General features: G+C 48.8%; 8 protein-coding genes across 8 annotated transcripts; 5 read left to right on the top strand and 3 right to left on the bottom strand.

Annotated features, from left to right (window-relative positions):
* Positions 1 to 11,596: 11,596 nt before the first annotated feature.
* On the bottom strand, positions 11,597 to 12,441 carry EI90DRAFT_3132734 (uncharacterized protein; the record flags this gene model as incomplete). The annotated part of the gene is made up of 2 exons (XM_039064498.1): positions 11,597 to 12,117; positions 12,189 to 12,441. The coding sequence occupies 2 exons, from the start codon at positions 12,439 to 12,441 to the stop codon at positions 11,597 to 11,599; spliced, it is 774 nt and encodes a 257-aa protein (XP_038909966.1).
* A 24,965-nt stretch (positions 12,442 to 37,406) lies between these two features.
* On the top strand, positions 37,407 to 38,743 carry EI90DRAFT_3082457 (uncharacterized protein). The gene is made up of 5 exons (XM_039062009.1): positions 37,407 to 38,097; positions 38,121 to 38,144; positions 38,184 to 38,188; positions 38,244 to 38,599; positions 38,680 to 38,743. Exons 1-4 carry the CDS (start codon positions 37,496 to 37,498, stop codon positions 38,588 to 38,590), a joined length of 978 nt encoding a protein of 325 aa, XP_038909965.1. The 5' UTR covers positions 37,407 to 37,495; the 3' UTR covers positions 38,591 to 38,599; positions 38,680 to 38,743.
* A 6,215-nt stretch (positions 38,744 to 44,958) lies between these two features.
* EI90DRAFT_3132726 (uncharacterized protein) lies at positions 44,959 to 45,542 on the bottom strand (the record flags this gene model as incomplete). Its single annotated transcript, XM_039064497.1, has 3 exons — positions 44,959 to 45,264; positions 45,323 to 45,394; positions 45,516 to 45,542. 3 exons carry the CDS (start codon positions 45,540 to 45,542, stop codon positions 44,959 to 44,961), a joined length of 405 nt encoding a protein of 134 aa, XP_038909964.1.
* An 11,570-nt stretch (positions 45,543 to 57,112) lies between these two features.
* EI90DRAFT_2685433 (uncharacterized protein) lies at positions 57,113 to 57,804 on the bottom strand. Its single transcript, XM_039053464.1, has 3 exons — positions 57,713 to 57,804; positions 57,502 to 57,644; positions 57,113 to 57,445 (listed from the first exon to the last, which is right to left on the bottom strand). The coding sequence occupies exons 2-3, from the start codon at positions 57,620 to 57,622 to the stop codon at positions 57,204 to 57,206; spliced, it is 363 nt and encodes a 120-aa protein (XP_038909963.1). The 5' UTR covers positions 57,623 to 57,644; positions 57,713 to 57,804; the 3' UTR covers positions 57,113 to 57,203.
* Positions 57,805 to 58,381: 577 nt separating this feature from the next.
* EI90DRAFT_3082448 (uncharacterized protein) lies at positions 58,382 to 59,478 on the top strand. Its single transcript, XM_039062008.1, is given in 5 exon segments — positions 58,382 to 58,413; positions 58,476 to 58,593; positions 58,666 to 58,811; positions 58,868 to 59,329; positions 59,340 to 59,478. The coding sequence occupies 2 exon segments, from the start codon at positions 58,688 to 58,690 to the stop codon at positions 59,104 to 59,106; spliced, it is 363 nt and encodes a 120-aa protein (XP_038909962.1). The 5' UTR covers positions 58,382 to 58,413; positions 58,476 to 58,593; positions 58,666 to 58,687; the 3' UTR covers positions 59,107 to 59,329; positions 59,340 to 59,478.
* A 1,965-nt stretch (positions 59,479 to 61,443) lies between these two features.
* On the top strand, positions 61,444 to 61,927 carry EI90DRAFT_3082437 (uncharacterized protein). The gene has a single exon (XM_039062007.1). It carries the CDS (start codon positions 61,506 to 61,508, stop codon positions 61,716 to 61,718), a length of 213 nt encoding a protein of 70 aa, XP_038909961.1. The 5' UTR covers positions 61,444 to 61,505; the 3' UTR covers positions 61,719 to 61,927.
* Positions 61,928 to 62,668: 741 nt separating this feature from the next.
* On the top strand, positions 62,669 to 65,345 carry EI90DRAFT_2941043 (uncharacterized protein; the record flags this gene model as incomplete). The annotated part of the gene is made up of 12 exons (XM_039055261.1): positions 62,669 to 62,779; positions 62,905 to 63,072; positions 63,165 to 63,378; positions 63,449 to 63,464; positions 63,574 to 63,734; positions 63,848 to 63,873; positions 64,018 to 64,117; positions 64,481 to 64,560; positions 64,846 to 64,959; positions 65,045 to 65,103; positions 65,200 to 65,222; positions 65,293 to 65,345. Coding segments are annotated over 12 exons (1,125 nt in total), but the record flags the coding sequence as incomplete, so codon positions are not given.
* A 621-nt stretch (positions 65,346 to 65,966) lies between these two features.
* On the top strand, positions 65,967 to 67,993 carry EI90DRAFT_3132723 (cytochrome P450; the record flags this gene model as incomplete). Its single annotated transcript, XM_039064496.1, has 11 exons — positions 65,967 to 66,023; positions 66,084 to 66,255; positions 66,312 to 66,382; positions 66,433 to 66,443; positions 66,497 to 66,539; positions 66,601 to 67,025; positions 67,083 to 67,146; positions 67,207 to 67,373; positions 67,428 to 67,509; positions 67,581 to 67,786; positions 67,849 to 67,993. 11 exons carry the CDS (start codon positions 65,967 to 65,969, stop codon positions 67,991 to 67,993), a joined length of 1,443 nt encoding a protein of 480 aa, XP_038909959.1.
* Between the last annotated feature and the right edge of the window lie 2,042 nt (positions 67,994 to 70,035).

Genomic DNA, 70,035 nt, shown 5'->3' with positions numbered 1-70,035 from the left:
AATGTTCCATAGCTGAGAATTCGTCATCCATTTCTAGCATGCCTGAATGCGCCATTCGCAGTACCGGATGTAGTGCTGGTTTGGCCTGCCTTAGTATTTCTTAGTATTCAGCCTTGCCTATTAGCGAGGCATCTTACCGCTCAGGTTTGTGAGTTCCCATTGAATGAGTAGCAGATACCTTGGTTGCGGCATTCAGGGGTTCCGATACAAGCCTGATCTCTCTTATTCAACGACATGTTAGCCTACAATCTATTTATTCACAATTGTCTCCTACACTTTGAGTCTTCCACAACGATTGCATTGTTTCAGTGTATTAGCTGCCCGGTGCTCATCAGCTGTTGTGTACAATTGGGGGCATCCACAACCCCATTTCTCCACAACACCAGCTAATACAGTGCTTCTGTCCTATAATACATTATATCAGCAGTTAAAGAGTCATCAGAAGAGGCAGGTAGCACCTCATGAGTATTCATGACAGCTTCAGAATTATTATGACAACTTCACACACCAATTGAAGTCACGAGCCTGCAAGATCAAACACCATTTTCAACACTTTTATCTTTTTGAATATGCATATTGCCTCTGAGCCCCACATCAGCAAACCTGGATGTGGAGGCCTGAGAGCTCTCAGAGCTCTCAGAGCTTCAGTACTTTGAAATTGCAGGTCCCCTTCTCTGAGAGCTCCAAAAAGTAGTCAAAGCTCTGAAAAGTAGTCAAAGCTCTGAGAGCTCATAGAGCTATATTTGCACACAGGGGACTATTATCTATATGAGCTCCCTGAGTGTTTAATTTACCCGATATCAAAATTAAAATTTAAAAGCATTGACTATGGCATCATGTGACTAGCCATAGCCAACTCCCTACCATACAAGGGACTGAACAAACTCAGCTTCACTTTCAGCACCAATGCAGCACCAGACACCAAGGGTATGTAGCCCAATCAATATATAGACCAAATTTAGGGATATAAATGCAGTTAATCTGAAATTACTTAGGGAAAATGCGGGAAAATGAGTGGGGGGGAAATGGGGGGGAAATGGGGGGGAAATGGGGGGGAAAATGAGGGGAAAATTGAGGGGGGGAATGGGGGGGAATTGGGGGGAATTGGGAGGGGGAATGAGGGAAAAATTAAAGGGGGAAATGGGGGGAAAATGAGGGGGGAAATGGGGAAATTTGGAGGGGGGGATGAGGGGGGAAATGAGGGGGAAAATGAGGGGAAAATGGAGGGGGGGAATGGGGTGACATTTGGAGGGGGGAATGAGGGGGGAATGAGGGGGGAATGAGGGGGGAATGAGGGGGAAAATGGGGGAGGAAATGGAGGGGGGAAATGGGGGGAATGAGGGGAAATTTGGAGGGGAGGATGGGGGGGAATGGGGGGAAAATTGAGGAGGGAATTGAGGGGAAAATTGAGGGGGGAATGGGGGGGAATGGGGGGGAATGAGGGGAAATTTGGAGGGGGGAATGGGGGAGAAATGGGGGGGAAATTGAGGTGGGAATTGGGGGGGGAATGAGGGGAAAATCGAAGGGGGGGATGGGGGGGAAATTGAGGGGGGGGATGAAGGGGAAAATGGGAGGAAAATGAGGGGGAACTGGGGGGTTTCTAAAAACTTGAAAAAAAGTCAGGGAAAATTAAGGAAAATTCAGAAAATGGGGGACTTTCTAAAAAAGGAGAATGTCCAAAAAATCAGGGGGAAAATCAGAAATTTTGGGATAAGTTAGGGAGAGATATTTCAGGAGATTAGGAATAATTGGAAAAAAAATTAATTCACTTTTTTGATAATTCAATGTGCATTGGAAAGTGCCAAAGTGGGGCAATGTAGCAATGTATGTTTCAGTGTTAGAAAAGTCTCCCACCATGTTTTGGTGAGTGTCAGGGCACAGCCCCTCACTATTCCACAATCCCGCATGCATGCAGACCCATGGGAAAGTTCTGGGTAAGTTACTCACCCAGAAACCATCACAGCCACAACTGTGGGAACTTTCTGGGTGAGCAGCTCATTCCCACGGGGGGGTGCCATTTATGGGGAGTCAACAAAGAGCTGAAAACTGTATAGTTCCTGGCTCCCATTTGTAGAGGAGGTTGAGAAGGTTTAGCCCCCTCAGTGAGTTTGAGGATCTCGGACTGGGACTAGATACCCCAGCGACTAGGAGGATCCCCCTGGGCCCGTCACAGAACAAGGGCTGGGCCCTGACAGTGAGCCAAATAACCATGGCTTTTTGACCATGGGAAATTTGGTGTCAAAGGCTTGGATGATATCTGAAGAATACATCAGCTTTTTGTTTGCTTTATTTTCAATTTAGAAAACATAGGAGCGGTATCTAGGGAAGTGGGATATATTTAATCCATGGACAATCCGCCTATCTGCGGACTAGAAACCATGAATATTCCTCTCAAAAGCCACAGTAGAGTAGGAGTTACAGTAAATATGGGGAATTTCACCCTTATTTGCCTCAGATCTCCTGCATATCTGCAAGCAATAAATCATGTTATAAAACTGCAGATAATCTGCAAATCCGTGGATTAAAAACCGCAGATATTTTCCTCTGAAAATCCAAAACCGGATCCGTGAATTTCCGGATGCAGTTGCAGATATCTGCAGATCATCCGATCCGCTAGGAGCCCTACACACAGCTGATCTTCCAACTGCCATCTTACTCCCTTCCTCCACAAAGCCACTTTCCTCCAGCTTGCACTGCATTTGCATTCATGAACATGAGTTCTGAAGCTGTTGTGACATCGCCTATCCCTGTTCCCAATAGCATGCTCACCAAGGCTGGAAAGTAAACCATCAGGGTGTATTCTATATTCGTGCACTTGGGCCACCCACACAGGACAGCCCACTGTGTCCTGGTCGCTTTCTTTCAGGCATGGAACAAATTGCGAAGGTGGAGGAGGTGATTAGTCCTGTTGTGGATCATTCACTGGATGGAATGTTTTAGAGATGTAAACTGGATCCATCGTACTTGACGCATTACTACCATGCTGTGTTTGATGTATACATCCTTCCATCCTTAATCCTCATTCCCCAACCATGGCTTCAAAATGCGATTAATTCATGTATACAAAATGACTCCGAACTCTTTCCTCCAGAACATAACCAATTTCCCCATGGAGCGTGATGGTATTTGCAGTGTTTTGTTCATCCTATGCTGCCACCTATACCATCACCCGAGCCTATTCCCTTCGCATACCCTGATGGTAAAGCCAGCTGGACTGTAGGAAAGACTTTCAGAGAAGTCTTCCTCAAGAGGCTTGACCCATCCGAGTGGACAAAGTCTATGAGGAAGGCGACAATGGACAATGACCAGGGTATTGTGGAATGAACTGCGTGTGGCACTACATAGAGAATATCGATTATGCAGCATCAGGATCGCTCGGCATATTGCATGAGATGGCCTCTATATTCGACGATACCCATTATCGCAACTGTTACAGGCCTGCCAGACCAACGTACCCTCCTGGGGCAGTTCGGTTCTTTTCTCTGTACACTTTGACACAGGGTGGACATATCCTGCTGAGATTCAATGGTCATCCATTCTGCCACCCGGAGGATGATGATGGGGTTTCATCTGATCCAGAAGAGTTCCTTAGCAAGAACAACTGGGATGAAGAGGAGCCTTCTGCATCAGCCTCAGAAAGGAATAATTCTCCTGTACTATCAACATCACACACCTTTCGCCTCTGCTCCCAGTATGGTGGAAGGCCTAGGGGGCATTGAAAGAGGGCTCGCAGCTCTCTATGCCGACACAGCTCGTGGGGGACAACTCTCCCTAAACTCTACTTTCTCCACTAAACTCGCTACATTCTCGATCCTTAACTCCGTGTGGGTTCTCCGGGATTCCGCAAGGTCCGGGCTCAGTGTCCACTACTCACTCGTTGTGAGCTAGATCACTGCCCTTATTCCTACTGTTGGAATTCCACACACTCACACCCTCTCTAGCGCGTCCTAGCACCTTAGAGAAAATTGGGGGAGGGGAGAACTTCTATTCCAAAATCCGGTATGTACAGGATATAAGGAACAATTATTTTTAGAAATAATAGATGGGGAATATTGATGCCATATGGCACCTGCATACCTTATTAGGCGAAATAATAAAAAGGGTAACAGTATCAATAAAGGAATATCAATCAATAACTGAAATGATGGCAAAATATGAAAATATAAGAAAATCGGAGATAACTCTCACACAGCCAATGGGCATTTTTACCAATTTATTAGATGCCATGGGAACGAGTGAGGCTGGAATCCTGGGTTGCCGCTTGAGATTCCCACGCCCGCACATACTCGTGACCTGCCATGCCTAACTTGCCCAACATAGAACTCCGTCAAATCTCCACCGATTGGGACGTTCTTGGTATCGTCAGAATCATACGAATTAGCACTATTTTTGGATACCGAATTTGTACCGAGTCGTCGCGTGAATGAAAGTCGTTTCCTAATCGTAGAATCGGGTATCCGAGCCGAGTCTGTGCGTGGGCGATTATCCCACCTACAGCGTTCGCCACATCCACAGGTCCCCCCTCAGAGGCCAAGCTCCGTTCACCAGTGGTGTCGACGAAGCCGTTCCCCTCACCAGTGCTCACCTGCACAAAGAAGAGGATCGCCTGGTCTCCCACCAGATTCATACCATTGCTCTGAGGTGCAAGGGGGTGAGCAGCATCCACTTCATCAAAGCTCCCAGCATCCACATCTGGTGTCTTCCAGATTGCCTTCGCCCCATGAAGTCTCTCATCCTTCCTCCCATTTCACGCACCATTCAGGATCCGGATCCTTTGCATGCCATCGCCATGGGCCTGCAAAGCCTCCATACACTCCACCACGCCACCATGCCCCACCTCCAGCCATGGAAGGTCGATTCCACAAAGCCTGAATGCCATCAGCCAAAGCTTCCATTCCCATTCCCCAATACTGACCAGAATTCCAGTCTTCTTGTTCACTTCCCCTGCCATCCTCCGTGGAGCCGCCAGCACCTCCGTATGACCCAGAACGTCGTCACCCTCCTCTATACATGGAAGATGTTCAGTTCAGCGAAGCCCAAATCCCATTGGCCCATACCCCAGTCACCATCTCACAGTACCATCCAGAATCCCCACCCCATCGTCCACTCCCCCTGCCCTCTTCCTACGATCCACTGCCAAGACTAAGGGCGCTGCAAGAGAGCTAGTGGCTCTCAGCGCCAACCAAGCTCGTGGGGGGAAACTCTCCACAAAAACTTCTTTCTCCACTGGCCTCGATCCTAAAACTCCAGGAAATTCTCCGGAAATTCCGCAAGGTCCGGGCTCAGTATCCACTACCCACTCTTTGTGGGCTAGACGACTGCCCTTACTCCTACTGTTGGAATTCCTGTTCACTCACACTAACTCTGACGCATCCTAGTGCCTTAGAGAAAATGGGGGAGGGGAGAACTTAATTTTTCAATCCCGGTATGTACAGGATTATAAAGAATAAACATTTTTAGAAATGATTGATGGGAAATATTGGCGCCATATGGCTCCTGGACCCCATCGTAAGCGAAATATTTGAAAAGGGCATCAAAAGAATAAAAGAATATCATCCAATATATCAAAATGATGGTAAAAATGTGAAAATATGAGGAAAATCGGGAATTTATCAATGATTTCACAGAATTAGTACCCGAAACTGGAAATGTGGCTGGGAATAACCTTTACGCGGCTAAAGAACATTTTTCCCAATTTATTTGATGCCTTGGGAATGTGTGAAGCACGCCTTTCTGACTTCCCGCTTGCCTAAATTGAACTTCCCACGCCCGCACATGACCAGATCCCGTGACCCGTGCCGTGGCCAACCTCCCCAACACTTAACTCCACCAAATCTCCACCGATTGGGACGATCTTGACATCGACGGATTCGTAGGAATTAGGAGTATTTTTAGGTACCAAGTTTGTATCGATTTATGGAACGAATGAAGATGATTCTTGCATGGTGAAAATGGATATCCGAGCCGGGTCTGCGTGTGGGCGATTATCCCACCTACAGCGCCACCACCAGATATCGCACGCTTCATCTCAGTTGAACAGATCATGGTGCAGGACAGAGGAACAACGTCCTTGCTAAGAGATGCTATGGTTATTCAAGGTATGCATAGTATGTCTAGGAATGTTTTAATTGTTATTCTCACACAGTGTGATGTTTTCACCAGGTGCACCTCTTCGACCTGTTCAGCCACTTTCCCCCACCCCGAAGCTGCAGCCCACATTGAAAATTGGAGAACAGAATTATCCTGTAAGCTGATCACTATCACCTCATTCCCAGTCTAATACATAAAGGATGTCCTAGGTGGCACCATCAAGCGCACTTACTGTCAGACACCGATTTGTATCATGGCACTGAACACCCATGCTATGTGCTCCTAGGATAGATCATACGCCTCATGGGTGAATGCCACCCCTTCAACGAGGACACATGTCCTTAACACCTCTCAAAGATATCGCGAGTTTGTGGACTTTTGTCAGAGACCAGTCAGCTTCAACCCACTCTGCCTGCACCTCCCACTCATCGAATGCCATTCCCCTTTTCATTATATCCCATCGCCTATTCTTAATATTGACTTGCAATGTTCCCCTGACAGTTTGAATTGGCTCCCAATGTCTGAGTGTGTCAGGGCACGCCCCGCCCGACCCCGCTCCGCACCGCCGCACCCTCTTCCTTTCTCCTTTCTCCTTTCCTCCCTTCTCCCTTTCCTTCTCTCTCTCTCTCTCACATGGACCACCTTTCCCGCTCTTCAATGTATCACTGGCGTACATGCCTATTTCCCCTCCTGTACTTTACCACCCCTACATCGCCGCCACCGCCGTCGCCGCACTCGCCCCGCATTTACAGCGAGCCCTCTCGGGATCTCCCACGGAGACACCCGGAGAGCCGTGGCTGTGTGCAGGGGTGACGTGGCGCTCCCCACGTGACTGATCCCGCATGTATATAATACCGGCTGGAGTGGGAACCGAAGAAGCAGCCTTCTTCTCATATTCCCACTTCAGGCAAGTAGTGTAGTCCCCCCTTTTTAATAATAACTCATATTCCCACTTCAGACTAAGTGGTCGGGGACGCTCACCCCGCGACGGGATCGCCGCTACGCACAGCCGCTATTCCTCTCACCGAGTCCCGCGCGCAGGGACCTCGCCGCTTTCGGAGCTGTCCCTGACAGAGTGGAGGGAGCGGATTATAGGCACGAACTCATTGCTGAAACAACTTCTTTGCCACATTTGGACTACCATTTCTCATCTCTGCTGTGCAGAAATCCTCCCTTCACATCATGAAACTATGACAATACTCAAGCATGAATCGGATGTCTACCTTGAAAAGCTGCTTCAATCCCGGATGATTGTGGAGTCCGAGAACTATCACCATGAAACAGTTGGTGAGATCAAACATTGGATTGGAGAGCTACAAGGCTATCTTCGTTATTGCCTCCTCGTTTCCCTCAATGCATGCGCCATACTGGGTGGTATGGAACTTCTGATGTGGCCAATTCAAAAATTAGCCATTGGGACCATCTTCAATGGCTCGGATGGCACTCACACCGAGGTCCATGACTCCACCCTCAGTGCTTCTGCTCAGGCTTTTGCCCTCACTCTGGAATGGTGGGGAGTTCCTCATTGGAGGGTGGAATATGGTGAAAAACGCTTTGCAGTCTGTCGATCATGTTCACCATTGCATGATCATGCAGCAGAACATGCTCTTCAACAGGAGATATGGAGCTGTGCTCAGGCCAAGGCTTTGAACTGCATCAGGGGATATCACTGTAGGATTCGACTTTGTTGTTATGGAAACCATTACATGTTCCCACCCACAGCAATTCCTGCTCGCAGCTCCACAAGATGATCCCCCTACTCAGCACTTTGCCATGGAACAATGTCTGAAAGCGCTTGCCCCTGAGGGGGATCCTACTCCATTCAAAAACCTCTCTGCCTTAATGAAGGGTGTGCTTCAAGGAGTCTGGCTGGATTTAAAATACGAGGAGGGCCTGCATTTGAGCGTGGCCTTGGAAGGGGCCAAATGGAAGAAAATGAGAGTACCATTCCCCATCGGTGTGCATGCTCCATTGATGGCAGCATTTGTCAAAATCCCTTTCTCATACTACCAACCTCAACATCCCCTTCCATTGTCGAATCAGTCCATACCCTTTACTGGCATGTCCAGTGCTATTTCGTTGTCCGAGGCCGGCTCTGTCACTGCCACTGACACATGGCTAGGCATATCCATATGCCTGTCAGGCCCTACACTGGAGCTACATCATGACTTGGAAGCAGTCAAGCAGCGGGGCATTCTTGCCTACCAAGAAGTGCATGACCACATGGTGAACCAGAAAGTGGACAGGTGGGATGGTTCGATGCACTGTCTTAACCTACTCTGCAAGACACAGAAGGAAGCTCAAAGCCTTAAGCGGTACCTCCAAGAAAGATTCCCTGATGCCCTTCTCAGAGATATCAATATGCAGGATTATACCCCAAGCAGGTACATTGGCGTCTATGAGCTTGGATATGCTGGTGAAGTCTTTTCTCATGGATTTGACAAAACTACAATCAAAACCCTACTGGATCATGCACCAGCCCCACTCATCCCTCAGGGCCCAGACACATTACCATCCAAAGCAACAGAGCTATGGATGTGCATGTATTCACAGGATCTCTTTGAATACAATCACTTCTGGATTATGATGACGACAACCAGCCAAGGGCATCTGCTGTTCAATATGGTGGAGGTGACCTTCAAATGCGAAGTGTTAAAAAAATATGCCTGCATAGGCCATTCAAGTTAAGCGAAGAAGAGTACTTTGGCCTCCTTCATTTTTGTCTCATTCTCTGTTGCCTTCACCACTTCAAATGCACATTCCGCCAGCGGATCTACCCTGCCGAAGACTCTATTTACCCTCATGTTGTCCGTTTCATTGCCAATTCTGGGAGGCAGCTTTTCGAGGGCATCGAATTCCGACTGTCACGACCGACAAATCCCGGGGCTCTGTCAGCGGCGAACCAATGCCGATAGGCGAATCCGCCAACCCGAAACCCATCCTAACCAGCCCCCAACCCCATGTCTGGCCCCCTGCCTTATTGTGTGAGACTTGGCCAAGAATCAGAACCTAGACCCTGCCGGTATTCCGACCTTACCTCCAGTTCCTGAGCCCTTGGCGCTCCTGGCATTCAGTCACGCCTGCCTTGTCTCCATCTGAACCACACTCATCGCTTCCCGCTATGTGGTCACAGCCATGCCCCGCTTCTGTGCATTCCGCACCCTCTGCCCACTCCGCACCCTCTGCCCACCTCTGTACCTCTGTTGGCCTTCATGCTGTCCTTGTGTGACAGTGCTGGCAGATCAACCTCTGTTTGCGGACTTGTGTCGGCACCGCACCGACCCCGCTTATTTGCGGACTTGTATCAGCGCCGCGCGCTGACCTCCACTTTCCCTCTGGCCATTTGTCACTTGGCAGCTTATCATTCATTCCTTGCCGAGTGCCATTTATTGTTTGCTTCCCTGCCAATATCGGCATTTGATCCCCTCTTTATTGGCACTAGGTTATTGATCTCATTCAGTTATTCATCAATAACCCTTGCCACTTATTGTTTAGTGATCTGTTCCTCGTTTCCAGTTCCCGGGCTCTTGTCCTTATTTAGTTTGACAGTCCCCGCTTATCTCCGCGCCGGACCGCACCGGACTGACCAGCCTTTCTATATTCCCTCTTGCCTATTTATATACCTTGTAAATACTTTTGGGGACCTCAGTCTGAAATCAACTAGAGTACCCCCCTGTCTGTTCTGAGTCTCTTCTTCTGCAAAGGGGCTTCCCCCCCTCTGAGTCCGTGCTCGCAGAGTCCGCGCTCCTCCTACAGGTCCGCTCCGCCCGCAAGTCTTGTTTGAAGTCCGCTGTGAGTGTCAATCCGTAAATACGGGATCTCCCCAAAACGTCAAGCTCAGGGCACAGCGCTCCACCTGAGTCGCTGAGGCCGCGATCCCACTCTGCTAACCTTGAACAGTGCTTCCGGACGCGCCGCATATTTCTGCCCGCATATCTGCGCATGCGCTCCAACAGACCTCTGCCACAATCTCCGACCCCGACTCAGACAGAACCCAATCCATCGTCTATCTGTCTTCTGACAGTCTGCCAGACTCCAACAATATTCCCAGTCTCTGACAGTATTCCGATTCCGACAAGAATCCCGACTCTGACACCGACCAACCGAGATGTTGAAGAGATCAGGAAACCTGCCTCAAGAAGAGTTTGAGTCCATTCACTGGCAGCCAAAAACTGGTCTTTTTGCACTCAAAGTTGCAGAGAGTCCTCCTGCTCCCCCAAACAAGCCGACTCCAGAAGAGTTAAGTGGCAAGTAGTAGTTGGAGGGCATCACACAGTAGCTGTCTGTGACCATTTTCCGTTCACTTTGTATATACTCTAGAATAATTTGTAGCATATAACTTCCCAATGTATTTTATGTTTGCTGAGCTTACGCCTTGCACTTGTGCCCAGCCCATAGGTTTGATAATGACACATGCAATATTTTCATTGTAAGATACCTATGTATCCTTCCAATGATTGGTTGTGATGTTTGGGTCACTCAACTGGGCAACATCTGTATCCACGTAGCTATCACATCCTCGTCGTCGTTCACTTCCAACTCATCAAGCAGTTGGACCACCCTCCTGGCAACCTTTCCTACATCAGCCCCCCTGTCATGAAGCTGGTTTCCATGGCACTTGTCAAAAACCCGGATCATAGGGGTAAATGTGTGAGTCCGAATGCAGGTGGGGCTCAACTAGAGGGGGAATCCGAGAGCTCCGGTGGTGGACCGAAGCTTCTCCAGGAAGCCCGGTTCTGCTGGATGGTACAAGAGGCTCTAAGAGGGATGTGGCCTCAGCGACTCGGAGGGAGTGCTGTGCCTCCGTTACATCTCAGTTAGTCCTTGTATTTCTTATGTCTGAGGTATCTTGTAGAACGGAACGGGATTCACTCAGAGGGACTTTGGGTAGCATATTAGTCGAGATTAGAACTGAGGAGCTACAGGTTCTAATCTATGGGTATTTATAAAGGGGAGTGGAAAGGACTTAGTCAAAGTCCGAATGACAATGGGACGACACTGAAAGGTGCTGAATGATACCGAGAGGTACCGAAAGGTCCCGAACAATATCTTTAACGGGGAATCGAGGTGTCGGACCATAGAGGGCAGAGTAAGAGGCCGGAAAATCAATGGGAACGAGAAATGGGTAAGGGGGGGTTAGCCGACTGAATGGTAAGAAGAAGATAGTCATGCTAAGAGTGGAGGGTGACTAATAAGTGATGATGTGAGTGAGATCACCGAAGGATGCGGGTAAATCCGAAAGCGGAGTTGCATTTCCGAAGGATGTTGGGTGACTCAAATAAATGAAATGGGTGGAGAAATGGTTTAAGGGTGTGTCACGGGATGTCGGAGGTCCATCGGGATATCGGAGCAAATCCGGAGTCTCCAAATGTTCTGACTCAGGACCGAGCTTCCGGGATGGGAGTGGCCAAGGTTCGGTGTGCTGCAACCAGACCGGAGCTGAGACAGTCAGGAGGGAAGGTGACTTGGGGAGTGGGGAGGCATGGTGTAGGGGATGGTGAAGTTGTTAGGAAGGTGTGATGTGGTGGGAGTGCATGGGGTCGGGATTCCGGGATATGACAGCACTAATCATTCTCCAGTGTTGAGCGACATCTAAGACTTCAGGAGGTGGCTCCTTCTCGGCAACATGCAGGGCAATGATGTCGATGTTGACTAGGAGTTCAATGTTTTCTTCCATTAGCGCCTTCAAATGAACCACTGGCAACATTTTCAATGCAGCCCACCACACTGAGTTTTGTGCACACCTGAACAAGGTGTCAAAGGTGGGAGGCTCACCGCTTAGGCTTGATAGGGATGATGGTGCCTCCAACGGTGCCCAGGATGTTGGACCTTCGTTCACAGTGAGGTGCGTACTTCCATTGGTCTTTAACACTGGTTGAACTTTGAGGGGAGTACTATGTGGTGTTGGATGGATGAGCCTAATTGGAGGGATGACCATTGGCATATGTGATTCCGGAATGGCTTGCTCCATGAAGACATCGTTTTCTGGGTCATCAGGGAGTTGTGGCCCACATCCTTGCTGGAAGCCTGAGCATACACCCGATGGGAACGTTGTCAGGTTTATTGCCCTAACTTTACTAATGATGATGATGACCCACCCGGTTCAGGTGAGTTGCAAGGTGGTGTCTCGGGTACAATGCCATCGTCCTGTGGACCTTTCACCTCGTTCTCTGGTACTGCAGCTTCTTTCATTTGGTTGTGGCCCCCAGGTGTCACATGGGGAGGTTTTGCCTTCGTGAGGGTGCATGCACAAGTGGCTTTGGACTTCTTGCATCGCTTGGAAGATGGGGATGATCTTTGATTATCACCAACCGAATCTCCTTCCATCTCCACAGTTGGGGAGTTTGGCATGCTTTCCTTACGTTTTTGGGTTCATGCGGGGACGACCACTGTCCTCGCAATTTCCCTCCTTGTCTCATGTTCAGGCAATACGTATTTCGTAATATTCCCTTTCGCATCTGGTGCATAGTGTAGCACTTCACACGTCGGGTACTCATCTGGTAAGCCCAAACTGGTGAGCTGTGTTTTTTTGAAGTTTCATTGACATTTTCCTCACCATCTGTCATTTGTTCCACCCTCAACGTCTGCTCCGGATCCTGGTGAGTGAGCTGCATTATACACTGTGCAGACTCGTGTGGGGTCCAATCGCATGGTAGTGACTTGTTCAAGCATGGGGCACCACGATGCCAACCAACAAAATGGAGATGATGCTCAAGCATGAATGAAAGTATGTTGGCAACTCTCCAGTTGTGCCCAAGCTCAGTTATCCCTGTTGCCTCCACTACAAGTAGATGTCAGATGAGCAATCAGGCAGCACGGCAAAAGGACATACAAATGTGTGAGGTCTCAGGGTAGCTCAGCACACAGAGCCGTAAGTGATACAAGGGTGTGTATTTTATGGTAGTGTGTAAGCAGTTACCTGGAGGTTCCTGTTTACCCACGTGACTATATGTATCTTAATTACATGTGGCTTGGGGTTCAAGGCTATTTCCCTGACATTCTCCCCCCTTGCGTTGCATTTGCGATGCATACAAGGTTAATGGTGAAGAAAATAGAGTTTAAGAATTGATTTACATTGAGTTTGAAATTATCAATGAGCGTTTTATTGTCGCCACTTTAAAGTGGGCAATTTGTACATGTCAGTGAAGGAGAGAGAAAAAGGTTTTGGGAATAAGTGAGTGTGGGCCATCACTTTGAAGTGAACAGCGATACATGGGTATCGTAGAGAGGAAAGTAATGGAGTTTGTCGAAAATGAATTTCGACCCAAAGGTTGTACGTCTTTGGTGTTCCTCACTTGTTCCGTGAGGGTTCGTGTGTAAATGGTGTTTGCACACGGGTGGTGGTGGATGTGGGTTTTATGATGAAGTAGAGATTTCTGCAATTGTTACTTGCAGTTCCTCGCATACAATATTGTGTGTGGGGCCTCGAGTTGGGGGAAGGTGTTTTCATGGGCGCCTCGATGGTGTATTACTGTGTCACTTTCCCTTCCCTCAAGGGTGGAGTTATTGCCCTGGAGGAGGGTTTTCCTCCAGGTTGTTTATCTGGACATCCGATTGCTGCATCGGATGCAATGATGTAGCCTGGGCTACATTGTCAAGCTGTGGGCTCGACAAAGTGGGCACTCCCTGGGTGGGAGTGGGTTGTTGTGTTCCTGAGCTACTTGGCTCAGGTGTGGAGTACAGTAGGTCTACCATTCTTCCCGTGGGGAAGGGTGGTCGTTGGCCTGGGTGTCCAGTGCAGAGACTTGCATCTCTTTCCCGGTATTTGGAAGCTTTCGCTTCCTGTTCCGCATTTTTTGCAGCACGTTCCTCAGGAGTTCTGAGTGGTTTGAACTGGGACTTTATATAGGCAGCTTTGCCTAGACTTTCCCAGGAGATTTTTCCCTTGTTCTCTGGGGAATTGTACTCCTCTGTGAGTCTTGCAATACTCAGGAGTCCCAAGAAGTATTTCTCGGTTTCCTTTGCTTGTTCATGAAGGACTCTATGTACCTTGCCACTTTTGAAGACGGCTTCAGCCTGTTCGTACCTAGGGCTCCTAGCAGATTGGATGATCTGCGGATATCCGCAACTGCATCCGGAAATTCATGGATCCGGTTTTGGATTTTCAGAGGAAAATATCTGCGGTTTTTAATCCGCGGATTTGCGGATTATCTGCAGTTTTATAACATGATTTATTGCTTGCAGATATGCAGGAGATCTGAGGCAAATAAGGGTGAAATTCCCCATATTTACTGTAACTCCTACTCTACTGTGGCTTTTGAGAGGAATATTCATGGTTTTTAGTCCACAGATAGGCGGATTGTCTGTGGATTAAATATATCCCACTTCCCTAGATACCGCTCCTATGTTTCCATATTTTCTCCCAATTTTTTCAAGTCCTATCTAACCACCCAGGCCCGTTATTTCCAAATTTGGCATCTGACACCCATCTTTTGTGCCATTTTCCCCATATCTCTGTCAGTTCTCCACCAATATGGACATATTTGGTATTGTTAGAAAGCTCTCATTAGGGCCGTTCTAACGAAATATAATTTTGGAACGTATTATCTATAATCCGCGGTTGATCCGCATATCCGCGGATTGCTAACTGCCGGATACGGTTTTTGTTTCAAACCTCTAAAAATCCGCAGATTCTGATCCGGATCCGGACCGATCCGATCCGCTAGGAGCCCTATTCGTACCAGTGTACGAATTCTTTCCCACTCACGCTTGTCCACCAAGTGTATGCAGCATCATGCACCGCTTCTGACCCCGCTATTCTCCTCATGGGGAAGTTGGGGTCGATTGTTATGTCGACTGGAGCTTCGACTTTGCCAAACTCGTTGAGTTTGGCAGTCTCATATAACATGTGGACACTTCCCTGCAGGGTAGCTTGCCCATAGGGTGCTGAGGTACTCAGCGGCCCGCTGCCTCTGGCAGTGGTCCCCATTTTAGGGTCTGCCATCAGTTGCCTACTGCTCTCCCTCTTCCCCTCAACATGGGTTTGCCCTTCTGAGGGCAGGCCCTTATGCAACCCGGACAGGGTTGCCTGCCCATGGGGTGGCAGGATAGTCGGTGCCCCAGCACCGTATCCCCTCCCCCTGACCTGGGAGGCCCCCATCATGATGGGTTTGGCAGCGAGGTCTGCCAGTGCGCATGCCTCCCTGAGCTTGCATTTTAGTAATTCAATCTCCCTCTTTTGGAGATCGACCTCTCTCTCTGTGTCTTTCAGAGAGTCGAAGATGCCCTTGTGGGTGTCCCTCCTCATTGACTTCCACCAGAAGTATCGATGGAGGGTTTCCACTGTTTTCTTGGATCCTAGGTGTCCAAGTGTTTCGTGGATGTTTTCGAGGATTATTCCTTGAATGGACTTCCTTTCATAATTCCCTTTTGGGACTACTATTTGTGTCATTCCTCCTTCTCCAAGTTGGGTTATCAGCCCATCTTTTATGGAGAAGTTTTTGAAATTCCTCATGTTCTCTAGGATTTCCTGGTGGATCTGGCTTTGTGTCAGGGCACATACCCTGACTTAGCCTGGACCCGGACCCGTGTCCGGACCCGCTCCACTTCCCGCGCACTTCCCGCGCTGCACGCTCCGTGTGCCGCATGATCCGACCCCGGATCCCACCTCATGTGACTTCCGGGTATCCCCGGAGGTTTTTGCCATATTGAGGCCACTGTGGGAAAGTGAGAAGTTAACCTTCTTCTCACTTTCTTACCCACAGTAGGCAAGTGCATCTACTTGCCCCTTTGTTTATATCACTTTCTTACCCACAGTAGCTATGCCCTGAGATGGGCTGTGTTTACAGGCCAGACTGTGGACTGTAGAGAGGGGTCATGGGGACCCGGGGTCTGTCCCCTGACACTTTGCAAGTATCCAGATTTTATTGCCTCAATGAGGTCTTTTCCTTCAAATTGTTTTCAAAGGTTCTCCTCTGGAGTTATGATTTCTTCCAGGTTTTGGGTGCTCCCCCCTAGAGTTTCCTCTAGGTTATCGCTCCCCCCTAGAGCTTCCTCTAGGGCAGACTCCTTCCCAGTCGCTCACATGATTTCTCCGGGGTTTAGCCGCAACTTACGTTGCCTCCGAAATCTGTCAAGCGACTGGTACAACTTGCAACACATGATGTTCCCACGCTAAGTTGTAATGAGTTGTACATAGGTTACGGAATATAATTTTTAGTATTTACGCATGCGGTCATTGTACCCAACCCAACCCGTGGAGACTAAGGGAGCACATCCAAGGTTGTGGGGTTAATATCCGGGTGTGCGCGAAGTTTAAGAGTTTATATATTACTTAGTTGCCAGTCACTTGTTTGTGCCCGGTGGCGTAAGTGGTGCAGCGCTAGCTGAGGCTATGCAGTTTTTTTAAGTGGCACATGTTCAATTCTCACTTAGGAAAACTTTTTTCGGGCCCTCCCATGGAATAATTGTGTGAAGTGGTTGTTTTCTGTGCACTAAGGAGTGGAGGGTATGAAAAAAAAAAGTTTCCTAAGTGAGAATCGAACATGTGCCACTTAAAAAAACTGCATAGCCTCAGCTAGCGCTGCACCACTTACGCCACCAGGCACAAACAAGTGACTGGCAACTAAGTAATATATAAACTCTTAAACTTCGCACACACCCGGATATTAACCCCACAACCTTGGATGTGCTCCCTTAGTCTCCACGGGTTGGGTTGGGTACAATGACCGCATGCGTAAATACTAAAAATTATATTCCGTAACCTATGTACAACTCATTACAACTTAGCGTGGGAACATCACGTGTTGCAAGTTGTACCAGTCGCTCGACAGATTTTGGAGGCAACGTAAGTTGTGGCTAAACCTCGGAGAAATCATGTGAGCGACTGGGAAGGAGTCTGCCTCTAGGGTATTTCTCGCGCATATTGCTGCGAGTCTCTTTTTCTCTGAGTTTTTACTCAGGGTACTGCTTAGCAGCAGTTCTTCATATTCCTCGATTCTGTTGGGGATAGTATCTTCTGCATTTTTGTCCAGATGGATGTCCGCTGACACGTAGTTGTCAAAATGCAGATCCTCATCAGTTGATGAGTCATAGTACCGTGAAAGTGCATCTGCTACTTTGTTCTTGTGGCCTTCCACGTATTTTATTTCACAATTAAAGCTTGCGAAGAAGGCTTGCCATCTCAGGTGTCTACCTGAGTTGTGGTTTTTTGCTTTGAAATATTCCAAAGCTTTGTGGTCCGTGATTACCGCGAACTCGCAGCCTCCCACGAGATCGTCCCGCCATCTCATGAGTGCTTCAAGGACACCCAGTGCCTCGAGCTCATAGGCAAAGTACCTATGTTGTGTGTTGGTGAACTTTTTGGACATGAATGCAGCCGGGCTGCAAGTCTGCCACTTTTCACCTTGTCCAATTAGTGTGCCCATGCCTGCTGGGCATGCATCTGTTATGACCCAGATGTGGAGTTTGCTCCTCTCTTCTTCTGAGAGGCTTTCTGGTGGATTCCACTGGACAGGCTTCAGGATCAGAGCCCTGCATGCTAGACGTTTGATCTTGTCAAAGCATTTCTGGTGGAGTGGTGTCCACCTGAATGTCTGCTTGTTTGAGCAGATTGTTTGCAGTGGTCCTGTGTAGCCACTGACGTTTGGCATGAATATCGATAGATATTCTACCATTCCCAGGAATCTTAGGACTCCTGTGTGGTCTACTGGCTCTCACCAGTTGCGGATTTTTTCCATTTTATCCACTTGAGCATGGATGCCTTGTTTGTCCATGCAGCTTCCTAGAACGTCTAGGATTGGAGCAAATGGCTGGAATTTTTCCGGCTTATGTAGAACTTCGCCCCCTTGAGGCAAGTGAACAACCACAATAATGCTTTATTGTGGTTCTCCACCAAGCTTGTGCTGGTGAATATATCATTGAACCAGACGTGTAGGCATCTGCCTACTTCTCCTCATAGTTCCCAGGTCAGCGTGTGCTGGAAAGTACAGGGAGCATTGCAGTCTCCTTGCTGCATCGTGTTCGAGTAGTACATCCCTGTTAGAATGCGGGGATTTGGACGACTCCGGAGTGGAATCAGAGACTTAGCATGGAAGGACCTCGGCCTCAGCGACTCAGGTGGAGCGCTGTGCCATTGCTGGTTGTCCTGGGGGTCCCTAATTTCGGATCTAGCAGAGGGAAAGTCTCTTGGGGGAATTCAAGTTGATTTCGGACTGAGGTTACAAGTTACTAGGTACATTGTATATAAGGAGGGGTCCGGAATCAAAAGGAACAAGGGTAGGACAAAAGGAGACAAAGGGAGATGGAAAGAGGAACAACACCGAGGGTCAAGTGTTTGACTCAATGGTGTTTCTCAAAGGAGGAATGAAGGGCCAAGGCCCAAGGAGGAAGGAAGGAGGTTGGGAGTGGGGAATGGCTAGCTGACTGAATAGGAAGGAAGCAGCAGCCCAAATAGGAATGAGGGAGAATAGCGGAAGTGAATAGGACAATGCAATAGTTGCAAGGTCCGAGGTAAGTCCGGAAAGTCCGAACTCGGAAGTTAAACTCCGGAATATTGGCAAACATAATTAAATGGAATGAGCTAACCAATACAATGGGTATAAGCGGAGGTGGGGTCAAAGTCCGAGGTTGGAGCTAAGACCAGAGGTTCCGGAGACAGAGACACGAACGGGATTCCGGAGCGGAGGTCCGGAGTTGGGAGCATAGGTTTTGCGTACTCATCTGGAAGGTGTCGAGGTTGGGGTCGGACCCGGAATGTTCCGGAGTCGGACCGAAGGTGGTGTCCGAGCCGGAGGTGGGATAACCTCTTGGGAGTCGGCAAGGAGGAGGTGACGGAAGGGAAGTAGGACTCCGGAAGTCGGAGTTCGGAGTTCCGGGAGCCCGGAGCGGAGGTCAGGATTGTATGGATATGACAATCCCATAGGGCATAGAGAATGTCGTCCTATGGACGTCGTCTGGATCCACGTGTATTTGTTCGTATGTGTCTGACATATCGATCTTGGATCGGTATGTTGCTCTGGTGACTGATTCTTGGATCAGTCGCATGTCTGGCATTGGTGTGACATCGAGGATTGTGTTTGAGTTACAATTCCTCACATCTATTACTGTGTGCAAAGATCCATCTGCTTTGTGGATACACAGTAGTGGGCATGCTTGCTCGCTGTTCACAGGATACCACCATCCTGCTTTTACATAGCGATCTATTTTGGTCGCTAGTGCTTCCTGCAGTGCTGCAGGACATCTCGGGGTGTTTTCCCAAAATTTTTTGTTCAGATCCTTCAATGGGTGTCAGGGCACAGCCCTTGACCCCACTCACCCTCAGACACCCTCACCCCTTCCCTAACCACCCTCTCCCCACATTTCCCCATTCCTCCTATCCTTCCCCCCACTGTTTCACATAATGACGCGCATGCATGAACCTGTTATGGAAAGTCAGCAGCAAGCGGGAACTGTATAGTTCCTAGGGTCCTTTTGTGTCGGCCTCACAGGGGGCTGAGAAGCTTACCCTTCTTCTCAGCTCATTCCCTGTGAAGGCTGAGGCTAGTCCCCTCAGCGACTTCGAGGAGTTAGCAGCTGGGGAGAGTACCCCAGCTTCCACACCCAGCCTCACCCTCTGGCCACTCCCAGCTGGGGTCTGGATCCTGACAACAGGATTCAATGGTTCACCTCCCTCAAGGGAGGCATTTCTAATGGTGCTGGTGCCATTACGGTTTTGAATTTCTCTCTCCACCACTCCCTGAGTATTTCGAACTCGGGGTTGTTCATGGAGAGACCTTCTGTCACGACCCGGCAATTCCCACGGTCAGGTGATCATTCCCCACGCCTTCTTCCTTCCCCGCTTCGACCCCATCAACCCCGCTACCTGCCCGACGCCACCTGAACAAGCCCGCCACCCTTCCCTGTCACCACTACCTGTTTCCACAGCCCATCACGGGCCTACGAGTCTTTCTTTATCACGCTTGTCTTTCTTGACAGCTGTACATGGCTGTCCTTCTCCCACACTCTTTGTTTGTTTTCGTTTCTTCTTAACCCCGCCCGCAATCTCCGTGAGATCTGGCGACTTAATTCCATTCATTCCGTTATACTTAAATACCGGTTGTACACTACCTAGTACGGCAGTTCGAAAATCAACTAGGGTTACCCCCCACACTCTCTGTCTGACCCAGTCGCACCTCCTGCCTCCTGAAATATCGGGGCCACGTCAAGTACGAGGTGCAACGCTCACGAACGAGTCGTTGAAGCCGAAACCCCTTTCCGCTGCGATTGTCATCCCCACCCTTGACGGGCTGTTACGCCGAAGCAGCGGACCTTAACGGTCGCCGACGGCGAGTCACGGTAACGTATTCCCACGCCCTGACACCTTCCAGATGTGGTACATCTGGAAGTTCTAGTCCTTCCGGACTAGGGTTGGGCCAACCTTCAGGGTACTTTCTTTTGATTACCCTGAGGTGTGTTTCAATCCTGCCTCCTTGTCAGGGGGGCTTCTTTTTTGGTTGTTCTCGAGCTCTTGCTTGAGTTTTCCATCTGTGTGATCTCGTCACATGGTCTTCACTGACTCCAAGGGTATCTATGTTGCCCTTGTTCACCGTTCTCACTTTGTGGGACCGGAAGTCTAAGCTTACCTGGTTTTTCTTTAACCAGGGGGCGCCGAATATGGCATCGTATCTATCAATGTTAATTACATCAAAGTAGTGTTTTTCTACGTGGCCATTGATCTCAACGTCCACATTTGTTCCAAACAGGATCTGTGATCTTGTTCCTTTTGTCCCCATTTGAAGGACGACTGGGTTCTCCAATTGGAGAATTGGGATATGGACTGCGTGGACGAAGTCTGGCAATATAGCATCCATTTTGGCTCCACTGTCAAATAGCGTGTAGGCTTTTACGCCTGCTATTTTTATATGAGCTGTCAGTGTTCTCTTTGTTGAGAGCAGTCTGTTTGCAGGGTATTTTCCTGCATCTTTCAAGATGCGGAATTTCGCATCAAACAAGGGGGTCTGGGTTTCAATGGACTTTTGGTCCTTCTTCCCTTTTTCCTTGTTTTCCTTGGGTACTTTGGTGTATTTCCCCAAGGCGTCTTTTCTTGGTGCTTCCACCAAGGCTTCAGCGACTTTTTCGTCTGCCGTGTTTTCTGACTGGCATGCTACAGCCAGTTTGATTTTATAATTTATGTCGTCATAATCGATGACTGACATTGGGCCCATTCTTATGGTCCCAACGTTGACTTCTTCACCCTCTGAGTCGGGTGAGTATTGAGGTCCTTTGTATGGGTCCTCTACTTCGAAGCTTGATGCTCCGGAGTTACCAGAGTTGTTCTCTGGTTTTTTGTCTGATGAGTCTTCCAACTCCTCTTCTGATGTGTTTGCAATCTCCATGCCAGCTATGCACCTTGGTTTTTCATCGCTCGTTGCATTGTATCTTGGGCAATCTTTCGTTTGCCCTATTTTGCCGCATTTGCTGCAAATTGGAACTGACTTTTGGTCAGTTTTCCTCGAGTTTTTCGAGGATGTATCCTCTTTCCATCTGGATTTTGGCTCTTCAGCCTTCTTTCCTGATGGGAGGGCTCTACCACGGCTTGTGGTTGCCATGGTAGTTGTTCGGGTATAATATCCCAATTTGTAGGCTGAAGACATCTTCAGCCTGTTGATATCTCGTCTACACGAGATATTGCTTTTAACATCTCCTCATTTGAGGAGAAGTCTGCTCTGATTCTGTCATGAGCGATCATTTCCCTCTTCCATTTGAGGGGAGTGTAGTTTAGGAACCTGGTGTTGAAGGATGCCTGGTCTGGCGGCATCACCATCTGGGACACTGCTTTAGACAGTTCTAGGTAGAACTGTTTTAGGCCTTTTTCCGCTTCGTATTTAACATTGTGGTACTTCTTTGTCACGTTCAATGCAGCAGAGGCTTTAATGAAGGTTCTCATCAATATGTTGAGAACTTCGAGGAACATGCCCTCATCTCCTCTGAGGAGGGTTTTGTCTCGGAGTTTTATTCCGAGGTCGAACACGGGTCCCCCTAATCCATGAATCAAGCAGTCCAGATGGACTTTGTCAAATTGGGGGCCTTTGCATCCTTGCGAGGCAAGGAATCCCAGTAGTTCTGTGAACCACTGCCAGAACGATTCCATGTCGTTCTCCCCTGACCATTTCTTGTCAGGAAAAGCCAGCCCATTTTTTAGAGCTTCAGGCTTCACTCCCTCTGGGTAGGGAGTGAGTATTCTCACTTCGGCCATTCTTATGGCCTTTTTGTACCATTTCTCTAGGTACTCCTCTTGCTCCCCTGCCTTCGCAGGGTTGCTATCCAATGGAGATCTCTCCTTTGGGGGGGTTTTCGCTGGGGGGAATCTTCCTTGCAGCGTTTCTTTGGTTTCAGGCAAATTTGCCTGAAGATGTATTTGGATTCTCTCATTGTTTTGAGAGAGTGTGGTTGAGTTACCTCTCTGTTCAAGAGGTTCATTGAAGGTGGATGTTTGGCCAAACCTTTGCTACGTGCCGATTCTCCTCCTAATTTCTGAACGATGCCTTCTTTCGGCATCGTCTTCTCCTATCCTTGGGAGAAGGATCTCCTTAGCATCTCTGTCGAGTCGCTGATGGTATTCCAGTGTGCTTTCACTGGTGGTTCTTTTCGTGAATTTTTCACGAGTTCTGTTTTTGTCCTGGCCCATGGCCCAGGGGTATTTTTTTGTTTCCTCACTATTTTGTGAGAAGTTTATCTCCTTCAGCAAGTCTGTCTGCTTGCTGATTTTTTCAGTCAACACATCGATTGCATTGGCCATTCTTTCTAGAGTTATCTCTAGACAAGGCATACTATTGTGGTTCATTTCCTCGATCTTTTTTTGGATCAAGTTTATTGTGTTTATTATGCGTGATTCCTGGTTTTCCAGGAGGAAGTTTGGTTGGGTGAGCAGTGACTCTCCCCAGTTGACATTGCCGCTTCTGGGGGTTCCAGAAGGGGTTCTTGGAGTGAACACTCCATGCTCGCTTTGTTTAGGTGAGGCCATTGTGGAGGGTGCTTCCCTTTCATAGAGGGGTCTGTTCGCTGGTTTTTCCTTACTTTTCTGTAAGGCTTCCTCAGCGAACTCCCTCATTTTGGTTCGCCTCCTCTTCATTATCTCAGAGACCTCCTCCGAGGTTGGCAACCTTGCCTTGTCTGGCATGGTGTGGGGTAGTGTAAACAGCGGAAGTTCTTTTGGAGCTTCCATGCTCTGGGAGATCCTGCTCTCAGGGCGTTTTTTCGTGCCTTCTCAGGCTGGAAGCCTGAGAAGAAGTTGGTCTTCGCTTTCCATCCTCCATTTGGATGGAACCTGGAACAAGTCCAGTAGTTTTTTGGATAGCTGATGCAGAGGCTCTTCCTTTTGTTTCCCTTTGTCTGCCTTTGGGGCTTGACTTGGGGACATGGGGGAGGACTCCAGGGGATAGTTGGGCCCTGGAGTTTCCTGCAACTCTATCCAATCAGCTTTTTGGGCTGATCGTTCAGTGCTTACGCATTTATCGCACAAGTCGATCACCTCCTGAGGAGGTGAGGGATCTTCCCCAGCTTGGGTTAGATCAGTATGTCATGGAGTTCTAGGGGTATTGGGCCCTGTACTTACTCCACGTAAGTTTCTAAAACCTTCAGGGGCCAGCCCTGAGGTGGTTGCTTTTACCGGATTGTGTTGATCCTCGTCATCATCTGACGACAGCTGTTTATTCGAATCTCCCATGATGGGAGATTGCGGTTTCTTAATGAACCACTCATTTCTTTTCAGCGTCGTTGCAGACACAACCTTGCCCTTGCAGGCATGTTTAGGCGCCATTGGTGCTACCAAGTCAGATGTTAAGTTTGATGTTAAGTTTTTGTGGGTTGTGTTGTAAAACACACCTCATACACTTAAAAAAGTGTGAGGTCTCAGGGTAGCTCAGCATACAGAGCCGTAAGTGATACAAGGGTGTGTATTTTACGGTAGTGTGTAAGCAGTTACCCGGAGGTTCCCACTTACCCACGTGACTATATGTATCTTAATTACATGTGGCTCAGGGTTCGGGGCTATTGCCCTGACAGAATGATTGCTTTAAGCCGCCCAGCACACTCAGTGCAGCGTTGGGGATGCAAGCTGTAGGTTGTCAGGGACTGGTCCAGGGTCGAGAGCATCCGGGTATATCGCCTGGCACTGAGGGCCCAGTGGGGTGTGAAGTGGGCGCATATGGTAATGGGTCCAGCGCAGGCAGATGTCCCTGAAGTGGGATTGGTGTTAATTATCATTAGAAGGAAAACTAAGCTACTTACCTGAAGTGGGAATGGTGAGAAGAAGACTGCTTCTCTGGTTCCCACCCCAGGTATGTTTATATACATGGTGCTCAGGTCACATGAGAGTTGCCACGTCATCCCCATGCACAGCCCCAGCCACCCGGGTATTCCCATGGGGGATCCCAAAGGGATCTGCTGCAGGCATGCGTGCTGGGCGTACCTGGGGGTCGTCCGGAGCATCCGGGGCTGGGTGCATCATGCATGGGTCGTGGGCGGGTTAGTAGTACATCGATCAAGGAAAGTCATCCGTGTAAATAGAAATAGGAAGAATAGAGAATGAGACAGAGGAGAGATAAGAAGAGGGGGAAGTGGAGGGAGGAGGAGACAGGAAGGGGAAGAAGGGGGTAGCAGGTGGGGTGGAGCTGGGTGGAGCCGGGTGAGGCGGGTGTGCCCTGACATAGGTCTTGTCTGCAAAGGCAAGGCCTTCCTTCCTTTTTAATGTGGGTGTGTGGTAATCCACATCATTCGCATCGCCCTCAACCTCTAATTTGATGGCCATGTTTCCCATTCCATTTCCCAAATACCTGTCCAGATCATCGCTGAAATGGACACTTTGCTTCATGTGCATCATGACAGTCTTGTCAGGGCACACCCGCCTGACCTGGGTCCACCCGGACCCACCCGGCCACACCTCACCCACTACCCCACTGTCCATCCCTCTCCTTCCTCCCTCCTCCCTTTTTCCCTCTTTCTTCTTTCTCTTTCTTCTCCTTTCTTTATTTCATTCTTCTCATCTTTCTCTTCCTGTTTATTCCTTCTATCTACACAGACCACTTTCCTTTGTATCAATGTACTATTGACCTGTCCAGCCCAGACACCCTGGATGGCTTCCCGCTGTGCCCAGCACATGTGCATGCAGCAGACACTCTCGGGATCCCCCATGGGGATACCTGGATGGCCACAGCTGTCTCTGAGGATGGCATGGCACACGTCATGTAACTCAAGCCACATGTACATAAATGTACCTGAAGTGGGAACCGAAGAAGTAACCTTCTTCTCACATTCTCCACTTCAGTCTGAGTGGCCAGGGACTGCTGTCCCTTTCCAGACCTGCCAGTACGCTGAAGGAGAGAACGAAGGAAGGTCAGTTGGGAGGTTCAAACGAGACCACCACCAAGCTGTTCCCTGGTTCTTTAGTTAGGATGGGGAAGTGTACTAGTGTTATATTGGAAGGTGGTCTTCAGAAGCTTTCCTGATCTACCTGTGCCAAAACCCGATACTGATCCAAGGCACATTGGGGGGACGATCAGCATTCGATGGCCAGCGTGCAGATCATTGAGTCTAAGTACTCACCACCAACCACCCCTCCACCAGCCATTATACGTGTACAAGTTACGGCTCGCATCGCTGGCACACAATCATACGCATTGGAGGTCCATACGGACCGTGTCCACTAACTCATTGTCAGAGTCGGGATTCTTGTCGGAGTCGGAAGGACTGTCAGAGACTGGGGATATTGTTAGAGTCTGGCAGACTGTCAGAAGACGGATGGAAGATGGATTGGGTTCTGTCTGAGTTGAGGTCGGAGGTGATGCAGAGGTCTGTTGGAGCGCGCGCGCGGATATGCGGGCGGAAATATGCGGCGCGTCCGGAAGTGCTGTTCAAGGTTAGCAGAGTGGGATCGCGGCCTCAGCGACTCAGGTGGAGCGCTGTGCCCTGAGCTTGACGTTTGGGGGAGATCCCGTATTTACGGATTGACACTCACAGCGGACTTCAAACAAGACTTGCAGGCAGAGCGGACCTGTAGGAGGAGCGTGGGCTCCGCGAGCATGGACTCAGAGGGGGGGAAGCCCCTTTGCAGAAGAAGAGACTCAGAACAGACAGGGGGGTACTCTAGTTGATTTCAGACTGGGGTCCCCAAAAGTATTTACAAGGTAGATAAATAGGCAAGAGGGAATATAGAAAGGCCGGTCAGTCCGGCGCGGTCCGGCGCGGAGATAAGCGGGGATTGTCAAACTAAATAAGGACAAGAGCCCGGGAACTGGAAATGAGGAACAGATCACTAAACAATAAGTGGCAAGGGTTATTGATGAATAACTGAATGAGATCAATAACCTAGTGCCAATAAAGAGGGGATCAAATGCCGATATTGGCAGGGAAGCAAACAATAAATGGCACTCGGCAAGGAATGAATGATAAGCTGCCAAGTGACAAATGGCCAGAGGGAAAGCGGAGGTCAGCGCGCGGCGCCGATACAAGTCCGCAAATAAGCGGGGTCGGTGCGGTGCCGACACAAGTCCATGAACAGAGGTTGATCTGCCAGCACTGTCACACAAGGACAGCATGAAGGCCAACAGAGGTACAGAGGTGGGCAGAGGGTGCAGAGTGGGCAGAGGGTGCGGAATGCATGGAAGCGGGGCATGGCTGTGACCACATAGCAGGAAGCGATGAGTGTGGTTCAGATGGAGACAAGGCAGGCATGACTGAATGCCGGGAGCACCAAGGGCTCAGGAACTGGAGGTAAGGTCGGAATACCGACAGGGTCTAGGTTCTGATTCTTGGCCAAGTCTCACACAGTAAGGCAGGGGGCCAGACATGGGGTTGGGGGCTGGTTAGGATGGGTTTCGGGTTGGCGGATTCGCCTATTGGCATTGGTTCGCCGCTGATGGAGCCCCGGGATTTGTCGGTCGTGACACTCATGGACCGCTCACGGAACCGAACTGATTAGTCTCAGTTTAATCCCATTTCACGTGACTAATCAGGTGGATCCACGCGCGCCTCAGAGGAGGCCGTCTTGTTCTGCACTGTCGCAGTGCGGATGGAACAAGACGGACGAAACCCTCCTCCGGGCCCGAACTTGGTCTCAGACCAGCTGCGGGAAGAGACAAGTTGCATCCGGGAGCGAAATAAATAGCGCACCTTATCCACTCCCCACCTGCCTGCGCAATCGTACTACAACGTCTAACTGGTAAGTTAACGGTAGTGCGATGAGGCTTCTAACTGTGTGTGCTGGCCCTGCTCCTCAGGCCTGCACACGGTTATCCCTGCTCTCGCTATCCACTAAACGCGCGCTTACTCTTACTTTCATAGTTCTTAACTGAATCTCCGCGCTTCCCACCTCCTTCCCCATCGCCTCCGTTGCGTTACATCATTTTTTCACTTGCTAGCTCTCCTGCATTTACTATTAATGTATTTAATTAATGTACGGCTCGCATCGCTGGCGCACAATCATACGCATTGCAGGTCTATACGGACCGTGTCCAATTTATTGTAAATATAGTACCAATCCGAGTGTTTTGGCTAATTCTATTTTTATGGGTTAGTTTTAAAGTTCCTGGGAATTGACTTACAGATAAACCGAGCCCTGCGGAGCTGTTTCTTTATTGAAATTTCTTAATTTGTCTAGGTGTAATTCTGTGTAGCGTTGTTTAATTTGGATTTAATCTTCTACTTGGTGAAGTTGCAAAGATTCTACTCAGTTAATGGATTTGGATTGTGTCTGGAGTGTCCCTTGACTTTGTTTTATTTTTGTCTTATTTTATTGCTTGTTTTAACAGTAGCAAAATAACTATTTTGTGTTTACACTTTGAAATCTGGAGTGTTAACCAGCTCTCCTGTTGAAATATCTACTTAATATTTCTCTCCTTTATTGCTGCCTTTTACTACAGTGGCAATCTTAACTGTATATCACTTTTTTGCACTGGAGTGACAACCAGAAATGCTTGAGAAAAATAATACTCTATTTTCTTACTTCTCTAAGGGGGGCGAAAAGTCGCAGAAAGGGTCTCCCTTTTATACTCCTTGGGTCGCCTTCCTTTTTCACGCTCTACCTTCTATTTACAGGATTTATTTACAGTGTATTTTTCTCAAACTGAATAAAAAATGAAATTTTCATGCTATAGTTCTACTGCACTTGTGCTGTGCTGAACTGCGGTTCTACTGTGGTCAGACTGCGCCTAGAATTCTTATTGTCCTCCCTCGCCTAAGCTATTTTAATGGTTAATTGGAACTTGGCTGCGCTGTATTTGTTGCAGTTACCTATTTCAAATTCCCTATATATACCATTAAATTTGCTATGACTCGATGATTCTGAATTCAAACTTCGCATTACTATGCGTACGGCTGTGCTGAGACCTTCAGCTGATTTATTCCAATTTTATTTAGTGACATTTAGTTAAAATGAGACTGAAATGATAAATGAGTGAATTATTCAGGTTTAAAACTGAAAGAAAAAGTTGCTAGTAGTCAAGAATTACTCAAACAAATGTGTTATAGCTCTCCACTTCATTAGAACATCGTTCCCTAAAATTCCCGCCATGGTCCATCGTAGTTTAGTGGTTTTCGTGAATTTCGTTCATATTCCCTGATTCCCCTTTGTATTATCACATCCTAATCCTCCATATGTATTGTTTGTTGTTATAGTAGGTTGTCCTTGAAGATATCATATTTTTATCTATTTTATTTAGGACTCTGGACCTCTTGAAGCTGTCTTCCCGCTGTCAGGGCACACACCCTGACTAGCCCGGACCTGGACCCGCATCCGGACCCACTACACTTCCCGCGCGCATTCCCGTGCCACATGCTCCATGCACCACATGGTCCGGCCCCGGATCCTGCCTCCACGTGACTTCCGGGTATCCCCGGAAGTTTTCCTGATATGGTGGCCACTGTGGGAAGATGAGAAGTTAGCTTCCTTCTCATCTCCTTACCCACAGTAGGTTGTGCCCTGGATAGGGCTGGTTACACCTCGGGGCTGTGGACCATAGGGGAGGGTCATGGGGACCCAGGAGTCATCCCCTGACACCCGCGCGTTTTCAGGTTTCTAACTTCATGTCCTTGTATCTCATTCATTTCTGGATGTTTTCTCACGTTCTTGGTATCATAAATTTTTATTTATTCCCACCTTTCCAATGGTACTAAGGTTGTGTCCTATTTCCTGGTATTTGTTGAGTTAGCAAAGATTCGTGCACACATTCGGTAATCACGTGCATTGTTCCCATAGTCAATTGTATGCGGGCGCTGTTTTCATTTAATTATTCGGGATTTATGATATGCGCGGGTGTTTATTTCTTTTATATGGGCTTCTGTGATTTATTTCAGATTTTTCCCTCATGATCTAAGGTTGTTTTGCACTTTCCGTGCTTTGTTTTGACCGGGCTCTTCCTTATTTGGATGGAAATTGGTCTTCGCGATCTGCCAAAGTGCAGATCTCGGTTCCGATGGCCGGTTCCCTGCGCATCGCCACCCTCACGTGTCATTATACATGATGTGGATTTCTATATTCCCGTCATGGGTATAACTTCACAACAGCTGGACCGTTTGGGCTGAAAATTTGCATAACTATAGTTCCCCATTTTTAATAATTTCCGTGTAAATTTGTTGTATGTTTTGATTATGGATCCTACGCAAACATCGTCTTTTCCCTGAGCTCGGACTTTTGATGTCACTATTCCCGTTATTGGATATCTCATTAACACATGATCCTTTTATTATGAAACTTTGAGAGGATTAAGATTAGATCCCTTCCTTTCTAATGGGCTATCAAGCTTGTCTCGGTCATTACTAGTTAATCTTCGTGCTTGCCTTTTAGACATTGTCCTCGTTTTGCAGGAGTTTTAGTCATATCTCCGTCATTTATGGGTAGTTTCCCCTGTAATTACTCTCATTGGGTCCGTTTGGGGGACATCTACATTTCCTATTATAAACACGACTTTGAACTTTGCATTAGTTCCTGAGGAATCCTTGTTCCGTGGTACTTCCATCCTTGGCTACGTGTGCAGACATGGGAAAGTAGTTTCCGTGGAGGTTCTCTGATTATTTTTATAGTCAAATCTTGGTCGATTGTCCTAATTCTTGGTTTAATATTTGCTATAAATTCCCCTGAGAATTCCGTCTCGTTGATGGTAAGCTTGAAGTATTTTTGCTATTTTTCTTTCTTTCGATTTATCGTGTATAGTCATAATAATTCGTAAAAATTCGTAAAATTCATTAAAATTCAGGTCCTTCTATTTTCTCATATCTACTTGTCATATGAGGTTTTGTGATTTATCTGGCATATTTCCATAATGGGTTTCCATAGTGTGGCCATTATTTCTCCTACAATGCACGCCCGGTTTGCATCCCATGAGGGCCCCTCTGCCAGGTGGTACATCCGGATCCCTTCTACCCCAGACACTGTTGTGGGGACAACTCCGTGTACCGCAAAAAGTCGGATTCTGCAGAATTTGGTCACCAACACGCACTACATATCCGCTGACGCTCCTGATACTCATTCTATCACTATCCAACACTCCATACACTCACTCCATATTTTTTCATATTTTCCCCATCATTCCCGACAACCCCAAGCAAAATTCCCATGCCCAACCATGCCGTCAATTTCACCCCCTCTCCAGACCTCCATAACCACACTCACAACCCAGCCATTTCTCCACCCAATAGTGATGCTCTACCACCCTTCTTCACCCCCGGAGCATTTCCCAGAATGGCAATCCCATACCCGGATGGTTCAGCATGGAGTATAGTCTCACGTGGTCTTGACAGCACCTGTCAATGGCCACATCTCAAAAAGTACTGCACCAATTGGGATGAATAAGGGCTCATTGGAAAGCTGGAGACGAGGAGGTTGCTGACGGGAGGATAGGCGGGCGCTTTGGCGAAGTGTTGTGGAGTTAACTTTTACAATTCCCATTTCGGACCCGTTATCATATATTCCCCATTCATTCATATTTCTTTTATTGTTTCTTCGTTCCCAATTGGATATTCATCATTTACAGTTGCCTAACGGCCCGTTTACATTCCCCCATGCCATTCATTCCATTTCAAACATATATAAACTAGATAACAGCTTGTACATAACAAGTTAGTACTGAATAGACCCGTGAAGGGACAAGCAGAAGTTACATCCAAGTGGAAAAGATGCCATCCACGACCCTAATGCCCCCTCTGAGCTGGTTGCTCACGTCTAAGACCCCTCACATCATAATACTCAGCCTTGACATCCAAGAGAGACATAGGTGAGTGTTTGTTTGAGGTTTTTGCAGACTCGGTAGCTGTCAGGGCATGCCGCCGCCGCCGCCACCACCTCCTTTCCTTTCGTCTCATCCTCTTTTTCTCTCTTCTTTCCCTCTTCTCTTTTTCTATCTTTATATGGACGACCTCTCTCTTTCTTTCCTACACTTGTAGCACGGACGTGCCTGACGCTGAGCACCCCATAGGGGCACCGCCATGCCGGATGTGCCGTGCACTCCTACTTGTACTTCCCCTCCAACGCTCAGGATCAACCGCGGAGCCACCCATGGTAACCCAGCTTCGTCCAAAGGTGACGTGGCACTTCCACGTGACCCGTTCACACATGTATATAAACTAAGCCGAAGCAGGACCAAAGAAGTAACCTTCTTCTCATTTCCCACTTCAGGCAAGTACCCTAGTTTAGTCTAGCTTCCCACCCTAATAACAATACATTTCCCACTTCAGCCTAAGAAGCCACACAGGGACGTAAGCCCAAGTGAGGGCTGCTCACTATACGGTCTTACCGCCCCGCCGCTGTCTGGGCCGTTAGCACCGAGCGCTACGCCACTACCTCTGCCTCCCTCGAGCCGTCCCTGACAGCAGAAGAAGGTTTCCACCTAATCTCCCCCACCTCCTCCAGCATGGTGACCGAAGAGCAGTACCAGGACCTGCTGACTAGGTTTCAGGAACTGCAGGCCATCCTTGAGAGCCACGTCCAGAACCCACCGGCCCCGCCCGCACACCTGCACCCACACCCACGCCCAAGCTCAAAGCACCCAAGGTTGCCCCCCCACCGCCTTCGCCAGAGCAAGCGAGGACCTCAACCGCTGTCACGGGGATTTGCCAGTGTACCATAAACGAGCCAAATCCTGCGATTCTACTACCCTCAGCAAGCACCTCACATCCATCACATGTAGCCCATATCCACTCACACTCCTTACACATATTTCCTATTTTTCCTAATTTTTCTGATTTCATTTCCGGTGTCTAGAGCCCGATGTTTCCGTTTTCTTATTGTCATGTGATACTCTTTCCCTATTTATCTATTGGACTCTTCCGGGACCCGCTGTACAGTTTGGTAGAGAGTTATGAGCACCACAATCTAGAGGACCAATACCCCACTTCAGACCTGACTTGTAGTGAGATTTCTATCCCCCCTCCTTCCTGTTGCAAGTCTAGTTGGATAGACCCGTTACAAATCTGGTGGTCCTTACAGGGGAGGGATTTCAGCAGTGTTTGCGCCTCTCCATTTTCCAAATTTCCATACTTGCTCCAAAACCTCGCGTAGACGGACGTAGCGCTCGTACGCGCACTTAGAAGAACTTTTATTGGATTACAACCCAAGTTACTATAGTACACGCAAGATGTCTCACACCTCTCATGCCGTTCCCGCCGCTGGCCCCGCTGCCAACCCCATCCCCACAATCCACACTACTACAGTCAGCCGTATGCCCGGCGCCCACTCCAGGGAAGCCCCCAGGTTCAAAGGAACCAAGCTGAAGAAGTTTCTCCACGATTTTGAACTTCAAGCCAACTCCGCGAATCTTACCAACCCGCAAAAAATGCGACTATATTGTCTCCTACTGCACAGAGAAGGAGGCAAAGTTTATTCGCACTCTTGACAGCCTCCAGAACAAAGATTGGGATGCGTTGAAGCAAGATCTCTTCAACTTTTACCCCGCTGAACAAGAAGACCGCGTTTACCGCCCCAAGGATCTCAGAAAATTCATAGAAAAGAAGCGCAAGCTCAGGAACCGTAAAGACTTTGACGATTACCGCAGACAGTTCCAGGTTATCGCCAAATCGCTTGAGCAAAGGCACGCACTCAATGCCGGTGACAAGGACGATTATTTCTATCGAGAGATCAAGTCCCCCGCGTTCCGCAAAAGAGTCAAGCATGAATTGAAGGCCCACAACCGTTGGACCGATCTAACCCGCGCTCCCCCTATGGATCATGTCGTCACTACGGCCAAGGAGCTCTTGCAGCACGACCTGTACCATGCAGACGACTCTGACGGCTACTCAGACTCTGCAAGCGAATATTCCCCAGAGAGTTCCCCAGAAGACAGCGATTATTCCGAAGACAACGATTCAGATAATGAGGCAACTGAGGCTGAGCCAGAACCTCCAACCTCGTCGCGTCGGAAACTAGCTAAGCCACCCAGCAAGAAGAAAACCAAGTTCAGAACCGTTGAACCCGGCGAAGACACTAAGGCCGTCGAGGCCAAAGTGGAAGTACCCCAGAATCCGAACTTCAAGTCCAACATGGAAGACCTTGAAGACCGTATGAACAGGCTAACTATTGCAATGGCCCGCCTCACAGACAGGACTCGCAACACTCGGCCCCCTCACGATCGCTGCTTCATGTGCGACGGACTCGGTCATCAAGCCAAGGATTGTGCTGAGACTAAAGCTTTCATCGCTGCCGGAGTACTCAGACTGGATGCATCTAACAGACTGATCATGGCTGACGGTTCTTATTTACCACGCAACCCCAATGGAGGGGGGGGCAGCCCGCTTAATCCGTGAAAGAGCTAACATGCGTACTAGTGCTGCCACTCTAGAATGGATGCGCGACTACGAGCAAGCCCATCAAGAGTTCGCTGTCTTAGGCGACGGCGAGTTTGAAGTCCTGCCCGCGGAAGCGCACCCAGCCGAGAGAACTGACGCAGATAAGACTAAGCCAACTAGAGCCAAGCCGTACGATCGGGCCCCTAGTCCAGGGCCACCACTTCCCGTTAGGCGGACCATTCCATCCGAGGAATTGGGGACGCCACCCAACCGCGCATACGTTGAACTTCCTCAACCACCCGTTATCCTCAAACGGCCCCAGCCACAAGACGTTCCTATGGTCAGCGCTGAACCCACACCCCAAGACAAAGGGAAGCAGAGGGCGTATCCACGCCAGCCACCCGTCAATACAGCCGGCCCCTCGGGAACGAGTGGCCCACGAGCTAAGGTCACCTTTGAAGAAGGACCTGCCCCTAATGCAAAGGCGCCACCTGCCAGAAGAACCATTCCCGCTTACAAGTTCGCGTCCGAGCTGCAGGATAAGTTAAACACCGAATCTGCATTCGAGCAACTCATGGCACAGAATGTAACGCTGCCGCTGGGCACCGTCTTAGGATCCTCTTTCGAGCTCAACAAGCGCATGCAGACGGCGACAAAGGTTCAGAGGATCCCATTGAATAAGAAGTCCAGTACTGCGAGTCTGCAGTACACCGCACCCGTCAACTACGACTCAGACGATAGCCAGCCCATCTACGAAGTCCATAACTTAGAAGCTGGTGTAGATAGTGTACTAATGCCAGTAGAGGACGAGCCAGCCCCCAGCGAGACAGTTTACGATGTCTTTGACCTAGATTCGTATTTCAACGCTGAGGATGAACCTGAGGATGATCACAAAGACCCCGATTTGGATCTGCGCCTCAACAAAAACGAGGATAATTCTGAGAAACCTTTTGAAACCTTTGACCTTAAAGCATGTCTCGAGGACGAGGACCTCTTCAACTTGGCCCTCCAAGTCATGGATATCTATGACCATTTTGACCACGAGGATTCCCGTCAAGTGGCGCATAGCACCCCCGAACCAGTTCTGTGCCCCGATGCCGAGAAATTCAACAAGACCCTGCTTGAGAGGCGCGATTTGGACTCTCATTCCAGCAATAACACTCCCTGTTCACTTGACGAAGATTACGATCCTGATTGGGAGGAGTATCTCCGAAAGACTAAAAACCGGCAGCCACCCAGGATTATCGAGACTCAAGTAGACGATCCTTCGCCACTCACGCAAGATCCTAGCTCTAGCCAGGTGGTATTCGAGAGCTTTGGCCTTGAGTCCCAAGGCGATGACAGTAGTAGCACTTGGTCCATCGGCACGGATGACCAAGCTGAGAATTACTATCGGCAGCTCTTGGAATCTGAGCACATACGCGAATTTGGGCGCCCTTATCTTGGCGCCAGTACTACGTCTAAGAAACCTTCATTTTTGGCTATGGTAACCGCGAAGATTCAAGGACAGATTAGCAACCGTCCTTGCACTATGCTAATTGACACCGGCAGCGAGCTCAACATCATGACAAGCGAGCAAGCTTATGCTCTAGAACTCCCAGTCGACCCTACTGGCGCCATGTGGACTCTTCGCGGTGTATCCGGACACCAAGTCGCCTTAGAAGGTCTATGTAGAGACGTACCCGTTACCATCGGGGGAATTGAAGTTACCCATAACTTCTTTCTTACGCGAGATACCCTCCATGGAAAGGATATGATACTAGGTCAACCGTGGCTCTTCGGCCACTCTACTAGAATCGAGTATATGCACGACGTAGGAATGGTAATTCAAGTTTGGAATGAGGGAAACCGAGATAGCGGAGCATCCGTCCGCATCAAACTTCCGATTATGAATGCCCCGCGAAATGTTTATCCTGTTCAAGCTCGTCGTTACGCGAGAGCTGCCGCCACCACATACGACATTAGTGCTGTGAGACCTGGGTCAGATCCCCAGACATCAGAGCCGCCACAATTCCCGAGCTGCATTCCTTTGACATTCACCACGCCACAGACAGAACTTAAAGAGCTAAGGCCTGACGGCCTCGATCATGTACTAGTGGACCGTAACATGGAAGATCTAGAAGTCCTTAGAGCGCTTAAGAATGCTTGGATACCTTCCAAGATACCCCATGGTCTGGGATTCACGGATTATACTGAACGGGTCAGCCTACTCAAGGGACCGGGCTTGAACTCAGCTAAGGAGACATCGACTGAGATGGAATGCTTTCCATTCCCCATGCGCGATTCTGGTCTCGTATACGCCTCAAATTGCCCTGAGCCGGCAACCCGAGTGACATCCTTGACAGCACTGCCGGAGCAAAAGCTTAAAGAGCCAAGGCCTGACGGCCTTGACTATGTTCTAGAAGGACGGGAAGCAGCCCATGCTGAGGATTCAAGAGCTGCTGCAGGTCCCTTGGCTTTGTCTGGTCCGAATTCCGCGGGAATTGTCGAGCACGTCGATACCGCTAAGGGAATGGCTGCAGCACAAGATTTCGCGTGCATGCATCATGAGCCCGTTGTCGCAGAGTTATTGCCTGTAACCGCTCAGAACTCAGAGACTGGATGCACCGTTGTCAAGCCTGAATCAACGGAGGCAGAAATGATAGCTCGCATCGCACCGAAGTCCTTCACTGGACTTGAAATTTGTTTTCTTGCTAACTTCTTGACTGCACAAGAGAAGCCCGTTGTCCACGCCAAAGTCACTGAAGTCGCACACCCGCCAGAAAGCTGTGAACGCTCCAGCGGGAGCCATGAGGATTACTTATGCCGATCCCAAGAGCTTAGCCCCAACAGTTATGACAACCGGGTTGAGAATCCAGATCTGGAGTTCCCTCCAAGCCAGCCGCGATGGTTAGGACCGCATATGGTAGACAAGAGACTTCGCAGCGGCGCCCTTGTGTTGCAAGAATTAGATGGCGAAGAGTCAATAATCCGAGAACCCGTTAAGTTTTCCGAAGGTTATGAGGAACCAGACAACGAGGCAAATTATGCGTCCTACGCCACTAAGCCTAGACACCTGACTCCGCCCAAGCCCTGGGAGCTCAAGGACGAGAAGCTAGCTGAGTATTGGCAGGAGAAATACGAGCGCATGCACGCCAGAGCCGAGAATCCAGACCTGAGGTTCCATCCAAGCCAACACGAACGTGAACTCCGGAAGTTCATCGATGAGGACACACGATTTCGGAATTCCCACCATGCCACTCAGCTTAAGGAAGACGGTGACCTGAAGAGTTTCCCCCCTGGTCCCCCTGACCTGTTTTGTTGGCTATCCTGGGGCGGGAAGGGCTCTTATATTCTTCAAAATTCTTATTCTACGCGAAGTGATCCTGAGCATAAGTTAGAAGTCAAGTTATTATTGGGCGGGCCGACTATTGAGGTTATACACTCGGACAAAAGCCCCATGCTCGTTGCCGCTCCCGCCACTGAGACCAGCGGCCCAACTAATGACAAAACCCCCTTGAAAATAACGCAATGCGAGATCAGCCGCTACCCCCTGCCTCCCTTCGAGTGCTCCATGGGCTACGGCAACCCTAATGCGCCACACACACATCGCCGTAGGAGTCGAGGACGCTATCGACGCCGCCCACCCGAGAAAGACCCAGACAAGGTCTCAGGCACGAATCAGAGTGCGGGGGCCCGAGTACGCAAGTCCGAATTGACTCAAGTGGTTGATTACATGTCAGCCACCGAGTTCCAGGTTGACCCACACCCGCTAGAAATGCTAGAGCGCTCTCCCATCGTTCAAGGAGACACTGTAGTCGTCAGAGAGACCACAGACATGGCATCCGAGTTAAGCAAGCGAGACGTCGAGTTTAAAGAGCTTAGGCCTCACGGCCTCGATCCAAGCGCGATTATGGACTATGTTGAATACATGGTGGCTTTGAAGGTCGGAGACGCGAGTGCTGACCACGCATTGGAGTTTTTCCGCCAGTCAGAGGATCCTCATCCAGGAAGACCGAACATGTATATTGTGATTCCGCAGGTACGAGAGCATGAGGTCAAAGAGCTGAGGCCGGGAGGCCTCAGCGACGAGCTCATTAGCGAAGTTCCAGATGAGGGAGCTGTTGAGGCCACGCGAGTTCCGGCCTTGGATCGTGAGATTACCGTGAACGACAAGCGTCCAACTCGAACCAGGGAGTCCGGGGTCGAGTCGGGAGTCGTTTGCATGTCGAGTGCGGAGTTTTGTGCCGAAGTGAGTGAAATCAGTGACGGCCCACACGAGTCAGCGATGGGAGTGAAAACAAGACATACTGTTGTTCCTAATCCTCCTATACGACCGTTGGTTCTCCAAGAGGTGACAGATGCCTCCGAAAGCAGAGATCGAGGTGATGCGAAGTTGCTGGATGTCGGATTTGGACTCGGAGACTTGGCGAGCGCGACCATACCTGCGCCTATAAATTCAGCTGGCGAGGCAATGATGCCAGATGAAGTCCAGGATAGTCAAAACAGATCGGATCGAGACATCAGCAGCCAAGTTGGCGCCCTGGGACAGGTTTTGTGGCCTGGAATGGTTGACAAAGATCGCAGGCGTGTTTTAGACAAGATGCCATCAGCGAGCCGAGAGGTCACAGATAAAGAGTCCAGGCCTCCCTATCGCTCGAGCGCATGTATGAGCCACTCCAAGCCTCGGCTGGGCTTAGAACCGAAGTGTCGGTGCCACACGTCCGAAGTGCTGAGACTTACTTCATCAGCGCTGCTGGATGAGCTTCATATCGCGGCTATTGATGTAGGCAAACATGCGTCCAGAGTGTGGAGGAAGAAGCCTCCCTGACGATGTTAGGTTGATGCAAATTCGGCCCCAATCACGCATACCATCGAGTTCTTTATTCATGCAATATCCGTTATTTATTCTCATCAAAGTCCCCAGGATTTGTGGATTGAGCACGATGCCGCTGGTTTCATTTAGGATATCGTGAGGGACCACGATTAAGAGCTAGGCCTGTATGTCACGGGGATTTGCCGGTGTACCATAAACGAGCCAAATCCCGCGATTCTACTACCCTCAGCAAGCACCTCACATCCATCACATGTAGCCCATATCCACTCACACTCCTTACACATATTTCCTATATTTCCTAATTTTTCTGATTTCATTTCCGGTGTCTAGAGCCCGATGTTTCCGTTTTCTTATTGTCATGTGATACTCTTTCCCTATTTATCTATCGGACTCTTCCGGGACCCGCTGTACAGTTTGGTAGAGAGTTATGAGCACCACAATCTAGAGGACCAATACCCCACTTCAGACCTGACTTGTAGTGAGATTTCTATTCCCCCTCCTTCCTGTTGCGAGTCTAGTTGGATAGACCCGTTACACCGCTTCAAAGCGGAATGCGGAATCTACTTCCATGTCCGTGCCACAGAGTTCCCCGACACCCTATCCCAAATCCTTTTCGTCCTGTCATACATGAAAGGAGGAGCTGCAGGAGCATGGGCAACACAGCGCACGATTGCGCTGCTGACAGTGGGATCCCCCGCGATCACTATGGACGAGTTCATGGCAGAGCTAGACGCCATGTTTCAAGACCCCAACCAGGAAGCCACTGCCAGGCAGAAGCTTGCCACTTTATGGCAAGGCACCGACTCCATGGATAAAATCATCCAAGAGTTCGAAATCCACGGTCCCGCTTCACGGCTAGGTGATGTAGGGTTGGTAGACCACTTCAAACAAGCGATCAACGCCTGGCTCCGTGAGAGCATCTACCGTCTGCGCCCCATGCCAAGGACCTGGGCAGAATGGAAACAAGAGGCCACCCTCCTCGACAACCAATGGCGGCGCTTCCAGGCAACTCAACCCCGACTCCCCCTGTTCAAGTCGCCCCTCCCCCCTGCCAGACCGTCGCCGTCACTCTCTCAGACCCCCCTGCGCCTGCCACCGGGGCCACCGCTGCGACCTGCCGCGACCCCTACTACCCCCACGACTACAACCCCGCTACCTCAGCCGATGGACCTCGACCGCTCAAGGGCAGACCAACGACGAGGGCTATGCCACAATTGCAATGCCCCCGGGCACTTTGCACGAGACTGCCCCCTCCCGAAGGTCCACCGAGTACGCCGCATGCACCTGGAAGACCTCTGAGTACTCGCAGAAGGGCTGAGGAGCCAGCTGATGGGGACACCCGAGGGGAACGAGGAGGAGAGGGAGGAAGGGAACCCCTCTGCAGATTTTCAAGAAGGCGACCAGTGAAGGATGCGTCCCGGCTGCCTGCAAGCAACGATACCCAGTGTAAATACAGAAATATGCGTGAGTCTGCGCTGCTGTCCAAATTCCACCGGGTGATTGCTAAGAAACAGAGGAAAATCGCACCCTCGACCAGAAAGAGCACCAAAACCGCTAGCCTACCCTCTGAGGTGGCCGTCTCCCCACCTGCCATCTATGTGCTTGCCAAGCAATCCCCCTGCTCCCTCAATATGAAAGTGAAGGTGACTGCCCTACCGTCCCTCACTGCAGTCGCCATGTCGGCACTGCTAGACTCCGGCGCGACCAGGAACTTTGTGAACCCAGACTTCATCTGGAAGCACGGGCTCGAGACGACCCCGCTCCCCCAACCCATCCCAGTTCGCAACGTGGACGGGATGCCTAACAAGAACGGAGCCATCACAGAGGAACTAGAGGCCTTGTTGACATTCGGCCAACATTCGGAGCGTGCCCACTTCACCGTAGCGAACTTAGGGCAGCAGTCCCTCATCATTGGGCACTCATGGCTGTTACACCACAACCCAGAGGTCGACTGGGCACAGCAGAAGGTCATCATGTCCTGCTGCCCCTCCTCCTGCCAATCGCCGTGAGTGGATGTCAGGCAAGCTCTCAAGTAGAGCCCGGTGATGGAATCTACGCCACCATAATCCCACCAGGGTGGGGACACGACCTAAGGGCAACCACAACACTGTCCCAACACCTGTTGGAGGAAGCCCAAGACACAGAGGCGAAGCCGCTGACGCTGGAAGAGCTAGTACCCGAGCATTACAGGGACTTCCAAGATGTGTTCTCAAAAGAAGCCTTCGATGTCCTGCCCCCACAAAAGCCCTGGGACCACACCATTGACCTGACCCCCGATGCCAAGCTACCCAGAGGCAAGACGTTCCCCCTATTTTGGCCAGAGCAGAAGGAAACTAGATGAGTTCCTGCACGAGAACCTGCGGAACGGGTGCATACGCCCATCAAAGTCGCCGATGGGTGCCCCCGTATTCTTCGTCAAGAAGAAGGACGGGTCTCTGCACCTGGTTCAGGACTACCAAAAACTCAACGAGATAACGGTCAAGAACTCATACCCCCTCCCACTCATTTCCGACGTCCTTGCGTGCCTTCGCAATGCAAAGTATTTCTTGGTGCTGGATTTGCGCTGGGGGTTTAACAACGTGCGGATCAAAGATGGCGATGAGTGGAAGGCGGCGTTCGCGACCAACTGAGGCCTGTTTGAGCCCATGGTAATGTTCTTCGGACTGTGCAACTCCCCAGCAACCTTCCAAACCATGATGAACGACATTCTTTGGGATTTCATTGACCGAGAAGTCGTCATCTGTTACATGGACGACATCTTGATCTTCATGTCCACCCTAGAGGAACATCGGAAGGTCGTGCAGGAAGTGCTGGGAACGCTGCGGAGGAGGAAACTCTTCCTCAAACCAGAGAAGTGCAAGTTCGAGCGACGCCACATCAAGTACCTCGGACTTGTCATCTCTGAAGGCAACGTGGCCATGGACCCAGTGAAAATCCAAGGAGTCCTCGACTGGCCGACGCTGATGAAGGTGAAAGAAGTGCAGTCCTTAGGCTTCATAAACTTCTACCGCCGCTTCATCAAAGACTTCTCCAAGACAGCGCGCCCACTCCATGTGCTAACCTGCAAAGCAAAGGTCTGGGAATGGGGAGAGAGCGAAGAAAACGCCTTCAACGCTCTTAAGAAAGCCGTCACCTCTGCCCCCATCCTCGCCTTCCCTGCTGACAGCGGCCGCTACAAACTCGAATGCGACGCCTCCAACTTTGCCACCGGCACCGTCCTGTCCCAGCTCCAAGCCGACAGCGAATTCCACCCTGTAGCCTTCATGTCCAAAAGCTTCACTGAGGTAGAACGAAACTATGAAATCTACGATAAGGAAATGCTCGCGATAGTCCGAGCGCTAGAAGAGTGGCGTCACTTCGTAGAAGGAGTGGAAGAAAAGGTCAATATCTACACTGACCACTGTAACTTGGGCTATTTCCACACTGCACAGCGGCTGAATCGCCGCCAAGCACGGTGGTCACTCTTCCTATCCCGCTTCCACTTCACCCTCATCCACTGCCCAGGAAAGCTCATGGGGAAACCGGATGCCCTCTCATGCCGTGCTGACCACCTGAAAGGGAAAGACGACAACGAGAGCTTGACCCTCTTACAGCCAGAGTGGTTCGAAGCCCGTGCGACGGAGGCCATCACAGTGGAGGGAGAAGAGATGACCATCCTGGAGAGAATATGCGCGGCGAAGAACCGCAATGAGAAAGTGGTGAAGGCACTGAAGGAACTAGGAGATGGGACACTCAGGTCAGATGAATGGAGCAAAGACGGAGAACTGGTCCTCTACCGAGGAAAGGTGTATGTCCCGAAAGACATGCAACTCCGCCACGACCTGGTGCGGCTACACCATAACGCGCAGGCGACGGGACACCCAGGGCAATGGAAAACCCTGGAACTCGCCTCCCGCGACTACTGGTGGCCCTGGATGGCGGAGTACATAGGCCGCTACGTAGCGGGGTGCAACGCCTGCAACCGAGTCAAATCGTTCCCTTCACGGAAGGTGGGGAAACTCATGCCAAACAAGATCCCCACCCGCCGCTGGCAGGTAATCTCTGTAGATATGATCGGGGAGCTCCCCGAGTCGAAAGGTTACAATGCCATCCTGGTTGTAGTAGATCGCCTCTCCAAGCGCATCCATGCAATCCCCACAGTCACGACGGTGGACTCGGTGGGAATCACCCGACTTTTCCTTGGACATGTCTGGAAGCATCATGGCCTCCCCAAGGAAATTCTCAGTGACAGAGGGAGTGCCTTTGTCTCCCAGTTCTCCAAAGAACTGGCAGCCCTGCTAGCGGTCAAATTGACCCCCTCGATGCCCTACCACCCACAGACAGACAGGCAGACAGAGCAGGTAAACCAAGAGATAGAAGCATACCTCCGAGTGTTTGTTAACCACCATCAAGACGACTGGGCAGATTGGCTCCCGCTAGCGGAGTTCTCCCATAACAACCACATCCACGCATCCACCCGCTGCACCCCCTTCGAGCTCGACACCGGCCAGCACCCCAGAATGGGGACAGAACCTACACACACGTCAGAAGTCGAAGCTGCAGATGCGTTCACCTCAAGGATGATGAAAATGCAAGAGGAGGCGAAAGCGGCGCTCAAGCATGCAGCAAAGGAGATGGCCCGCTACTATGACCGGAATCAGGAAGCGGCGCCTGAGTACAAAGAGGGTGACCAAGTCTGGCTCAGCACCCAAAACTACACCACAGACCGCCCAACCAAGAAGCTGGACCACAAATGGACAGGCCCCTTTAAAATTCTTAAGGTCGTATCCCCCGCTGCTGTCAAGCTCCAACTTACAGCATGGCAAAAGGGAGTCCACCCAGTGGTGTCAGTGTCAGGGTCCGGCCCTCGTTCCGTGACGGGCCCAAGGGGATCCTCCGAGTCACTGGGGTATCTAGTCCCAGTCCGAGGTCTTCAAACTCACTGAGGGGGCTAGCCCCAGCCTTCACAGGAAATGAGTTGAGAAGAAGGGTAACCTTCTCAACCTCCTGTGAAGCCGCTACAAATGGGAGCCGGGAACTATACAGTTTTCGGCTCTTTGCCGACTTTCCATAATTGGCACCCCCCGTGGGAAGATTCTGGGCAAGCTGCTCGCCCAGAAAGTTCCCACGGTTGTGGCTGTGATGGTTTCTGGGCGAGTAACTCGCCCAGAACGTTCCCACGGTCTGCATGCATGCGGGATTGTGGAACAGTGAAGGGAAAAATAGGGGAAAATGGGGGAAGGGTACCTGAGGGTGTGTGGGGTCAGGGGCTGTGCCCTGACAGTCAGTGACGAATATCCGACCCCACCACCCAGACGAAATCACCGAACGACCCACCAACCCTTGCCCAGGCCCCGAAATCATAGACAGGGGGGAAGAGTACGAAGTTGAGAAGGTCCTCGACTCCCGCTGGCGCCACAGGAAGCTCTGGTATTTGGTAAAGTTCACAGGCTGGCCAAACTCCGAAAATGAATGGCTCCCCCTCGACAACCTGGCCAATGCGCGCGACCGAATCAAGGAGTTCTACAGAGCACACCCAGACGCCCCTGGAAGAGAACGAGGGAACCCCCTAGCCACTTCGAGGCAAAGTGGCTTAAGGGGGGGGTGATGTCAGGGCACGCTGCCGCCACCTCCTTTCCTTTCGTCTCATCCTCTTTTTCTCTCTTCTTTCCCTCTTCTCTTTTTCTATCTTTATACGGACGACCTCTCTCTTTCTTTCCTACACTTGTAGCACGGACACGCCCGATGCTGAGCACCCCATAGGGGCACCGCCATGCTGGGCGCGCCGCACACTCCTACTTGTACTTCCCCTCCAACACTCGGGATCGACTGCAGAGCCACCCGTGGTAACCCGGCTTCGTCCGAAGGTGACGTGGCACTTCCATGTGACCCGTTCACACATGTATATAAACTAAGCTGAAGCAGGACCAAAGAAGTAATCTTCTTCTCATTTCCCACTTCAGGCAAGTACCCTAGTTTAGTCTAGCTTCCCACCCTAATAACAATACATTTCCCGCTTCAGCCTAAGAAGCCACACAGGGATGTAAGCCCAAGTGAAGGCTGCTCACTATACGGTCTTACCGCCCCGCCGCCATCTGGGCCGCTAGCGCCAAGCGCTACGCCGCTACCTCTGCCTCCCTTGAGCCGTCCCTGACAGTAGCACCCCAGGACCAAAACCCGGCCCCACGAACCACACCCGCACACACTACCACCCTCCCCCTTCTCTCTGTCTCGAGTCTAGGCAAATAGACCCGTTACAACGCATCCCTGACAAGTCTTCATGAGGCTTGAGGCACCAAACACCTCGCTGGTAGATTTATCAGGGTTTGTAAACACCCCAAGATGTTGAAGAAAGGTTCTGCACCTATTTCAGCCAATGCGGGCTAGGAGACAAATTGCTCATACCTCTGTTTAATGGCATCGGGTTGATATGGGCTGGAAGGATATGAGTAAGTTATTTGTGCCTTTCCTGCATAAACCTTGTACCTGAATGCCTTTATCCTGTTGTAGAAGTTCCTCATGGCTAAGGCACTATCCTCTGTGAGGGGTAGGCCCATAGCTTTGACCATTTCCACAATCATTGGTGAGCTCGTAAATGCGATAGTTGAATCCCAAGGGGCAAGCTTGTCATCTGCTATGAACCCCACTAACACCACCCCAACAGGATGAATGGAGCTGAGTGCAGCGAGCTATCAGCAAATTTTTCAGTACAATCGATTGCGATAGTTACTGGATTCTGTACTATACCTGAGCAGCGTATTTTCCCGTTATTTTCTGCAACAGATAAAGGCCTTCATTTGGTTGAGCCTCCCTCTCGTCCTTCAATCAAACAAGGTCCCCACAATGTATCAGAATTTTATCATAGAACGCTTTTGCTTCTTCTGCCTGGTCAGGTGTCACGACCCAGCAATTCCCACGGTCAGGTGATCACTCCCCGCACCTTCTCCCTCCTCCGCTTCCACCCCATCAACTCCACTACCTGCCCGACGCCACCTGAACAAGCCCGTTACCCTTCCCCGTCACTGCTACCTGTTCCACAGCCCATCACGGGCCTATGAGTCATTCCTTATCATGCTTGTTTTTCTTGATGGCCGTGCACAGCCGTCCTTCTCCCACACTCTTTGTTTGTTTTCATTCCTTCTTAAGCCCACCTGCAATCTCTGTGAGATCTGGTGAATTATTTCTATTCATTCTGTTACACTTAAATACCGGTTGTATACTACCTCATACTTTAGTTCGAAAATCAACTAGGGTTACCCCCTGCACTCTCTGTCTGACTCAGTTGCATCCTCTGCCCTCTGAAATATCGGGGCCACATCAAGTACAAAGTGCAATGCTCACGAATGAGTCATTGAAGCCGAAACCCCGTTTCACTGCAATTGTCATCCCCACCCTTAACGGGCTGTTACACCGGAGCAGCGGACCCTAACGGTCACCAACGGCGAGTCATGGTAACGTTTTCCCATGCCCTGACATCAGGGTACTTCCTATCGATATCCTGTTGCTGTAATTTACGCAGGCATGCTGCTTCTTGACTGTCAATTCCAGCTAGGAAATGATTAGTTCCTAATATCTTTCAAGTATGTGGTTAACTTATGGTGAAGCTTAAGCCATGTTTGCCAAGCCGTTTGGCCTGCTTCAGTGGGATTGTGTAAACGGAACCTCTTCATGACTTCTTGGGGGGACTTCCCCTTTTTCTGTGCGTAGCCAGCAATGCAAGCTTCTAAAAAAACTGCAGGGGGTCTTTGAGTATTTCTAAATGGTGTAAGCAACAGAGACACCAATGCACCTTCGAGGCTCAAATCATCTGTAACGAGTCCCTTCTCTAGTATATTGCCAATATCTCCAACTGTCTCAATAGATGAATGACCCCATATTTTCTGCACAATTCCCTTCACAATTTGATCAGGGGGACAAGTGGTTGGAATTGTGGCCTGTCTTCAATGGAAGCACGTTGTGCAATAATGTCAGAGACCGGATCGAGACGAAAGAATTGTCTCCATGGCAGAGGGCTTCGGCCTCAGTGACTCAAGCCAGGAGTGCTGTGCCAAGTTACACGTCCATGCCCTAATTTACTTACTGGCAATGAGAACTAAAGGGGGATCAACTCTAGTCAATTTTATCACTGAAGTGTAACCTATGTACAAGTTAAGTATATATAGTTACAGCAAGGGCGGGCCCATGAATGGCGGGACCGAGCAGAGTGGAGCTAACGGAGTTAAACATTAGCCAATTGAATATTACCGACAAGTCAGGTTACGGGGTTAGCGGAATGGCAGGCAATAACCCAGAAATGGAAAGGAGGGATAGGCCTGAAGGTGGACTTGCAGGGCAAGCAAGTGAATTGCCCAGCAGAGGCAGGAGTGCACTAGCGGATGTCAGAGCTGTCCGGAAGCCTTTGGGGCTCCATACTTAGGGAGGCGTAGGTAATATATTGAAAAGAGGGGGTGGTGACCATCGAGGGAGGCAGAGGTGATTGCGGAATATGGGAGCTCCAAGGTTAGTGAAGAAGGAGCGGAGGTAGTCCGGAGGGGCCAGAGGTAATGAAGGATGATGGCCATGGATGGATATGACAAATAAGCTCTTTCAACTCTGCAAATGGGCCATCTGTAGCTCTGAGGAAGTTGTTGGCAGTGGAAGCCGTAGTCAACAAGGTCATGCCACTGGAGAAAGTGGCCTGAAGGGTCAGAATTGATGAGTCAAATGCATTTGAAGATGCGTTCTGCAGGAGGGAAGGCAATCTGGGGTGATTTCTTGTTCTACCAGTGATTTCTGGCCTGGGGGGAACGGAAAATTTTCCTCAAATTTGCATCCAAACTATCAATTTTGATCTAGCAACAAGCCTGAAGAGAGGAATTTGTATCTACGCCATTTCACCAGCCTTTACCCTGTTTGACCCATCCTCTACATTGCAACCTTGTATCAGGTAGCAGACACAGAATTCAAACAGAAAATTGGACATTCTGACCCTTTCCTCAATGCTGCACATCTACACCCATCTGCAACCAACTACAGGCCGATTTCCCCTTTAGCACCCCGTTTGACTTGTTTGCCAGTCCAACACAGTGTGCAAGAGCTCTAAGTGGCGCTCCGGAACATCGGGCAGGCCGCAATCGGAGCCGCTATTTGTATTGTAAGTACAGTCAGGGTTTCAATGTAAATAATCAGCATGTGAACGAAATGTCCCTGGATCTGAATCATGTGTGTCCACAGAGACAGTGGGGCCCAGGCCGCATCCCTCAATAACCCAAATGGTGTAATCTGTGCAAGGTCTACAGAGGTCAGGTGTAGTGGGTGGTGGCAGTGCCACCCCCATTTGACCACATTCATACCCCATCACTCCTATATCATGTGACCATATGCATTCCCCCCAAACGGGACATAGCCACCTGGCCTGAGGATTGAGGAGTCACTGAGGCCGGCACCCCAACCGGCCTTACACTTTTTTAGACTGATTGGTAGTCTGGGACCCGACTGACCCTACTGAATAGAGGTCAGAATGTGGCCAGATATGGAAATGCCGCATAAGGGAATACTGAATAGCGTCTGTGATGTGATTCAAATATTGTGTATTGTACATGTAATTATGATGACCAATGCCGGAGTCCAGTTTGCAGAGGGTTGTGCAACAAGTCATTTAGTGTAAACCCATGTGGTCGTTGCACCCAACCCAACCCTGGGAGCTTGAGGAAGCACAGTCAAGGTCATGGAGTCAATACCTGGGCATGCAGAACAATTAATGGTTTAAATATTAGTTGTAACTGTGACTGTTGTTGGTGTGCTGTAGTGTAGATGTTATAGCGTGAGTTGAGGCTATGCAGTCTTTTGGCTGCATGTGTTCGATTCCCACTTGTTGCCACCTTTTTCTGGCATTCTCTGTGCTCAGGTATCGACTCTGCAGCTTTCACTCTGTGCTTCCTCAGTGCTGGGCATGCGATTATTGCATGGGAGAATGCTAAAAAAAAGTTGCAACAAGCGAGAATTGAACACATGCAGCCAAAAAGACTGCATAGCCTCAACTCACACTATAACATCTACACTACAGCACACCAACAACAGTCACAGTTACAACTAATATTTAAACCATTAATTGTTCCGCATGCCCAGGTATTGACTCCACGACCTTGACTGTGCTTCCTCAAGCTCCCAGGGTTGGGTTGGGTGCAACGACTGCATGGGTTAACACTAAATGACTTGTTGCGTGACCCTCTGCAAACTGGACTCCGGCATTGGTCATCATAATTACATGTACAATACACAATATTTGAATCACATCACAGACGCTATTCAGTATTCCCTTATGTGGCATTTCCATATCTGGCCACATTCTGACCTCTATTCAGTAGGGTCAGTCGGGTCCCAGCCTCTACTTTAGTAGAGGCTGGGATCCTGCCTAACTGATTGGGCTAGTTTCACATGCCCAACCGACGTGCATGTGCACCTGACGTGCACTGCTGCACTCCCGACTCGCTTCTCTCTCACAATTTGCACTCTCATGGCACCTCTGGCTTACATCCAAGTTCTCTAAGTCGACCTCGCATGCTTAACGCATCTACATGTGGTTTTAATGCCAATTCACGCACTTTCCTGGGGGGACACACACGAAATTCCCGTGTGCACTTAGATATTCGTGCTCACGCATCTCTGGTCTTTCCTCAACATGTAACTCACACATTGATGACATTTCAGACTCATGTTAGTGTCATCTAGGCTGTACCAACTACATGAAATGCAACTCAGACAAACACAACTCAGAAAACCATTGTTGTATCAGCTCGACAGTTGCAATCTCCCTCAGGACGATCCTCTCTCTAGTCCTTGCGGACTACTGGGACTTGCCTGGACACGCTGAAATCAAAGAAGTGTTGTATCTACATGTGATGGATGATTACTTGCGGTCTCAACCTGCAACTGTCGCAGATGATCACCCTCGCTGGTCAATCTCTGCTGACAAACCTGTCAAACCCATCATCTCGTGTCCTGGAGACGTCCTTGCCACATCAATTCATCGATCGTGTGGCCTCCACTTTCCATCCATCAACCTGAACCAACTCGCTGAGTGCTGATGCCAACGCATCACCAGCTACGGTTCATCCACACTTCCTATTTCCTGCCAGCCACATCGATCCCCATTCCCAGCACCAGCCACACAATTCTGCGACTCTGGCGACCCCTTCGAGTCCTTTGAGTCCGGCCATCTCACCGTCTGCAACTCTGACTTCAACGACCCCAATTCGTCATTGTCATTGTCAAGGTCAGACTAAGTGCTGTCCGATTCTGCATCGTCCAATGTTGACGCAATGCTGCCAACCGTGACAAATCTCTGCTGTGCTGCCATCTATGATGTTGATGTCACTTTTCCCCCCAGCTGCAACGCATCTGCTCCATTCCGCATTGTCACTCTTGCTGTCGACGCGCTGAAGGAGAGAACGAAGGAAGATCAGTTGGGAGGTTCAAACGAGACCACCACCAAGCTGTTCCCTGGTTCTTTAGTTAGGATGGGGAAGTGTACTAGTATTATTTGTTGTAAATATAGTACCAATCCGAGTGTTTTGGCTAATTCTATTTTTATGGGTTAGTCTAAAGTTTCTGGGAATTGACTTACAGATAAACCGAGCCCTGCGGAGCTGTTATTTTATTGAAATTTCTTAATTTGTCTAGGTGTAATTCTGTGTAGCATGGTTTAATTTGGAATTTAACTTGAATTAAATTTTTTACTTGGTGAAGTTTCAAAGATTCTACTCAGTTAATGGATTTGGATTGTGTCTGGAGTGTCCCTTGAGTTTGTTTTATTTTTGTCTTATTTTATTGCTTGTTTTAACAGTAGCAAAATAACTATTTTGTGTTTACACTTTGAAATCTGGTGTTAACCAGCTCTCCTGTTGAAATATCTACTTAATATTTCTCTCCCTAATTGTTGCCTTTTACTACAGTGGCAATCTTAACTGTATATCACTTTTTCGCACTGGAGTGACAACCAGAAATGCTTGAGAAAAATAATACTCTATTTTCTTACTTCTCTAAGGGGGGGCGAAAAGTCGCAAAAAGGGTCTCCCTTTTATACTCCTTGGGTCGCCTTCCTTTTTCACGCTCTACCTCGTATTTACAGGATTTATTTACAGTGTATTTTTCTCAAACTGAATAAAAAATGAAATTTTCATGCTATAGTTCTACTGCGCTCAGCTGCACTGAACTGCGGCTCTACTGTGGTCAGACTGCACCTAGAATCCTTATTGTCCTTCCTCGCCTAAGCTATTTTAATGGTTAATTAGAACTTGACTGCACTGCATTTGTCGCAGTTTCCTATTTCAAATTCCTCATATTTACCATTAAATTCGCTATGACTCGGTGTTTCTGAATTCAAACTTCGCATTACTATGTGTACAGCTGTGCTGAGACCTTCAGCTGATTTATTCCATTTTTATTCAGTGACATTTAGTTAAAATGAGACTTGAAATGGTAAATGAGTGAATTATTCAGGTTTAAAACCAAAAGAAAAAGTTGCTAGTAGTCAAGAATTACTCAAATGAATGTATTATAGCTCTCCACTTCATTAGAATATCGTTCCCTAAAATTCCTGCCATGGTCCGTCATAGTTTAGTGGTTTTCATGGATTTCGTTCATCTTCCTTGATTCCCCTTTGTATTATCACATCCTAATCCTCCATATGTGTCATTCGTTGTTATAGTAGGTCGTCCTCGAGGATATCATATTTTTATGTATTTTATTTAGGGCTCTGGACCTCTTGAAGCTGTTTTCCCATGCATTTTCAGGTTTCTAACTTCATGTCCTAGTATCTCATTCATTTCTGGATGGTTTCTCACGTTCTTGGTATCATAAATTTTCATTTATTCCCACCTTTCTGTCAGGGCACACCCTGACTAGCCCGGACCCGGACCCGCGTCCGGACCCGCTTCCACCCGCTGTGCTTCCCACATGCGCACATGCTCCGCACGCCGCATGCTCCGGACCCGGTTCCTACTCCTTCATGTGACTTCCGGGTATCCCCGGAAGTTTTCCTGATATGGTGGCCACTGTGGGAAGATGAGAAGTTAGCTTCCTTCTCATCTTCTTACCCACAGTAGGCAAGTGTACCTACTACTTCTTTATCTTATACATCTTCTTACCCACAGTAGGTTGTGCCCTGGATAGGGCTGGTTACACCTCAGGGCTGTGGACCATAGGGGAGGGTCATGGGGACCCGGGAGTCGTCCCCTGACACTTTCCAATGGTACTAAAGTTGTGTTCTATTTCCTGGTATTCGTCGAGTTAGCAAAAGTTCGTGCATGCATTCGGTAATCACATGCGTTGTTCCCATAGTCGTTCATATGTGGGTGCTGTTTCTGTTTAATTGTTCGGGATTTATGATATGCACAGATGTTTATATCTTTCATATGGGCTTCTGTGATTTATCTCAGATTTTTCCCTCATGATCTAAGGTTGTTTTGCACTTTCCATGCTTTGTTTTGACCAGGCTCTTCCTTATTTGGATGGAAATTGGTCTTCGCGATCTGCTGAAGTGCGGATCTCGGTTCCGATGGCCGGTTCCCTTTGCATTGCCACCCTCACGTGTCATTAAACATGATGTGGATTTCTATATTCCCATCATGGGTATAACTTCACAACGACTGGACCATTTGGGCTGAAAATTTGCATAACTATAGTTCCCTATTTTTCATAATTTCCGTGTAAATTTCGTTGTATGTTGTAATTATGGATCCTATGCAAACATCGTCCTTTCCCTGAGCTCGGACTTTGGATGTCGCTATTCCCATTATTGGATATCTCATTAATGCATGATCCTTTTGTTATGAAAATTTGGATGGATTAAGATTAGATCCCTTCCTTTCTAATGGGCTATTAAGCTTGTCTCGGTCGTTACTGGTTAGTCTTCGCGCTTGCTTTTTAAACATTGTCCTCATTTTGCAGGAGTTTTAGTCATATCTCCGTTGTTTATGGGTAGTTTTCCCTGTAATTACTCTCATTGGGTCCGTTTGGGAAACATATTCATTTCCTATTATAAACACGACTTTGAATTTTGCATTAGTTCCTGAGGAATCCTTGTTCCGTGGTACTTCCATCCTTGGCTACGTGTGCAGACATGGGAAAGTAGTTTCCATGGAGGTTCTCTGATTGTTGCTATAGTCAAATCTTGGTCGATTGTCCTAATTCTTTCTTTAGTATTTGGTATAAATTCCCCCGAGAATTCCGTCTTGTTGATGCTAAGCTTGAAGTATTTTTGCTAATTTTCTTTCTTTCAATTTATCACATATAGTCATAATAATTCGTAAAAATTCGTAAAAATTCATTAAAATTCAGGTCCTTCTATTTTCTCATATCTACTTGTCGTATGGGGTTTTGTGATTTATCTGGCATATTTCCATAATGGGTTTCCATAGTGTGACCGTTATTTCTCCTACAGCGCCTGTCAACATTCATTTACCATTGGCTGCATTGTATCCGGCTATACGCTGCATGTCACAGTTTATTCACAAGCTGACATGACTGGGGTATTCCCCTGGTGTTTTAGTACCTCTGCTGCCATGGTCCTGGGCGCTCCCTGGGCACCTAACCCATCATCTTCCTGCATCTGTCTGAGGCAATCATTCCTGTGCCAGCACACCATGCTCCTGTTGCCACCTCGAAGATCGATGGGCTGCTCCTTTCCTCCAATGCATGCTGTGCGCTGCATTGGCTCCAACATTGATGTGCCCTGCGACACTTCCCTCCAATCCGATTGCATTTCCGCTTTCGGTGTCGATACACTCATCAATGCCTCACCTCCGCTTCTGCCTCCACTGGCCCCCCCATTCCTACATCCTTCCTGCCACTGTGCCCACAAACTCCCATGGATTCTGCATGTCACCGAGTCTGTGCGCGCTCTTGGTCTCCAAGCACCTGTGTCAATCTTGGTCCATTCCCTCCGGAGTTATTTGAGAAAACCTATTGGTTGCTCTAAGGGGAGAACCTATAGGTTGTTCTAAGGGGAGAGTGTAAGGGATGAACAGAGATGGGATGATGCACGCTTTGCGCGCATTTCCCTTATTCTTTATTTCTTAATATTCCTTGTAATAAACAATGTATAACAACTGTATATACATATATAGTGTCCGGGGTTGGGAAAAGGAGCTTAGCTCTTCTCCTCCCCCCCTGTCAAATACTAGCTTCATACAGTCTAAGTGATCGACAGCCTGAGGATTGAGGAGTCACCGAGGCCGGCACCCCAACCAGCCTTACAGGAATGGTGCCAACATGGTCTTGGTTCATAACCCACCTCCAATCAATCTTCGCTAACGACAATGTCAGTGGCCATTCTCTGTGATCGGGTGGGGCAACTGCACTGGCCCTTGCTGGAACTCCACTCACTCGCATCCAAGCAATTGGGCGTTGGTCTTCAGACACCTTCTTGATTTATGTGTGGCAAAACCCTATCCTGATCCAAGGGACACTGTTGGGAACATCAGCTTTTGATGGTGGTGCCAGTTGATTAATTGTCCGGCTATGCTCAGAGAATTTAGTTGTATGTGCTTCATCATTATCTTCTCCACCACCATCCGCCCTCACCTCCACCATTGGTAGATTGAAAGGATATGGGTCACGCATCACATGCATGCTGCCAATTCCACCTGGCCCTTTGTGGCTGTTTCCTGCTACCAATGCCTGATAGCCCTGATAGTTGTTGTTTAATGTCTCCATTTCACAAGACTAATCATGGGATAGCAACTTACCATCAGCTGATCTCAGGTTCCCACTTCTGCTTGCCACTAGCTGGGAAACCTGGCTGCACCCTGTCAGGACCGTTTTGGCATTCACATGCCTCCCAGCACTGATTGCAGTGATCTCTTGTGATTTCTCATGCAACTTAGCCTGAATGGGTCAGGGGACACTGCCTCAGATGTATGCTGGATGTTTCGGCACAGATGTGCGAAGTGGACCATTCAGTGGAGGTATGTACTGAACTTTCACTATTGAGGAGAGCACTCATTTGCTTTGGCCATGCTTATAAAGGGACCCTGATGGCCCCCCTTTCTCCTCCCCCTATCACCTGGTATCTCATGCTCCCTCGGTGAGTGAGATCCAACTTGCCACCTGTTTTTTCCAGGCTTACTCCTTTGACCCACTGCCACTGCCGCTACATCAGCAAAAAATTGTTATGCTCCTGAGTGCTCTGGAGTATGGGGAGCACTGGGAGAATCAGGAGGAGATTGGCCGGTCCAGGAACAGCTCATTTCCTCCGGAGTTGGTCAGGTACTCCAGGGCACTCCCAGGAGGGCATGGAGCATTGCTTTGTGCACAAACATATCCAGTAAATACAATTTAATGCTTCAAAATGTATAGGGGTGAGAAGCTTCGGGGAGCTCCTGGAGCATTTGAAAATGAAAAGGAAAAAAAAGAGGGAAGACTCCCCATGAATACCTCCTACCACAAGACTAACACCACAAGACACTACTTAACATTTAGGTCAAACACTATACTATACATCAAGGACACTGAGACTCACCAATACACAGTCAAAATTTATGGCCTGATATATGATTAATCTGGCAACTTAATCACTTTCAGACTTGCAGAATATGGAGGAAGGGGAAATGGGGGAGAATGAGGGGGGAAATGAGGGGGGAAATGAGGGGGGAAATGAGGGGGAGAATGAGGGGGGAATATAGAGGGAAATGAGGAAAATTTGAAAAATAGGGACTTCTAAAAAGTTGAAAAAATAATTAGGGAAAAATCAAAAAAAAATTCAGGAACTGTAGTGCCTTTGAAGTGCTTTCAGGATATATAATTATTTGCAAAATTGAGGAAGAAATGATGGAGAAAAATGGAAAATACTTTCAGAGACCCGAGAAATAATGAGAACTGAATTGATGGGAAAGTCTGAAAATTGAATAGGAAAGTGAGGGGAAGCCTTGTAGCATTGTTATTTTCTGCTGTTGTGATTTTTCCCGATTCTTCTTGGTCTCATTCCCAGCTGCTCCTCAATACTCCTGGAAGCTCCTGAAAGCTCCTGGGAGGGTCCAGGAGCAGCTGGGAGTGAGACCAAGAACAATCAGGAAAAATCACAACAGCAGAAAATAACAACAGCAGAAAATAACAATGCTACAAGGCTTCCCCTCACTTTCCTATTCAATTTTCAGACTTTCCCATCAATTCAGTTCTCATTACTTCTTGGGTCTCCGAAAGTATTTTCCATTTTTCTCCATCATTTCTTCCTCAATTTCGCAAATAATTATATGTCTTGAAAGCACTTTAAAGGCACTATAGTTCCTGAATTTTTTTGAATTTTTTCCCTAAATTTTTTTTTTCGACTTTTTAGAGACCAAAATTTTCCTCCCACTGCTCCTGGCACATTGCATACTCCTCACCACTCCCAGCCGCTCCTGAACCCCCTCCCAGGAGAACACTATTGGCTCCAGGAGTGCCCAATCTGCTGTTTTGTCTCCCACATGCTCCAGCCACTCCTGATGCTCCGGAGCATAACGGACTTTTGTTGATGTACCGACACTCTGTTCTCCCTGAACTTGCTACTGCCAACACTTTTTGCGGTGTGACTTCACTCCCATTTGCCTCAGCTTTCAGCCCTTGCCTTTTCTTGTCTCCCACCTCCTCCCTGACACTCCTCCTTTTGGTACATTTTTTTTTTTTTGGTACATCTTTTTACATCATCTTTGTACATTAGCTCTGTGCTGTATTTTGTTTTTGATGTTTATCTTTTTACATTGTCTTTGTACATTAGCTCTGTGTTGTATTTTGTTTTTTATGTTTCACTACTTCCGACTTGACCCTTATTGTCACTCCCATTAACCTTCATCTGTTTTCTTTTTCCTCTTTGTATGTACGAGCACGGGTCCGGGTCATGCATCATGCACATGCTGCCAATTCCACCTGACCCTTTGTGGCCGTTTCCCGCTACCAATGCCTGATAGCCCTGATTAGTTGTATATTACCTTACAGCTATTGTCACTAGATAATATATTAGTTCTCCCACATATTGCTTGAGACTGAGCTATTGTCACTAGAGCAAGCAGTTATTCCGTTATTTTATACCTGACTTATGGTCACCGATGAGAAGGCTGCCAATGTCAGATCTCATCAGCTTGTGCTTCGCATAAACAACAACAACAACAACAACAAACACGGTTGTTGCACATGGGACGGTCTAAGCACTCAATGCCGGGACCCCAGCTGAGCTGGCAACAGATATGGTTACATTGGTTTTATATTGGCCTCTATTTTTGCCCAAATTAACTACCATTTTTGGATTTCCACATGATCCGACTAACTCATTTAGCCAAATTTGACGCGTCAATCTTTTTGCACCTTGCTTTGTAATAGACAACTGCATGTAATACATTTCTGCTAGCACGTGTGGATGAAGGAAAGTGAAAATTCCCACGAATTCCTGACTCGAAGGTGAAAGGTAATAGCGATGGTTCCTTCTTTTCCATGAACGACTTGCTGTGGCGATAAATTTCAGGCAGGCTATTTCTTCATCCCATGAAAACCAAGGGCATGGGGAAACTTCACTTTGGATTGGACGGGTTTTGATCTACATCTACTATGAAACCTCTTGTTTTTACTGGAAACTGAAACTGAAACTGAAACACTGCTCGGCCGGCGAGATACTTGTTTAATTCTCACAGAGGTCCCCATAGCACAATAGGTGGTCTTGCCATTCGCAAAAGGGGCCAATGTCGAAGCGCGCCGAGGATCTCCTGGCCTCAGTCCGAAGACAGATTCCGGAGTCTCCGCCCGTGGACGTCCATTGATAATCGGTAATTGTAACAATAGTACGGCAGATCGGGCCCGTCATTGAGGTCGACCCCCATTGAAAGGCCTGGCTGTCGTAGTTCGTTGCAGTACTAAGGTCATCTGTTGTGCAAGCATTGGTTACGCGGGACCAAATTTCATTTCAGGTTTCGGCTCACTGCTGCTAGAGGGGACCATAGCCCCATAAGAATATCCCTTACAATTGACCCGGCCAACATAGAAACTAGCTGCCACGATGGGAACTAGAGCGAGTGGCGCGAAGAGGATCCAGAGTCGCATTGCGGCTTTTTAGATATCGCTACTACTGGCACGTAATGTTCATGGCATGAGTGACTTCACATAGTTAATGTTAATCAGGGGGGGACTAACTTCAGTCTTGAGCGCGTGTGGTCAGAGGACTGAGGAGGGAGGAAAGCAGAACATCAGGCTTTATGTAGGCAATTCCAGTATCCTAAACTAGAAAGATTGCTTCGCAACCATGATCTTGCTGGCACACCACGCGAACATTGCTGACCACGAGGCCAGCTATCGGAGTTGGCTTTATTGATTTACAGCGACCGTCAAAAAATTGGCGCATCAGAGTTTTTTTTTTTTTTTCTCCTTTTTTTTCTTTTTTTTTGGTGGAACCCCACGTAGCTTTCGCGAGGTACTAGGTACCTGGGGGTTTATGGGCAGGAGCTGTGCTCCTGGGTTATGATGTAAGGTGGTTGTCGTTGAGTGGTTCCGGACAGAGTTTTTTTTCGGTGGAACCTTCGGTAGCTTATCGCGGGTAGGGGTGCCGGAAGGTTTGTGAGGAAGAGGAAGGGTGAGGCCTTCCAACGATCGTCGTGTGCCTATGTAAGGAGGGATACCACATTTATTACATATTGAATTATCACGCGACCACATGCATGCCGGTTGCCGGAAAGTGACCTTGCAGGCAAGATATGCGCCGATTTAACCCGACCGGATCCAAAGTGCCCCGTTCGGCGAACACCGCAGTCCGTTTCCGTCCGTCCACCCTTTTCTTACAATTCAGTAGACCAGACATTCAGTAAGTAGAGGCTGGTGATAGGATCGGACTCACCTTGGTCAGCCGATATGTTGAGCTATGCTGAAGGATAAATTCCTGATATTTCTGTGATATTGCTAGCCAGAATGTTTTACTTTTCCACGAGGAGCCGTTCAGGATACTGGAATTGCCTAGTACATAAAGTCTGATGTTCTGCTCTCCTCCCTCAGTCCTCCGACCACACGCTCTCGAGACTGAAGTTAGTTCTTATTGATTAGCATTAACTATGCGCAGTTACTTATGCCATTCCCTGTTCATTACGTGCCAATAGCAGCGATATCTAAGAAGCCACAATGCGACTCTGGATCCTCTTCGCGCCAATCGCTCTAGTTCCCATCGTGGCAGCTGATTTCTACGGTGGCCAGGTCACTTGCAACGAAATGCCTTTCGGGGCTATGGTCCCCTATGATGGCAACGGTGAGCCGAAGCCTGAAATAAAATTTGAATCTGTGCAACCAATGCTTGCGCAACAGATCAATATCGTCATGCAATGGAGTACGACACCAAAGCCTTTGTATGGGGATCACCCTCAATGACCGGCCCGATCTGCAATACTACAGTTACAATTCATGGTTTGCAATGGACGGCCGCGAACGATGACTCCGGGGACTGTTATCCGACTCGACGTGCCGGGAGATTCTCGAGGGTCTCTGAAGGTTCGTGCAAATGGCAAGACTACATAGTGTGCTCTTCGCCCATATGCGAGAATTAAACGGGTACCTTGCCGGCCGAGTAGTGCTTCAGTTTCAGTTTCCGGCCAAGGTCTCATTGTAGATCGAAACCCGTCCAATCCAAATTGAAGTTCCCCCATGCCCTTGTTTTTCAGAGTACGCAAGAGCAATTACCTGCTCAGGGACGATGAGATGAAGTAGCCTGCCTGAAATTTAATTTATGGGCACAGCAAGTCTTTCATGGAAAAGAAAGAACCGTCGCTATACGCTACATCACGCGCGTACAGCCCCCCATTGCAGCGACGGCTCGATGTATGCATATGCAAACTCTCACTTCCTGCATGCCACCCTTACTAGCACGAAGCCCATCCTGAAACACTTTTCCTCAACCTGAATAATGGAGGTCCCCTGGGAGCTCACCCATGGACGCTAACATGGCATCCCTAGCCCAACCTAGAGTTCCGTAAGATCCTTTTGAGTTTGACTTGTGACGGTTGTCATTCCATGGATGATCCTCCACCGAACTTGAGCGTTGTTAACGAAACGAATATGAGAGTTACAGCTACCATGACACAAAGGTTGCTCATAAGACCCTTATGTTGAGAGTTGATCGTCCCTCGGATGAATCTGTAGAGTGAAAAACATTAATTGCGCGTATTGATCTTGATTGTATGTCCTTCCTAAATTACCAATCAAAAATCAACACGCTGAACACACCATAAACTGATCCGGATGTATGCATGGCTAGCGCCGCATCGTCCGCCAGGCCATCTTGGCGGGTCTGTAAAGGTCATATGGGATCAGAAACAGCAATTTGCTTCTGATGGATAATACCCTCGGATCCAGTTGCCAACATTAAAATATATACTGTTGGAGCCCTGTTACCCAAAAGATCGTGTGCATCAGTCACGATATAAGTGATAAGTCAAGCGCCGGATAAAGTATATGAACTTGATCATTCAATGTCTGATAACTCTCGCGAGTGGGTCGTCAGTGGCCAATATGAACGATTATCATGGATCCAATTAGTCGATTGCAATCATCTGACAAAGATGGTCAAACGTGCATGACCGGGTCAGAAGGGGAGAGGGAAATGGAATGAGGGTGAGCAGAACATTTCAAGGGCGTTCATTAGTAGGGGCCACGCGCAAACGGTCTGTCATGCGAGCCTCATACTCGAAGTTGATCCGGTGTTGATTCACAGAGCTATGTAGACACTGCGGTGATTTGTCATTCAGAAGCGGCACATTAATGTTCCAGTATGCTTGGAAAGTACCCGAACAGCATCGGAGATTGAAACCAAGACTGACCATCATGCGACCGGCAAATGCACCGCACAAGGGATATCCTGTCCGGTCTGTTGTTCGCTTTCACAATTGGACCAACTGGCATCAGTCCATGCCGGTCCACTCAAAGCAGCGAACGACCTTCAGATTTCTACCGGGCCACTTTCGTACATTCGGCATTAAGAGCTGGGGGAATACGGCAGATCGATTTAGCCTTGTGAGCTTGGTACCGCGGCGGACGGGGGATTGCAATGAACGAGCCTTCCCCTTTCACCACAATCCCTGTACCGCTGCGCACATAGGCCCATCCTGTCGTCCATAGCACTCCAATGTACGAGCGGTGCACAAACATGATAATCTGGGTATACGTGTGAAAGGCCCGGTACATTCAGGACGGAGCTGGTGGTATGACGACGATTCCTCATTCACTTTAAAGGCATTTACATAGATATGAGTGAGTTGATACAGGCTGCAGCGCCAAGGCTAGATGTTTCTCAGAAACATCCAACGTTGGGTGAGCAAACTCCAAGACAAACACATTCTTCAATGATGGGTCTCAGGGCTCAACATGGAAACCAGGACATGGGAACCAGGTTTGCGCTATAAACTACTGGGGCCGCGGGTTGATGGTGCTAAACATAATGTCGGGTGAGCGACAACCAGTTTGCGACTTCCGTGAACGACCAACAAGAAGATAGTATGTCGGTGCTGGGAGTGGAAATAGATGTAGAGGATCGGACGTGGATGCGCTAGGGCGATCACGGTCCACCGCTAGGCCTGAGGCCCTAACAAAACATGAAGCTGCAGCACATGCCAATGGGTTCAACAACGTGTGGCGCAACAGAGCGAGATGATAGCTAGTCGTGTATTCCCTCCCCAGCCCACAAATCGTGGGGTAAACCCAGATGAGCCTAGACCTTAAGCTAGAAGGGCATCCGGGGTTTCCGCACCATTGGGTAGGAGAACCCGGACCGGTGGGGGTGAGTGATAGTGAAACCAGCTTAGCTTTGTACATAATCATAATTCAAATAACGCGAGGTTATCAGGTAAGCTTTCCAAGAACACCTTGGAATTCTGAAGAATGACGTCAGGTTGTTGTCGGACGACTGAGTAGAGAAGACCCTTGAACCATGCAGAGATGAGGTTTAATCCCTATGTGCATGTGGTGGTACTCGTTCACCGTGGTACGTACGGCAGTGCTTAATGTAGTACTCTCTACTCTCTGGCATCTCCACGGAGATTTGCGTGCGGTGGGAATGAGGTTCATCGCGATTGCGTCAGTACAACTTCTATCGATGGGTCGGGCATTCTTCTCCCTACCTTCTTGTTGGTCCCGGTCCATACTCCGTTCTTTGTTTTTGTCTTGAGCGTTGGATGGGGTTCAGACTGACCTTGGTTGTTATGCGTGGCCGAATTAAGTAATTGGATTGCATTGTCAAGCGCCCGGTATGAATCAATGATCGACTTACCGAATTATGTAAGTGATTTAGTGCGAATTCAGGGAACTTACTCCGAGGTGGCGACGGCGATCTGTCCAGTATGGGACGCAGAGGAAAATGGAATGGCTTTCAACTCGGACAACGTCTCCATTGCTATTTTGCTTTTATTTTTATATATTTATCCCGAGACCCCGCTCTTGGCACTCTCACACTGACAGGCGGCAAGCCAGGAAAACATTTTTAAAACATCTTGCAAGCATCGCCCTCGTCTTGCTTGCTGAGAACCGTCTGCAGACAACAGGATCCAGACACTGTCACTTTCTGTCGCTTGGAGCTGGTCATGACGTCGCCACTAGGCAAGGGTGCAACAGACTTCCCACCTGGCGCATCAAGTGGATGGCTTCCGTCCCCTAATCCAAGACAATCTCAAAACTACTTTGACGCATCCGAGTATCCTTTCGACACACACTCACCCACTAGCCAACCGCTGCTTAGTGCTCGGAATTCTTTTGCCTCCATCCTCAGGCCAAAAACGTACGGGTTCGGCTACCTGCCGTTCACCGACACTCCTGAGCAAGACAATGGAAGATCGCCCCCAAGTACGGAGTCGATATGGTCGTCGGGCGGGGCGTACGGGTCTGGAGATGTGGAACGGCGTGGGAGGAGAGTTCGCCCGAAAAATCACCCACTGATGTCCATGATGGATTGTGTTGGCGATCCTCAAAGTCCATATCGTAAGCCAATTTGTTTCAAGTCTCGTTTCCATGTTATGTGCATTTATTGATTCTTTTCGCCGAGATAGAACGTGCCAAACTGGGTGGGGGAGGATCTTCGTCTCGTCCATCCTCCGATACTGACGCCACTTTTGTGCGCTAAAAGTCGATAATAATGGAGGGCAATACGAGAGACTGCGAAAGTCTCCCGAAGAAATCAAAGGGATTAAACACAGGGATGTGCGGGGATTCTATGAGCGACAAAATATGCTGCTGGTTAGTTGTTACCCTACTTATATTCTCAGTCATATACTCGTAAATTAATCTATGGTTTCTTAGGACAGCTTCGAAGAAGGTATTGAGTATTGTTTACCTCCACAGTACGAATGCTTGACACCCAGCATACTTTCATGACAGTCGATACGCTGCTCGATTCCGTCCCGAGGCGTGCACCGGAGACAAACGGGGAAACCACGTCTCTATTACCTCAATACCACCCTACCGAAAACACTAGGGACGCTAAGGATGCTCGATTTGTCAGGTGGACGATTCACGTGAATCTGATCATTGTACGCCTAAGCCAATTATTTCCTTTCGCTCCATCCTCCTCCGGCCTTCAACCTAAAAAATGGTTTCTTCTCCCATCGATCTATCCATCCAGAACATCATTTTATTCCTTGGGAAGCTGTCTGTCGTTCTCATATCAAGCTCAATTTCCCTACTCGCTTCTGCTACCGATTCCGGCATGGACTTGTTGTCGACGTTGATCCTATTCTGGGCCTCATGGACCATCTCAAGCAACGATTGGCGAAGAAAGTGGATGTTTCCCGTAGGTCTGAGACGAGCGGAACCGATGGGTGTCGTTGTGTTCAGTGGTGAGTTTATTTTTCCGCTTGAATAATTAGGGTTCACTAATAAATCGACGATACCTTTCCAATTGTGCAGTGTTCATGATCTCGAGGTAGGAGGCTCGCGAAAGGACGGGCAGTTTGTTGCTCCAACGATCGAACAAAAACCCCCTCTTGGCATCTGCAGTCTCTGATACAATCTTTTGGTTCTCTCTCTTCTAGCTTCGTTCAGGTGTCCATCGAATCATGCAAAAGACTATTATCGAACGATGCCGAAGTTGTAGCATTGCCGCTAGAAGGCGTTATCATCATGGTCATTACGATCGTGGTGAAATTTGGTGTATGGCAAAGTAGTCAAGGATCCAAGAGTTCAACGATTAGGGGTGGGTGACTGGAAGTTCTTTAGAAGGGCTCTCCAATTGTGTTTTTGGTAGAAACGTGAATGGTCACTAACCGACATCTCTTCTTCTTCACTACGGGTCTGTTCTGATTCCAGCTCTCTCCCAAGATGCTGAGAACGACGTTAGTGTTTTTATTATTATTTCTCTTCTCTTTTGTACTTAGCGCTTCAGTGCCATGTCCGAGTTCTTTTTTTTTTTATAACCTCCCAATGCATTGTGACATTCATCCACTTACCACTGCCACAACTCCCCTTATACTATATAGGTCTTTTTCAATACGGTTTCTTTATTGTTCCCTTTCATCGGTCACAAACTGGGCATCTGGTGGTTGGACCCTCTCGGTGGCGTTGCCTTATCGTTGTACAGTAAGTATGCGTTTCCCCCTGCTCTCCCCACCCCATTGGCACCACCACTACCCCGAACATTGCCCTATTCCGTCCAACATTGGACTCGGCATTGTGGTGGATGCGTCGATGTTATACGTCGCGTAATGGTAAACTTCCCAGTGCAATCGCATCTCGTTTAAAGGAAGATGGGTGACTTTCTCGATGCTGGTATGCCCTATATACTGGGAGGATGATTACTTCGCCACCGAGACGTGTCCGCAGGTGTGCCAATGCAACAGTATAGGGTTCAGATGCATGGCGTACTTCCGCCCCACCAAGAGCATTCGTAGATTCATCATTTCGTTGGCCCCTGACCCCTGACTTTCCACGCTATCTACATAGTTATCGTTGAATGGATCGAGACCCTTCGGTCAAATATTCGAAATCTGATGGGAGTCAAGGCTAGTGCGGATGAATACCAGGTAAGAGTTCGTTCTCCTGTTGGAAGTCAATCACTTTTTATATTCGCAATGGGCGTGAGGTTTCGCGCCGTCATCTGGTTCGTACCTTCGTGCTCCACTGCGGGCGGAAAAAAAATGTTTTGTCGCTCCACATTCATCCCTGTGTCACCCTGTCTGTCTAGCTCTTATCAATACCCCCATTATCATCCCTGACAGTCGGAAACTAACATACGTTCTCCCACCTTGTGCCTCGATCTTGGACCATATCCCATATATTGTGCGGTCATTCCGGAATAACGAATTCAGCGAGTGGCATATCTCATCATGCGATTTTCGCCATGCATCGATGCCGTGCAACACTTGGATGTTTATTCGAGTGGTGACCAGTTCATGGTCGAAGCTGATTTAGTTCTTCCGGCGGTACGTGCCGGGGACCTGTAAGGATGCGAATCTAGTACTGATCTACATCGTTCTCGTTCCGGCACTGACATGCGCGCGACTCCAGGATACGACGTTTCCGATGGCACACTATATTGGAGAGAGTGTCCAATATGCTATCGAAAGGTACGTTGAACACTTCGTCCCAAAGAATTTTGCATCTCACGTCGATACATTCTTTTCGATCGGTCACACACCACCTGTTCACCGAAAACTGTTTAGTTTGTCTGGAATCGAGCGCGCTTGTGAGCTTCTCCGTGGTTCAATTCTCAGAAGGGAATATTTTTCGTCTCTGATGATCCATTGTTCTTCTAGATTGCCATATAGATTATAATTCGAACAACCCTTCCGGTCATCTGGTCCGGTAGTCGGACTATCGAGAAGCTTCTCTGTAATCGATCAGGATCGCGGGTGATTGTGTCGATCGCGATCACATAATTAGGCTCATACTTATACATGCATCGGCCATGTCCACCCACCCACCCACCCACACACTAGGCAGGACCCAGCTCTCCAGACTCACGCACGCTTGCTAAGTATTGCATCACATCATGTACGATCCGCAGGGAGCCTTTCGCCCTCGACGAATAGTCTATGTTGGAATTCCCGGCTGGCGCGCGGCAACATGAGAATGAACCGCCAACTGAGGGGGAAGACACGGCCATTGACTTAGAGATGAAAGTTGACCCCAAAACTAGTTGCGGGGATGGCTAATTTGTGGCTAATTCCTCAAGGCGGACTCATTCTGTAACGACAAACAACAATACATAAGCAAAACCTATCTATATTCATGGAGGCTGGAGTCTTCACTACTTAAACAGAATGGGGTGCTTGCCTCTTTTTGGCAATTTTTCAATTGTCGGCGATTACACCGATCAACCAGATACATATTGTACATAAGCTGCAGCCGTCAACCAGTGCTCGTCAGCGAACAACGTTTTTGTGTTGCATTTTTACTTAGCTTGAAATCTAAATCGATAAGACGCGGAATGAGCTGGGTGCTCACTCATCCGATTCTGGCTGCCCTCGGAGTGGCTGGTGGCATCGTAAGTCTTTTTTTCATGCTTCAGGCACTTTGGCATGGCTTCTGATTGCCCCCCCGCCAGATTACATATCATTTCGTCGCCTTTTTGCTCGACCCTTATCACTACAATGACGGTGTTAATGGTGTCGCTATTCCTGGTCCATTGCTTGCGAAACTCTCAAATTTCTGGCTCCTTCGGGTGGCCATCAAGGGGGACCGTTCGGGCGTGGTCCACGAGCTACACCAGAAGTACGGTAGGTTGTTTCTGCTCGTCGAAAGACTCTTAGGGTGCTGATTATTGTCATTACAGGCAAAGTAGTTCGCATTGCTCCCAACCATATCTCCATCGCCGATCCAGATGCCGCCCAGGAACTATATGCTGTGAGTAGCCCTGATTGCCAGAAACATCTTGATGCGAGGATGGTTTCTAGGCAAACGGCAGGTATGCGTCCGATCGCTCACGTTGGACCACCCCGTTATTTAACCCGTCAACAGCACAAAATCGGACTTCTACGACGCTTTCGTAGCAGTCCGCAGAGTACGTGCCCTCAACCCTAATATGCAATTCAAAAATGCCTCATGTTCAATTCATTGTTCAGGGTCTCTTCAATGTCAGGGATCCTGCAGAACACGCCCGGAAGCGCAAGATAATCTCTCGTATCTTTTCCCAGAAGGCCGTCCTTGAATTCGAACCATATGTACGCGACAAAGTGGCCAAGCTCCTTCGGAAATGGGATGGCATTTACCAAGATGCTGTTCTCAACGGGACGAATGTTGGGACTAAAGTCAAGGCGTCCGACGGCAAAGCGTGGTTTGATGTCTTGGAATGGTTTAATTTCCTCGCGTTTGATGTCATTGGTGACCTAGCATTCGGTGCACCGTTTGGCATGCTTGACTCTGGAAAGGATCTTGCACCAGTACATGAGTTGGGAAGCGAAAAATTAGAGTATCATCCTGCTATCAAGATCTTGGGCGACCGGGGGGTGTTTGCGAGTTCGCTTGGTGTCGTTCCAGCATGGCTCCGGTAAGTACATAATTACTGTGCCCCCGTTTTATGCTCTGATTGTGAGGACCATATCAGCCCTCTCGTCAAACAGCTTCCCCATTTCACCAAACGTAACGGTGCTGTGGGGAAGCTCACCGGCGTAAGAGTTTATATATATGTACATTCAATATTAAATGAACTCCAGAGCGATCAACAATAGATTGCTATCGCCGCCGTCGAGAAACGGCTTCAAGGACCAAGTGACCGAAATGACATCCTCTCCAAGCTCCTGAAGGGAACGGACAGATCCGGTAATCCTATGGGAAGGGAGGAGCTGATAGGTGAGGCTCATACACAACTGATTGGTGGTTCGGATACTACTTCCACGTACGTTCCTTCAAGCTGCCCTGGAAAAGTTGACTGACATGATTTCTCTCCAAGTTCCTCATGCGTCATTACCTACTACATTGCTATGAATCCTGGAGTTCAGCGTAAACTCCAGGCCGAGCTCGATGAGGCTTGGGTCCTAACTGGATTCCAACGGGCGCGGAGGACCTTCCAACATACGTATCATCTGTGGCGCCGTACGACCAGGTGAAAGCTCTTCCATATCTCGAGGCAGTTATTCAAGAAGGTTTACGTATTCACACGACGCTTGGTCTCGGGTTACCGAGAATTGTTCCTCAAGGTGGATTGACGATCGCAGGTCGGTATTACAAAGAGGGGAGTGTCCTTAGCGTCCCAAATTTCACGACCAATCGAGATCCTGATATTTGGGGTGCCGATGCCGATAAGTACCGGTTGGTGTCCTCTTTCCACTCTCAGCTAGCTTTCTGGCGAGACTCAAGTATGCGTGCGATAGGCCTGAGCGTTGGCTTGGGGATGACAAAGTGAAGATGCAGAAGGCATTCATTCCTTTCTCATGTGGACCGCGGTCGTGCGTTGGGAAGAACCTTGCAAATATGAATCTTCGTATCTTCATGGGCCACTATCTTCCATCGATATGAGATCTATCCTGTTTCGCAAAGCCTGACTGTGAGTTAGCTTTCTCTTGGCGATAGGTTAAACTGGTAGATGCCAATGCTCTTCTCACCCACAGCTGGAGTGCGAAGAAGGCGTGATTCGCAAACCGAAACATTGTGTACTTGGGATCAAACGCAGATTCTAGGTCTAGAGTACCAGGAATTACCCGAATGCGTGGTGTTGAATATACCAGATTTCAGGGCCAAGGGTCTGCGCCACATTGTTTCTGCGTGCTTACCAGGGTTCAGTTTGGCAATTGAACACTGGTATGGAACTGTACCACATTTAATGTATCTACTGTATCGCTAAGAACACGTTTGAGAAGCAGGAGTATATGTAATCCTGAGAAGAGTTGTGCCTGTAGAGTTTTTTTCGCCACATTTCCGAATTCCGGCCTAACAGGCGAGGGACGTGTCGCCTAGAAGGGGTGCCGCACCATCGAAAAGAGATCGATGTTTACAGTTATTTATGTCGAAGGCTTCACAATTCGCAACTTTCTCTGTTCCATCGTCATTCTGGGGAGGCTTTGTCTTGGGCGCCAATCTATGAAGAAACCACTCTCTCGCAGGAGGAAAAAACCGAAAGGAAGCTCTAGGGATCTCAGTGCAATGGCAAAGGATGGGAGCCGGCGTCAAGCTTTCTGAGACGCCCTACGATGTAGTTGTGCATGTTGCCTGCTTTCTTAGCGCCAGAGAAATCGCTCGGGTTTCTATGGTAGGCGTTTAACGCGGCTGTGTGCATTGAGCACTGACTGCCGATAGCATTTTGATCTCATTTCATCCTAGCTTTGCAGGAGTTCAAGTCGATCTATACGACAACAAGGTCGTGTGGGTGCGGGGCGCTTCAGCAATTCATAGACGAAGAGAACATAGCTAAGTTCTCATACGACCCTGAGAAAATGACGATAGGCGAGATTAAAAAAGTCCTGTCCGACCTTGGCGCTTGAGACAACGGTCATTGGCAATAAACCCTTTATGCTCTCTAGAAGGATTGTCGGATTGGATTACGGTCCGAGTCTGGGTCCTAAGCTGCAGTGGGGAAAGGATTATCATAGAACATCACTTTTGCTCCTGGGGGGCGCTGGCTTTTGACTACTGCCTGTGACGATCGGTCTCTGCACATTTTTTGCTGGGACCTGCATCAGAAAGCCGAGGGAAAACCTCTTGAGTACATGACTAGGACTTCCTTCGATGACTTTCTTGTCTTTCAAGATGGCCCCTCCTTGGGCCGCGTGGCGAAGGTGTTACACTCGAAGCTCAGTCAAGTGAGGAAGGAGAGGAGATTCGGTTATTGACGGTGTATGAAGGGGTAGTGAGGTTTGTTCTTCTCCATCGATGCTGAGATATTTACTTATTCCCTTTAAAAGCGGCCAGAGAAGTACAGTTTTCCATATGTCTACTATAAAGTGGCTCGAAGAAGACGGCGCAAGACCCACGATTACGCCTACGTTTTCCTTGACTCTCGACAATTCTGCTCAAATTGCACCCAGTTATGTCTTTGAAGGCGAGGTTGTGTGTGTGCATCAGCCTGTCTCGCCAAATATTATTGCATGGAACTGGAGGACTAACCATGTGGCTAACACACCAATACTCTGGGCTGTACGTTATTCCCACGTAGATATCTTTCTTCCACTGGCTGACCCACCTCGCCGCTCTTCTTCACGCAGGGAAGGTATATACATGGAAGTGTGATGCCACTCAAATTCTGGTTGCGACCGCCATACGCTATCATTGCCAACCCAACTTTGGACCGTTTCTCTTTCCTACAGTTACCTCTCCCTGAATACGAGAGTAGTCCACCCAGTTTTGAGATCGTAAAACCTAACACCCATTCAATCGTAAATAGTGATGGGGGTTCGGTTCGTGTCATTAGCCTTCTAGCAGAGACAGGACTTTGGAAGACGCTTCCAATGCGCGGGGACTCTTGGGTGTATTGTCGGACCCATGACAGCGAAGAAGATCATGGATATTCTGTAATCAGACCTGGACCGTTTGATGACTTGGTGAAAATACAAGAGTCAGCGGCG

Source organism: Cantharellus anzutake, assembly GCF_015039405.1.
Source record: "Cantharellus anzutake strain C23 chromosome Unknown EI90scaffold_92, whole genome shotgun sequence".
NCBI classification, from domain to species: Eukaryota; Fungi; Basidiomycota; class Agaricomycetes; order Cantharellales; family Hydnaceae; genus Cantharellus; species Cantharellus anzutake.
Note: the sequence above shows the minus strand (reverse complement) of the source record. Positions and strands in the feature narration are given on the sequence as shown.

Excerpts from the sequence above, each read along its gene's own strand:
- EI90DRAFT_3082457 (XM_039062009.1), top strand. The coding sequence starts at position 37,496 with ATGTCAGCCACCGAGTTCCAGGTTGACCCACACCCGCTAGAAATGCTA.
- EI90DRAFT_2685433 (XM_039053464.1), bottom strand. The coding sequence starts at position 57,622 with ATGCGACTCTGGATCCTCTTCGCGCCACTCGCTCTAGTTCCCATCGTG. Across the intron at positions 57,446-57,501 it reads TATGGTCCCCTCTAGCAGCA|ATGACCTTAGTACTGCAACG; the intron begins GTGAGCCGAAAC and ends CTTGCACAACAG.
- EI90DRAFT_3082448 (XM_039062008.1), top strand. The coding sequence starts at position 58,688 with ATGCGACTCTGGATCCTCTTCGCGCCAATCGCTCTAGTTCCCATCGTG. Across the intron at positions 58,812-58,867 it reads GGTCCCCTATGATGGCAACG|ATCAATATCGTCATGCAATG; the intron begins GTGAGCCGAAGC and ends CTTGCGCAACAG.
- EI90DRAFT_3082437 (XM_039062007.1), top strand. The coding sequence starts at position 61,506 with ATGTGCATGTGGTGGTACTCGTTCACCGTGGTACGTACGGCAGTGCTT.